The 70,365-nt window shown below is 41.5% G+C and overlaps 1 long non-coding RNA gene across 1 annotated transcript; it reads left to right on the forward strand.

The window, feature by feature from the left end:
• Positions 1 to 24,972: 24,972 nt before the first annotated feature.
• On the forward strand, positions 24,973 to 46,472 carry LOC121699278. Its single transcript, XR_006026969.1, has 3 exons — positions 24,973 to 24,984; positions 25,808 to 25,817; positions 46,394 to 46,472. It is a non-coding gene; the product is annotated as an uncharacterized LOC121699278 (long non-coding RNA).
• Positions 46,473 to 70,365: the final 23,893 nt, after the last annotated feature.

Genomic DNA, 70,365 nt, shown 5'->3' on the forward strand with positions numbered 1-70,365 from the left:
ATGACATTGACTCATTCACACAGAGCACCTTACCATACCTTACTATGCACAGAGAATCACAGGCTCAGTCATTGAAAGCGCCTCTAATTTATTAATCACCACTATGTGGATACTGTTTTTAGAATTGATTTAGATTAAGTGTTAGTTAGTATAATTTGTATTTTTGTAATTTGTATTTTAGTATATTTTTATATATTGTATTAAGTGTTAGTATAATTTGTATTTTAGTATATTTAGCATATTCCTTATCTTCTACTGTCCTTACTGCTTAGTTGTGTTTTTATATTATATACTTTAATTACTCTTTCTGCTGTTAAAGTGTTTGTGTTGTATGTATGCTGCTGAGACCTTGAATTTCCCCTGGGGATCAATAAAGTATCTATCTATCTATCTACATTACGCATGGTGGATTAGAATAGAATAAAATAAATCTTTAATGTAGGCTAGTTAGCCTACACCACAGTGGACATTTGTCTTTGGCTCACCAGACAGATGGACAAACAACATCTCAGACACATTGAAGATAGCCTATAATTAAAACAAGTACAGTACAAAAAAAAGGAAAACATATAGACAATTAATAAATAAGTTTAAATATAGACTACATAACAGCTCAGCCGGGCGTGGTGTCACCAAGTTTGGTTAAGAATGCTGATGGCATTTGGGATAAAATGTTTTTTTAATAGGCTACACACGCTCTCCGACTGGGAGTTTTTGTAGTGTTGGAGACGCAGAGCATATCGGCAAGCTGTCGGTCGGTGCGTAAAGTTTGCCTTACGCCAAAGCAGTTCCTGTGCAACTTCATTCGTTTTCCTCGACACAAACCCAAGAGGATCATTAAAGTGTAGTTTCACCAACTGGCAGGTCAGCATCACTTATTAAGTTTTCCAAATGTGCACCGACGATAGGCTGTCTTAGCTGGTGAGCTTGAATTAACGGGCTTTGGCTTTTTCAGAATGGATAGGTCATAGGCCACGTCTATTTCCGGATGCTCTCCTAATGCTGTTGGTGTTTAAAACACATTTTTATTTTAATAATTGCCAGATGATATGTGATGATGCTTCACATCTTAACACAAATGTGGAGGCGAAATGGCAAGGCCCAGTAGGCATACACGATGCCAGGAATGATGTAGCCTACCGGAAATCTAATTTGAGCGACACATTTCAACAGGGTGCATTAGGGCAGGCTACACCCTACTAGAATATTATCAGATCCACTACAGACTAATTAATTTGTAGGCTGTAACTTAATGTTACTGTACATGTGCAATTACAGAACTTGATGTGTATGCTACTGGGGGATAGAGGATAGGCTACCCATGCTTTCCGACATTCATCACCCTTCCGATGTTGGAGAGCAAAGGTTTAACTTGGCCCACAGCTTCAGAACCCGTGTTAAAATAGAAAATTACATTTGGAATTCTCAAGGAGTCTATGGCCCACTCAATCTGTGACAAGGTAGGCTAGTTTAAGAAAGCATCATTCAAAGCAGTCAATACAATACGTTAATGTCCACTGAATTATTTATTTGTGCTTTTGACATTAAATAGGCTACACTAAACGTACGCATTTACACGGTCAGTTAGGCTATTCTCTGCCAAGCAATGTCTCGTTCCTTGGCAGACGCTCAAGTATTGTTCTTTTTTTGTTATTACAGTTCTCTCCTCCCCGTAAGCCTCGAGGAGAACTTGCTACTCCGCCTCTGATATATACGGTGCTCTTTGTTTCGCTGGTTTCACTCATGGTTTCGACTCTCAATAGATGATGCCTTTAAGTTCGCCGTGAACGTGCACAACTCTAGGTTATCTAATACAGGGTTGATTGAACTAACTGGTAACCGGTGTTTTGGAACAGACAGCCGACCGGGTTTAGTCGCCACAGGTTCAGACAACCCAGAGGTTAAGTTTTATCTCAGTGTTTGTTAAACCTCCTTTCTGGAATACCCCCCTGGTAATACACTTATCAAGACTCAGGTGAGGGGCAGAGACAAGAGACAGGGAACAGAGGCACATGGCAAGGATAAACAAAGAAACACACGGGGTGCACATCATTTCTCTATTTGTCCATCCTCCTTCCCTTCCTCCCTTCCTTTCCTCCTCCTGTCCTAACACCTTCTTCTAATTCATTTAGTGAAGGAAACGTCCATTTAACACGCGGATTGCAGAGAATGTGAACTTACAGTATACCAAAGCCTAAAAATATCATATATGAACTTGGACTATTCCCACTTATTGAGCCTGATAATGAGGTAATGTTTGATAGTTCGGCCCTTCCACCTCTCTCCTCGTTCTCACCTCCTGTGGTTGCAGTTAGAGAAATGAGACGTCCTCAATGACGCCGAGCTTTGAGTGATTTCCGGGACACAAGCTAGAGGACCGAGGAGAGAAGCCGCATGCAAATAGAGCTTTGGGATGCGCTCACGGCACAGGACACAGGGAGTAAACAAGAGAATACATGTCAAACCAAAAGACACAAAACACAAACCCCTAACCGTGACCGAAAGTACAGAAAGCAGAATGAGTACAGAAAGTACAGAAAACAGAATGAGTACAGAAAGTACAGAAAGCAGAATGAGTACAGAAAGTACAGCAAAATAAAGCCTTACGAAGATGTTTCATGGTTTTATAATAAACCATTTATGAATGTATCACTGTAAGGGGGTTTGGTAGGGCATTAAAACAACCAACCAACCCTTTCCCCCCCAGGAAAGACATCATGTGTGTAAACTATATTTATTTTAAAAATTGTCTGCAGAAAGAAAGAACATTATGAATAAATTGTCTGTATGCATTTGTTTTGCTACATTCCCATAATGCACTCTTTTTTTTTTACCCAGCTGCAGTAGCATTTCAATTCCCGTGCACCTGCCCAGAGGAAGCAGATCATCAGTAATCTAAAATATAAGTATCCACTGAATCACCATCACTGAATTCCATCAAAATGGGCACATTGCCACAACTAGCCAAAATAACAAAAAAATGAATCAGTCCGCGCAGGGGCCATAAATATGCATCAGAGTCCACAGCAGAGGGGCCACAAAGGGAGCATGCCACATCCGACGCCTCATTATTATGAAGTAGCCTCCAGTGATGGATTGCACTTGAAGCAGATGAGAATCACCCGGCAAACATCCTGTTGCTCCACAAGCTCATTTCCTAATGTGAATAACATCAGAGGCTATTTGGAGGGGGAAAAATATCATGCTTGTTGTTTCATTCATATGAATTCACCTCAGTGAGACTACCTCCTCTTGTCAGCTACGCCAGGCAGTCATCTAGCACTAGTCACTAACATCACCTCCTTCCCACACAATTTCTGTGAAGGATGGAGACTTAGAATATTCACTCCATCATCTAAACATCAACATTTGTTTGCTCAGTTCACACGTGTGGGAGCCATTTGAATGAGGGTTATTTTCTCTTGCACGTAATAGAACTCAGGCACAGGCACATGCCATCAGTGATGATACCCCCACAGGGACAGACAGTGGAAGAGAGGGGGCGGAGGGGTTAGGCACTAGCATGGGCCGCCACTCCCCAGCTGTTCCCTATCTTTGCTGTTTGTTTTGTTTGCCGCCTGGAACGTAATTTCCTGTTATTTCATTTGGAGTTGCAGGGAGCTGATTTGATAAGCACATTAAAAGGAGGAACACGCTCAAGGCGCCGCCGCACTGATAGGAGTGTGTGAGGGAGCTGAGGTGCTGTTGATTAGCTCACCGGTCCCTGGGTTCTGGGGAGACTCAAACATGCGTGCGGCCCATCCCTGTCTAGATCAGCTCTACAGCCTTATTGGGATGCTGCTCTCTCTCTCTCTCTACACTCAGCAAATCAAGGAGAGAGAGAGGGGGAGAGAAAGAACAAATTAACCTCGAGTAATTGTCTTGTTTGTACATTTTCACAATGTGCCTGATAGCAAATTCATTACAAGAAACAGATGAATTTGTCCTGGTCAGTAATCATTTAGTGCATGGACATGCAATTCAGAGATGCAGCTTCTGTGATTTCCAGGACAAGGCTAAAGATTGAAAGAGATTAGTTTTATCATTATATTATTTTTCATCATCTCAGTGCTTGCTTAATTTGGTCTGGTGGAAAACATATTGAAGACTTTAGCCAGATCCTAATAAACCCCTCTTGAAAATGGGAGAATATTTGACTGATGAACTGGATGTTGCATATTTCCTTAGACAATTAATTAAGACCTTCAGGGGTATTTGTGAATTTATAATTAAATTATAATTAAAATCCAAGTGAATTCTTCGCACCATACAGCATCAGGGGCAGGCCTTAGGGGGCCAGGCCCGCCCAAACAGGCCAGTGTGCCCCCCCAACTGAGTTCTCTCCCTCACATAAAAAGTCTAAATATTATTATGCCTGTGATTGAAATTAAATCCATATTGAACACTGATGTTGAACACTTAGCCTACTCAAAATGAAACATGGGAACTTCCGGGTCACACTACAGATGGCTGCTTGATACTTGTGCTCCCCGACGGTTTTGATCTAAAAACCCTGAAAACACTTTTGATTATACTAAAGTGAGATTTAGCGAACATGAGCAAAAACAGGGTTAACCCAAAAGGCAAGAAATTACAATCTGTGAATGAAGAAGAAATGAATCGAACCGAAGAATTGTCTCAACAACACATTGCTAGCCGAGGCAACTCCCCGCTCCTAGGTGAAGAGGAGGGCGCGGATATTAGCTTGCGAAGTATATTAAATGAGCTCAAGGATTTCAGACGGGATAACAAACAACATCTTACAGACATCAAAAAAGAGTTATCTAGAACAAACAATAGACTTGAGGAAGCAGAAGAGCGGATTGACGGAGTTGAAACGACGCTAATGGCAGCTACGACACTATTGAAAAGGCTATCCCAACGCCAGGCTAACATGGAAGCTAAACTAATTGATCAGGAAGGTCGGGCACGTAGAGAAAACATACGAATCTATGGTATCGCTGAAGAGGAGGAAGGAGATAACATGATTGACTTCGTGCAAAAACTACTGAGAGACTCAGTGGATCTACCACCAAGCATGGATCTCAGAACTGAGAGAGCACACAGAACATTAGCTCCTAAGCCCACCGACCCTGAAGCAAAACCCCTGTCTATCATAGTGAAGTTTGCGAGTTTCAAAGTCAAAGAGGAGGTGATCATGACTACCCATCAGCGGTCCTCAAGAAACGATTGGAATATGCTGAAGCAAAGAAAATATTGAAGGGAAAACAAATTAAGTTTCAAACACCATATCCAGCAAGGCTGCGCGTTTTCTACAATGACGGCGTACGCCTATACCAGACCGCCACAGAAGCGACAGAAGATATGGCTCAACGAGGATTTCCAATTACCGTCATACCTGTTCAGCCAGGCCCAGACAGCCGAGAGATCCAACTCCTATCCTCGTGGAAAATGGTTGGGGAACGACGCGCCGGACTCGGAGCTCCAAACTTGACTGACAATTGACACAACACGTCCCCTGGCTAATCAGAGGTCAATCGGGATCGACAGAAAACATTTTCTTAGGAGAAACCCAAACTAGATGCGAATACAGATAAGTGGGTGTTTTTTTCTTCTTCTTTTTCTTGTGAACTAATTGAAGCCTAGGCTACGTTGTTGTTTTGAAAGTAGCCTTTTTTTTGTAACATAGTCGGGACACAAGGATGAATCAGTCGTGATTTAAATGACTGCACAGCCATCTCAAAGGGCCCTCTTTGCACAACGCAAGAGAGACCTAACCCTTTCTAGGTGCTCTAATACCACCAAGAGCCCCTTAAAGGCTCATCTTGAAGGAGCCTCACTTTTGGAAGTAAAAGACTAAATATTTCATCTTAACTGTTTTGTTTAATGCACTTGTGTTGCTTTGCTCACCTCTCCATGTTCAGGAGAGTCATAGGGATGTATTTTTCTTTTCTTTTCTTTTTTTTTTTTTATTGAATGCTTATTACCACACGGGGAGAATTCCTATATGTTTGAAACTACTGAGAGGCCATGGCTAGGATAGATAATAAATTAAAAGTTATTTCATATAATGTCAATGGGGTTTTAAACCCAATTAAGAGAAGTAATATTTTAAGTAAAATGAAAAAGGAAAATGCACAATTAGTGTTATTGCAAGAGACACACCTTAGTTCTGCTGAACACGAAAAGTTGAAAAGAATGGGTTTCTCTAGAGTGTATCACTCATCGTACAAATCTGGTCATAGGCGAGGAGTGGCTACCCTAATTTCCCATAAAGTGCCTTTTGAACAACTCACAGAAATTAAAGATAAGGAAGGAAGATACATATTAATTACTGGGAAAATAGAAGGGGTCGAAATCACACTTTTGAATGTATACGCCCCACCAGGTAGTGACTTCAGTTTTTACAGACACATTTTTGACTTAATGACAGGTGCAACTGGTATTGTCATTTGCGGAGGAGACTGGAACATACGCCTCAATCCAAGGCTAGACTCTTCAAAGGGTACTTTTTTAACCCCCATACATAAGAAACTTAAGGCCCTCATGGGGGAGTTGGGTGTGATAGATCTTTGGAGAGATTTTAACCCAACTGGTAGGGACTACACTCATTACTCACACCCACATGCAGTATATTCCAGAATTGATTATTTTTTTATTTTTAAAAGAGACCGCCACAGAATACATGACTGTGAGATAGGAAATACTGATCTGTCTGATCATGCGCCTCTTCAACTATCAATACAAATAAGTAGCAATCCTAGAAATACATTATGGAGACTGAATACAGGGATTTTGAATAATCAACAATTCATAACCAAAATGAAAGCAGAAATTGTAAGAACTTTGGTAGAAAATGATAATGGAGAGATAGGTCAAGATATTTTATGGGACACATTAAAAGCTGTTGTTAGAGGAGAAATAATTTCTTACTGCACCCGCAAAAAGAAAGAAAGACAACTAAGATTATCAGAATTAAACAGTGAACTAAAAGAGCTTGAGGCTAAACATAAAGGGGACTCAAGCTCTGGCCCTCCTCCAAGGCTCAAGGAAATTAGAAATGAGATAAATGTTATGTACACACAAGACATTCAAAAAAATATGGTTTATACAAAACAAAAATACTATGAAAGTGGCCCAAGGTTTGCAAAGCTTTTGGCGAGGAAATTGCAAAAACAACATGCGGATAGCACAATATATAAAATCAGGGATCCAAACTCGAAAATGAATGTATATAAACAAAATGAGATACAAATTACTTTCCAAAGCTATTACAAAGATCTGTACACACAGCCACAGCTAGAAGAAGAAGGTCAAATTAAAAGATTACTGGAGTCCCTCAAGATACTGTACCTACACTATCAAAAAGTCATAGCAATAAACTAATAGCTAAAATAACTGAAGAGGAGCTCAATAATGCAATTTCCGGGCTAAAAGCAAACAAATCACCTGGCCTAGATGGGTTTCCCTCTGAATGGTACAAGACCTTCCGATCAGAGCTGATACCTAGCCTACTTAAAACCTTTAACTTAGCTCTAAAAGAGGGGAACACCCCACCAACATGGAGAGAAGCAACTATCTCAGTGATACCGAAGGAGGGAAAAGATAGACTGGAATGCGGATCATATAGGCCGATATCAGTACTTAATACAGACTACAAACTATACACTTCAATTCTTGCAAAGAGAGTTGAAAATATTCTACCACAGGTCATACACACAGATCAAACAGGATTTATCCTGCAGAGACAGACTCACGACAATATTAGACGGTCACTACATGTACTGAACCACATCCGAGAAAATAAGATGGAAGCTCTACTAGTTAGTCTAGACGCTGAAAAAGCCTTTGATTCAGTGAGCTGGACATACTTATATATGGTTCTTGAGAGATTTGGATTCCATACAGAGTTTGTTAAAGCAATCAGCAATCTATACAGGAACCCTTGTGCACGAATTAAAATCAATGGATACTTAACAGACAGTATTAATCTAGAGCGAGGTACAAGACAAGGTTGTGGATTATCACCACTTCTATTCGCACTCTACATAGAACCCCTTGCTCAGTGGATTAGACAGACTGACAGCATAAGAGGCATACTTATAAACGGAGACCAACATAAGGCTGCGTTGTTTGCAGATGATGTTTTGATATATTTGGGAGAACCTACTAATTCACTTCCTGAACTATTCAAGCTCCTGGACACTTTTGGAAAATATGCTGGATACAAACTTAATATTCAGAAAACACAGCTCCTCTCACTGAACTACACACCACCCAGACAATTGAAGGATCAATTCAATCTGAAATGGGACCAAAATACACTAAAATATCTAGGGATATTGATCCCCAGGGAAATCTCATCACTCACAAGGATCAACTATGACCCCCTTTTGTCAAGAATAAAAACAGATTCTACCACATCACTGATTCACCTATAGCACCATCAATTCGCACCCCGATTTGGAATAACCCAGATTTCACCGTCAATAAAAAAACACTTAACTTTCACACATGGATGGGAAAGGGCATCACTCACCTTCAACACATTCTTCAAGACAATAATCTGGCCTCATTTTCCTGTTTGGTCCAGAAGCACGGCATCGAGAGTAAACACTTCTTACAATACCTGCAAATTAAATCATCTATCCTAGGAAAAATTAACATCCAGACAGCTAACCTTGACATTCCCCCACCAATCTCAGAGCTGCTTAATATTCCCTCTCCCAAAAAAATACTCTCCCAAATTTACAAAATTATATCTCGTTCAGAAAAAACAATTGGCCTGCCATATCACAAATGGGAATCAGACTTATCAATTACTCCCGTTTGCGACTTCTGGACCAAAATGTGCAAAAACATCTACCTCATGACAAGGAATAGTAATCTACAACTAATACAATACAAGGTTCTTCACAGATTCCACTTCACTGCACATAAATTGGCAAAAATGGGGTTTGGCTCGGATCTTTGCACTCACTGCACACAAAATAACCCAGATACATACATTCATGCGGTTTGGCATTGCACTCCAATCAACCACTTCTGGGTGAGTGTCACAAAATCTCTCTCTTCCATCTTTGGCTGTCACATCCCAGCATCCCCTTCCTTATGCATACTTGGTGATACATCCACAGTCAATTTAAGCAACTCCTGCAATAAAACACTGCTGGTAGCGCTGACTATCGCCAAGAAAACAATCCTCATGAACTGGAAATCTAAGAAAAAAGCTCACATCACTCATTGGAAAAACTTGTTAACAGACTATATATCATTAGAAAACCTATCAACTACAAACTTAATCAATACTCAGGATACAACCTCTCCTTGGTACCCCTTTATCACCTACTTACAGTCCTGACCCTCTTTGCCTGAGTTCCATCTCCACACGATCATAACACACTTCATCAACAGATACACATATCATCGAACACTAGGCAGGGGAGGGTAGCTGGAACTATTATTGTTATTATTATTATTATTATTATTATTATTATTATTAGTAGTAATATAAATAGCATCCCCTTCTTTCCCTCCCCCTTTTATTTACATTCTCTGATAACTTTACTAATTTCACTCTTTCTCTCTGCCTCTCCCATCGTTATTCTGCCGGGGCCCCATTGGATGGCTTGGGAGACTCGGTCCTGGCGGGTCGCTGTGTGGTTTTGGCATTGGTTGGGTCCTGTGGGTTATCTATTGGCCCTGGGCCCCCGGTGTGCACCCTCCTCATACGCTCATGCACACGCCTTGTCCTGGAAGCACACAGCACGTTTTACTCTCTTTTAATAGCACTACATGTTAGGGGACATACATAAACAAAAACTACAAAACAGGCTAGGGTAAGAGTGGAGTGCAGGTAGATGCCTCATCAGGTGTCTATCTGCATGCCTCACTTATTTTAATGCACACATTGTTGAGGCATACATCTTACACAGGGTAAGTGTGGTGTGCATGGGGAAATCCTGACAGATATTCACCATGCATGCCCACTTCTTTTAATGCTACACTCTAGATAGACCCCTCAACCTAGCCATTCACATACTGTACATATTTAGGTCAAGAGTGGCGTGTTGGGTGAAGGTCTGGGGGCGAGGTGTGGTTGGTCGTGGTAGTGGGGGATGTGTGCATATGCTGGGGGCCTGGGGCGATGGGTGGCACGCAGGTCCTCCCCTCTGTCAGCTCGTCGCAGTATAACTGCAGGGGCTGGGTGGAACTGTGGCCATTAATGGGTGCCCAGGTTGGCAATCAGTCAGGCAATCAACCAGGCAATCAGTTATTTCTATTATTATACTTATCATTAATAGAATAATTACAACTCCTCTCCTCTGAAACCCTCCCTCTCTATGTTCCAGCTTCTCTCCTCCTGGCCCAACAGCAAACCAGCCTTATACATATGCGCACACACACACACACACATACATCCTCACATACTCACTACCCCTCACCCCCCATCCCCACCCCCATCCCAACACCACCTCATTCACACTCTTAGAGCTACCATCCGCGCACCCCCCCCCCCATCCCCCCTTCTTTTCATTCCGGTCATCAATTTCATCCCTGATAATCATATCTGTAATCATCCTGGACGCAAATCATCCTTAGCCTTTCTGTTATTAATGTTATGTTGTGTTATGTTTGTGGAAGCCAAGTCAATGTGATGTCTTGTTAAGTTACAGTATGTGTTTATGTAATGTACATCTGTTTGTCGTATGTAGTATTCATGTGCATGTCGTAGTGTTGCATTTTCTGTAATGTCAATGATGTTTGCAAATAAAAAAAATTAAAAAAAGAATAAAAACAGATATACAGAGATGGAATACCAATCCATTCCTGAGTCTCTTTCAAAGGGTTGAATCTGTGAAAATGAACATTCTCCCAAGACTGTTGTTTTTGTTCCAGTCTCTTCCTGTAGAAATAGCCACCAAACAATTCTCAGAATGGGATAAAATGATTTCCAGATTCATTTGGCAAGGGAAAAAACCTAGAGTTAAATACAAAACGTTGCAACTATCAAAGGAGGAAGGAGGTATGGCAGTACCCCACCTGAGAGATTATTTTTTCTCTGCCCAGATTAGACCTCTGCTAAATGTATGTAATCAAACCTATCACGCCAGATGGAAAGACATTGAACTATTTTTGATTAGGAACCCTCCAATACAGACAGTACTGGGTAATACAGACTTAAGAAAATTCATCAGTGGTATCCAAAACCCATGGTTAAAATTCCAACTTAAAACATGGAACACAATGAAAGAGGAATATAATTTACAAGACAAATTGAAAGTACTTAAATGGTGTGCCTATGATCCAGATTTTAAACCCAACCAAATGGATGGTAGATTTAAAACCTTTATAGCCAAAGGTATTACTACATTCTACTCCATAATAGATACAAGGCAACTGAAAGGCTTCCAAACTCTTCAGGAAAATCATGGCCTAGAAAAGCAGGACTTCTATAGATACCTGCAACTACGCCATTACTTTGATCAAGCTATCAAAAACCATATAGATAATGATGATCCTGTGGTTAAAGAAGTCTTACTTGGAGCATACTCTATATTAAACAAGAGTATTATATCTAGAATATACAAAGCCTTTATGACTAAAAAAGTACACTCCACAGAATATGTAAAAAATAAATGGGAGAATGAAGGTAACTTGACCATTTCAAGGGAAGAGTGGTCTAGTTGCTGTGAATAGGGACTGGCACGTGTGTCAACTATGCTACTGTTGATTGTGCACAAACTGCGCGATGAAGAGGGATTCTGCACACTCGGACACGGCTGCAGTGAGTGCCAATGATACATTTACCACTCCTGTCCTCTGCATCCTTGGTCCTGGATAAGCAGAACAGGCACAGTGGAGAATGGAGGGAGAGAACAAAGCAGGTAACACTCAGTGTATACTTGGGACAAGTAGCAGAAACCTAAGCAAGAGGCCATCTCCAGCAAGAGGCCCGCAAGAGTTTTACATACCCATACACAGCCAACCATTTGCAAGGCTGGTTGGGGGTGCCACAAGTCCACACAAAAACTATAACAATAACAACATGAAGAATGATTTTGTTGGGGATTAGTTTCAGAGTGATCTATGAACTGAAACCGATCATCAGTTGGAGCAAAAACTCCTACTGTAGGCTACTATACAGACGCTATACTGTCCCATGACCACGCTCGTGCCACACTCGCCTAGTGCCACTGTCCCGTACCAGTTGCTCTACTACAATAGGCTAACCAAATGTGTTTTGTCTGAAATTCATTATTGACGTAGGAACATTATCTTTAAGCTAGCCTCTCTCCACATCAAGGTTTGCAGGCTAACTTTTGGCTTTAAAATTTTGGTCAACATTTAAACAATAAATATCAGTTAAACAAGCAGCACAAAAACCTCAAAGAACAATACCAGTAGTGCAGTTTGTATAGCCTCCTCAGACCATCACTGGCCCACCACCAAACCAGTCATGCTGAATGATGTTGCAGGCAACATTACATTTGCAAGACATCTTTAGACCTCACATGTGCTCAGGGTGAACCTGGTATCATTTGTGAAAAGCACAGGGCGTCAATGGCGATACTGCCAATTTTGTATTCTATGGCAAATGCCAATTGAGCTGCACGGTGCTGGGCAGTGAGCATAGGTCCCTCCAGAGGCCATCGGGCCCTCAGGCCACCTTCATGAAGTCTGACAGGTCAGAGACATTCACACCAGCGGCCAGGAGGAGGTCATTTTGTAGGGCTCTGGCAGGGCTCCTACTGTTTGTTGTTGCACAAAGGAGCAGATACTGGTCCTGCTGCTGGGTTAAGGACCCTCTACCATCCTGCCCAGCTCTTCTAGAGCAACTGTCTCCTGGAATCTCCAACATGCTCTTGAGACTGCGCTGGGAGACACAGCAATCCTTCTAGCAATGGAACGTTTGGTGTGCCATTCTGGAGGAGTTGGACTACCTGTGCAACATTTGAGGGCTCCAGGTACTGGCTTATGCTACCAGTAGTGACACTGACTGTAGCCAAATGTGAAACTAGTGAAAAATCAGTCAAGGAGGATAAAGATGGAAAAAGTTATCATTTGCCACCACCTCTAAAACCATTCCTGTTTTTACAGACCTATTTCCCTTCTTCCTTTCTTGTTTTGGAGAAAGTGGTCCTCAAGCAAGTCTTGGACTTACTATATCAGAACAACCTCAACTTGTATTGAGCTTTTGATGTATCCACCACAAAGCACACCCAAGGACTGGACAATCACTATAAGCCTTAAATTGGTATATGCTAATTGGCCCCACCCATCTCAATTGAATTAGGCTAACAGTAGGATGTGTTGGACTGGGTTATACTAATTTATCTAACTATGACTGGGTGTATGTACTAATTTATCTAACTCTAGGATAGAAGACAAAATAGCTAAATTCCCAAAAGGCAGCATATGTTTCTTTAAGAGACTTGACAGACGCTAGCATCTATGGGTTTTAGCCTCCTCGCTAGCATGCCATAACCTGACCCTAGCCAGATGAATTTCGTTCCGCTTAGCTCCGCCTAGCTTCACTCACATCCATCTAGGACCTCTTCCATTGAGAGTGATTTCTGCAACCGACTTTATGGTTCAGGCAATCAGGACGCAGGGCGGGAGTTTCACAGATGTGACATAGCGTAGAAGCGACTGTGAGACTGTTATTAGCGTCACGGGTTGGCTTCGATGTGAGTGGTTGAAGTAGCACGTCAATAGATGACGGACAAGTGGCTTATTCAATCATATGCAAGCATTTTTTTTATTAGGCCCAGCCTTCTGAAGCAACACTTCAATGGATCGGTTCCAGATGGATGAGTGGAGCTAGGCGGAGCGAAATTCATCTGGCTAGGGTCAGGTTAAGCATGCCAGCCTCTAGGGGGCAAATTAGAAGGATTGAGCCCAGGCAAGTGCAGGGTTTAGTCACACAGTCGAAACTTCACACATAGCCTAAACGCACCCCAGTTTTTGACTCAGTGTCAGAATGTATGGCTACTTCTTTAAAATCCAACATGTCTGCCATTTTAATTATGCATGATTGTCTCATTATACATTTCATAATGCTGAAAGATGGCTATAGACGTCATATTATGTGTTAAAAGCAGCATAGCATTATAAATGTAGAAAAAAAGGGCATATTTTGGTGGCCATATTTGAAGTCAAGATAGTGGCCACTAGGGGGCGCTATGTGTTGGGGTCCATTTCAATTTTTGATCACTAGGGGTAGTACTATAACTGTACCAAGTTTCGTGCTTTCTGCAAAAACTGAACGATTCAGGTTCAGGGTTCAGTTTTGATTTCTTAAAAGATTGAGCTTGGTCTGGTGAAAGCCAGACTAGCCATGGACCTCAGTTACACAATGCAAGGGAACATGAATCAGCCTATATTTGCACGAACAATAACGGACAACAGCTCTTCAACTTTGGCCGGTTAAAATGTGTATGAACAGTCTAGTGACGCATTTCATCAAGGCCCATTTGGACATGTCAGTTATTTGCACCACTGGTTAGATATAAAACAACATTTCGTTTCAGACTACTGTTACTTAATTTGTGCATTAACAATAACGTTTCAGACTACTGTTACTTAATTTGTGCATTGACAATAAAGTATCACATGAACTAAAGATGACTAAAATCTTATGTAGAAGAAGAAACATTCACAAAAAATCCATCCATCCAAAAATGACCTTTATTTTTGATAGCTGTTGAAAACGGCATGGAACTGACAGAGATGTTTTTTGTTTATAAATAAATAAATAAATAACATTATGCTGATACCTTTTGCTTTTCCCAAATACAATGTAGCCTACAGGTGTAAGTGACCTTTCATCAGACCAGTTGCAATGGATGAACTGTGATGAACTCCCCTACTTGTGATTGTTTAGAGATTTTAAAGGTTTTATAACAATGCTACATTTTCTTTGGCTATTCTACAATCTATTCACCTTTTCAGCACCAGTAGGCTACTTTCTGTGCAGCCGCACACACACACTCAGGCATGCCAAACAAGCATACACAAAAGTTTCAAGAGTGGGGGATGGAGTAAAATATGGAGACAAATTGAAGTGTGATTTCTTTTCGCGGAACGGATGTACAGGACTGAGTGGCGGTCATATTTGTACCGCTATGCGGTACATCTAGTTATTTATTATTATTTACTATAGGGTTCTAGAATAAATAAAACAGTGTGTTTGAAATAATGGAATTTGTGCTCTCTCATGAAGCTGGGTCTATGGTACATGGGGAGGGTGGGTCTCTGTTGATCGGGGGGGAGGGGGCGTGGCGCCACGAGTAGTTCAAGCAGACGTAGGACTTTCATGTATTTCGATCAGGGGGCGAGGCATTGTGCCGATACCACGCCCCCTCCCCCCTGAGAAACAAAGTCTCACGCCTTGAACTTCAAAACTTGAGAGCCCCGATTGGCACGATGTCTTCACAACACACCATATGATTGGCTCAATGTATTCACATCACACCACATGATTGGCTCAATGTATTCACATGTCGATGTTTTGCCGAGGAAGGGGTGCGATACGTGTAGACAATAGCCATATTGGCGTTACAAACTAGCCCCATGCATTTCTATGGAGGATTTTTTGAGTGCTGTGTCTCCTCATTAGAAAGTCTCTGGTGCAACACTGCACGGGTCTTAACCTGCTTTATCCAGAGGGAGACATTTTTGGATGCAGTGACAAAAAGCCTATCATGGACCCGGCTGGGAAATGCGACAGTTGTGGAGTCGGCATTCGTAGCCTGTCACTGCAAAACAGTACATCTCCAATCTTAAAAACAGTAGACTAACAGTCAATAAAAGTGGACTGTCAGAGCAGCACAAAATACTATATAAGTTAAACTAAAATAAGTTCTGTACTTTAAATAACATTTTGAGCGATCACATAGCCTACGTGCAATGTTGCGATATTATCAGTATGTGCAATTTGCTTTTGAGCAGGATCTTATAAGAACATTTAGAAATGAATGGAAAGACACATTGAAGCCTAGTGTAGACTACGCTTGCTAGCGGTGAGACTGTTTACTTGTATTGTAGCCTATGCAACGCTATACTATTAAAATTCTATTATTCTAAACGTGTGTGTTAGTCTCTTCAACGCTATAGGCAAAGACCGCTATGTTGTTGCACTATTTTCCCCCATGATCATATTGTTTCAGTTATCCAAAAGGCTCGAAGGATGCTCTTTATATGGCAATTTTGGAAAAATAACTAATACAAGTGAGGTGAGGTTCCCCCCTCTGTCAGTGCTCATAGCCCCCCCCCTACCCGTTGCTCTCTGGCGCTGACCCTGGCACCATAACAACTATGCTAAAGAAATTGTCTCATGAGAACAAGACTTATGTTATTGCCTGAATGGAAGACATCCCTCGATCGACTCCCTATACCTCTGAGATAAAGGAACATCTATATAAGGCTTTAACAAGAAGGAAACCCAATTACTGCAGACACAATCCAATACCTCCCCTTATTGATTTCACCTCAACAAAGCCTTATTCCAAGACCATGAGAGTAGCAGTGTGGGCTCTGGTCCAGCAGACCATGAGATGATAATGGGAAAATATACATACACAGTATGTGAGACTACAGTATGTTAGATGGAGAGAGAATGATGAATGAAGAGAGAAAGAGAGAGATTAGAAAGAGGTAGGGGAGGGAGACAACTACAACACACACATATACACACACACACACACACAAATACACATACACACACACACACAAACTCATATACACAACACACACTCATACAAAACACACTCACACACACACCACCTGTGTGATTGTGCCCTTTTGTAATGGGGTGCAATCACAGCACTGCCGATTGCCCCCTGTGGAGACCAACGAATGTGTTCCCAGCACTGGTTCATTGCCCTCCTACTGAAGAAGGCAGGAGTGATAACTTGGCCACGGTGGACATTTTACCGGTAGCCTATACCGCCTCTGCTCTGCTTCATCAAAAGCCCTCTAAGGATCCCTATTTGAAATCATCTTTTGATCTGGGATCCTGCTCAAGCCTGGGTTTTTAAGACACACCTGCACGAGTGCACATTGTTTATTTTCTTAATAGAATCACTGTGATTCGTTAAATCAGGGGCAGCCGTGGCCTACTGGTTAGGGCTTCGGGCTTGTAACCGAAGGGTTGCCGGTTCAATCCCTGACCAGTAGGAATAGTGTGGGCAGGGGAAGTGGTTGAGCACTGCTCTCCCATGCCCACATCCACGGCTGAAGTGCTCTTGAGCAAGGCACCTAACCCCTCACTGCTCCCCGAGTGCCGCTGTAGCAGGAAGCTCACAGGCACCTCACTGTGTGTTGTTTGTGTTCTCACTAATTCACGGATTGGGATAAAAAGAGCAAATTTCCCTCATGGGATCAAAAGAGTATATATATACTTATACTATACTTATATGTCTAACCAAAAGACAATGCACCTGTCAATATTGATGCTTGTTTTTGTGACCTTGGCTAGTTCATGAAGCAGGGATATTGGATATAGGTTAGATTAATGTCACTTACATTATCACCCACATACTGTAAACTGTACTGGAACTGTACACTAGTTGTAGTTTATAAATTCCGAAGAACATGGCCCAGGGGCGGGAAAACCTTTTTGTTTGTTTCCGCATAATCTGCTTCCCCTTTCCATTCATAAACACATAGGCTTAAACCTGTTTGATGTGTCCTGATTTTAACTCCACAACAGTAATGCAAACTAGATAATTTCATTATAATGCTTAATTGGTACTAATTTGATGTCAATATTTATGACAGTGTAAATACAAGTATTGTGTTTGTATAAACAGTGCCTGCTTAACTCATGCTAAACTGCAGCAGCTTGACCTCACAGACTTGTTTGCTCCTATATGTACACAGGGAAAGTATTCTACATTTTCTACGTATTTGGATAACCTGGATACCATTAATTTCATCTCTCCAGCCTTTGTAAATATTTTATGAATATCTTATGAAGTCTACATCAAATGTCACTTTACTATACAAGTTGTGAAGTATTCGTAATCACTGAGTTTAACACTGGGAGGTAAACTAGCCTACATTCAGCTGACCCGTATTTGTGTAACCTGGAACGGTTGGATATTCCCAGTAGCAAAAGATGAGAAATCATCTGCAAAGGTTACATCATAAAACAAATATATTTTTATAAAACAAAAATTATTTGCTTGGCCGTGTTCTCTCTTTTTGGCACTGGAATAGCCCATTGACCCGGTTTGTGTGTTTCCTTGTTTCTGTAAGTAAAGACTTTACTGTGTTTACCTTACCAGAGGACCATTTTTCTATTTGCCTGTAGTCATGATATTCCGTGCCCAAATATTTACATTCGCAAACTGTACTTTATTTCTCCTCATGTGACCATTAGCTGTTTCTCTCATCTTTCCTCACCTCTGTAACTTCTATCTCAGTGTGTAGGAGACACATGACATCCTCCTTTGCATCCTGTCACCTGCATGCATCCGCTTCTGTGTGTTTTTGTGCGCTCTGCTCCGTGCATGCTGCTGCCCCATTATGTCCTTGCCCACTGGCTATGAGCATTTGTCGTCTTAGGGACGTATGCACTGCTCTAAAACATGCCTTAGGCTGTGTGTGTGCTATACAGTTGGAGAGGATAGTAAACAGCTTGAGTGGGTGTGGCTTTGTTTGTATGCTAATAGGCAAGCTGACACAGTAGGCTATACTGAGAGCACATTTAGTGTGGTTTAGGCTTACGTAAGGGATAATGTATTGTCCGCCGGTAATTATCAGAAAATAGGTCCCGACAGGGAGAACAGAACCCCGACGTGTGGTGTTTATCGCGAACGGTGTGAGCTGGGCTACATAGCCTGAGAAGCTGAGCATCGTGAACTACACTGTTTATGTCTCCCGTTTCATAGTCCGTATCAAAGCTTACCTCGTTGTGTGCATCATTGGTGTGCGCGTGGGTTTTATGGTGAGGCCCATCGGGCGCTAGAGGGAACCTTATTGTATTGGGTGGGTATTAGGCGATACTACTAATACGCAGTAGCCTATTTGTACCAACAGTAGGTCTACGTGTTGTAATTGTTTGGGAGCTTGTCGCTGTGATGTGCTTCGATTGACTTCTAGACCTCACAGTTAAGTCAACAATCCAGGAGATAGTGGAAACCAGTCATTAGGCTACAACAGAGCCCGCGAGTATAGCCTTTGTAGCCTATAGAATCTCCCCATTATGGGTCTCCATAGCTGGCGGTTGACACCACAGTGCCCCTGCTACAAAGAGTAGAAGTCCGCTATAAAACATGACCACCTAAAGTCTTTAATTAGCTGCTTACGGTTATCATCACATTACCAATATGAACTGTTACAGACAGCTGTAGGCCCAGTCCATGTCAATGTAATTAACATGAAGTTGCCACCACAGCACAGCGAGCAGTGAGAAAATGTCGGGAATTACTAAATGTGAGCACGAAATACATATTTCGAGAGCTCAATTTAGGCCTACAACGGGGTCACGTTGTATTAATTCGAGGGCTCAATTAAAGGAAAACGTGCTCACGTTTTATTAATTCGAGGGCTTAATTAAAGGAAAACGTGCTCACAAATTATCACGACCATAGACATAATATACATAGACGCCGCATCGACCGCTACTCCTTACTAGCGCTGACGAGATTTGGAGCCGCCATCTTGGACCGGTCATCCACTCCACTCAGTGTAATCTGTTTGGCCGGTGAGATGAGCTGTCAGCGCACTTAATTAATCATATCTCACTGAATACCGAACAGATTCTCACGCGTTTTTTTTTGCTGCAAAGGTCATACATGTAGCTATGATACAGGACACATGATTTAGCGTATTTTAATATTCATAGTGGGTTTAACAGTAATAGAATATTCTGATATATGATAAAGTGACCTGACGTCCGATATCAAAACTGGGAACATAATCCATGTTTGACAGCATAGACAAAACTAGTTTGATACAAGTTTAATGAGTTAAATATATTTCACAGTTGACAGAAAAGTTCCATCAACAGCATTATTCACAGTCCACAGAAAGGTTCCATAAACATTTAAGTGAGATCAGTGCCATTCAGACATCTGAGGGGTATTCCAATTAGGCCTATGTGGTTTAGTGACAAACTTGGGTAAATTGACTCAGAATAAGTTGTAAACCTCCCAGTAGAAAAGCTGTATGATACAGGAAACATGGTTGTGTGTATATTCATAGTGGGCTTAACAGTAATAGAATATTCTGATATATGATATATTATAAAGTGATGACATCCAATATAAAAACTGGGAACATAACTAATCCACGTTTGACAGCATAGACAAAAACTGGTTTGATACAAGTTTTAATGAGTTAAATTTACAGAAAAAAATCCATTAACATTTTCAGTTCAGTGCCATCAAAAATAAAGTGATGAACAGACATTGGTGTGGCATAAAGGAAATGGAGTAACTGGGTTCAATATCAACAGCATTTGTTAGACAAGTTCCATAAATATTGTAAAGTGCAAGTTTGTAGGTTTGTTTCTGATCCTTAAAAATCAGACATTGGTTTGGCATAGTAAGTGTAACAGTTCATCAATTCAAGACAAAAAGGTGACTTGTCACTTGTACAGTGTCAATGGGTTCATCAACAGCATCTGTTATTTACAGTTCACAGAAAGGTTCCAGCCCCAATGAAGAGATTAAATAAAAAGGAATTAAGAAACATTTTAGAAACTGCTAAGATCAACCCGTTCATTGCAATCAGTAAAGAATCAGGGAGTGTCTTCACAGGCTCAGTGAGACAGAGTTACCGTCATGCAGTTGGTTCTATGATTTCGACAACTGGTGCATGTCATTTTGTATGTTCCCACATTGCTAAAATTGCTTGGGTACACTTTGGCTGAGAACAAAAGTGCTTCAGACAGCAGGTGGGCAAATAAGATGGCATAGTAAACTGGGTAAACTCCATAAAAGAGGACTGAGTCAACCAGACGATGGGAAAATGGGACACAGAGTGGCGAATGCAGGTGATGAAGGTGGAGCTCATAAATCAAACATTCAGTCACAGTGTAGCAGATGCCCTGCAGTACTGCAATGAAGAGCTGCACCTTCCTCAGTTCCAGGGGTGTGAGGAGACAGTTCAGTTCATTCACAGTCTTCTTGAACAAGGCAGTTGTTCTAGAGAGATACAAAATAATAAATAAATGAATGAAAGGGAATTCGAGAGGCATCTTATTCTTGTTAGGGTAAATGACATGTGAATAATACAGTGTTGGGCAAGCTACTTCGAAATTTTAGTGAGCTAAACTATCAGTTACTCTGCCATGAATAAAACACTACACCCACTACCACCCAGTCAAATGTATTAGTAGCCTAACACAAACACAGCAGTAGGCTAGTTCACTACATAGGAAGCTACTTTAAATTGTGCTAATTTCACATGACAAGAAAAGTGTAGCTTGTCTGGCTAAGCTACTTGATAAATAAAGAAGTTGAGCTATTGAAAAGTTACTTTATTCAGGAAATAGTGAGGCTACCACCAACACTTAGGCTACAAGTAGCAGCTAGCGATTGCCCAATAGGCTAGTCTGTGCCACTTGTGTAAAATTCGCCGGCCAAATCTAGTATGATTTATTTCTACAATAGCCTTCTTGTGTCAGTTGTAATCTAAGTCAGTGTTATGGAATATGACTTATCAAGTCTCAGTTCATACATTCAGTGAACACCGAGTAAACATAGCCTAGCTAGATGGCTACGATTTTCATACAGTAATATCAAAGATTGCTCCTTCTCAGCTCTCTGGTAATATTCTATTCACAAAATACAACCAATAGTACGGTTATGTTAAATCTTACTTGTGAAAAGTAAATCCATCGAGTATGGTCCGCCGATTTGAGAAGGAACATGCTGCACAGTGCTGTCATCTTGTGTCTTCTGCTGCAACGCAACGAGGAGTATGACCGGTCCAAGATGGCGGCCGCATTTCTTGTTTCCAGCAGCCAATGCGGCGTCTATGTATATTATGTCTATGATCACGACCAGAAAAAATATCACTTAAAGTGAGCTCTCCCGGGCTCCGTAATTTTGTCTTCCGCTGACAAAATAAATAGTTCGCCACACAGATAGAACTTGACAGTTTCAGGTGGCAACGACTAGCTTATTTTCCCTTTCAATGAAATTCCATTGCAATAAGCGAACGGAATTCTTGCGGAGGAATATGAAAGACGTAAATCTTTCCGTTTCCTTTATTTAGGTATCAGTTCCAATCATGGCATAATATGGCAGTTTCAAATCTCTGCCATATTGCCCTTAAATGTGTACTAGGCCATAAATGCAGGAATGATACAAGGAAACAAGGATACAAGGAAGTTTATTGTCACATGCATATAGTTACTGGAAGTAAGAAATGCAGTGAAATTATGTCTGGTGTCAGCCTATTTGTGCAAAGTGGGTGGGGTAAAAAGTGCAGTAGAAGAGGGGTTTAGTAGATTAAGTGGCAAGGGCTGCATAAGAAAGGTGGGGGAGGATTGGAATTGGGGGAGGGGGGGGGCACCAACAAGGAGCACCCAAGAGCAACAGGGGCAAGGAAAAACTCCCTTACCAAAGAAGAAACCTTGGGCAGATCCACGGCTCAAGGGGCTAACCCAACTGCCCGGGGTCTTGGTGTGTGTGTTGGGGGGATGACAGGGGAGATGGGATAGTGTGCTGTGTATGTGGGGAGAGGGCAGTGTGCAATATGTGTGTTGGAGAAGCTTCCTCATGAGACAATGTGCTGTGTATTGGGGGGGGGGGGGGTGAAGGGACTTACTATTGCAAGCAGAGTACTGTATGTATGATGTATGTGAGTGATGAAGATGTGTGTGTGGGCGGGAGGGGAGTGTAGCAGTGACTGTGTGTGTAGTGTGCGTGTGGGTAGGTGGGGGCAGTGTGCTGTAAGTATGTAGAGGATGTGTGTTGGAGGAGATCCTGAAGACAATGTGCTGTGTATGTAGGGAGGGGGGGGGGCAGTGTGCAGCAAGTAGAGGAGGCTTACTGTAGCAAGCAGTGTGCTGTATGTATGTGAGGTGATGACAGTGATGATGTAAGTGTGTGTGTTTTTTTTGTGTGTGTTGGGGATGGGGGTGGGGGCAGAAAGGCTAGGCAATCAAGGACATGCTGAAGGTGCTGAAGAGTGAATGTGTGCAAAGTCAGTATAGTGTGAGTTCAGAGTTCGGATGGCCTGGGGATAAAAACTTCTCCTGAGTCTCTCAGTTCTGGCTTTGTGACTACATAGGCGTCTTCTTGATTTCAACGGTAGGAATAATCCATTGTTAGGATGAGAAAAGTCCTTCAGAATCTTTTGGGCTCTTAGGAGTACTCTTCTGGAATAGATATCTTGTAGAGCAGGGAGTTGAGTTCTTATAGTACGTTCAGCTGAGCGCACTACTCTCTGCAGAGTACTACAATCTCTAACTGTGGAGTTCCCACCAGGTGATGATGCTACCAGTTAGAACACTCTCAACCGCTGAAGTGTAGAAGGCCTTCATGATGGATGTAGAAACTTTGAATTTCCTTAGCTGACGAAGGAAGTAGAGTCGTTGTTTGGACTTCTTCAGAACATATTGAGTGTTAACAGTCCATGTTAGGTCTTCAGTAATGTGGACACCAAGGTATTTAAAACTTGTGACTCTCTCTACAGGTGGCCCGCTGATCATTAGTGGGGTGTGACTGTAGTTCTGCTGCTGCCTTCTGTAATCCACTACCATTTCCTTGGTTTTATTGATATTCAGTGTCAAGCTGTTAGATTGACACCACTGTGCCACCTCATCAACCTGATCCAAGTAGAGCTGTTCATTGTTGTTACTAATCAGGCCCAAGATCACTGTGTCATCTGCAAACTTGATGATGGAGGTATGACTACTGTTGGCTTTGCAGGCATGTGTGTAGATGTTGTACAGCAGTGGACTCAAAACACAGCCTTGGGGAGCACCAGTGCTGATGGTTAATGAGTCAGATGTCAGACCCCCCACTCTAACCACTTGTGAACGGTTGGTGAGGAAATCAAATATCCAGTGACACAGGGTGGTGTTTAGTCCTAAGGCCTTCATCTTTGTGACCAAGGTGAGAGGTACTATCGTGTTGAATGCTGAACTAAAGTCAATGAACAGCATCCTCACATAATTCCCATTCCCCTCCTCCAGGTGAGTTAAGGTGGTGTGCACGAGGTTTGAGATGGCATCCTCTGTAGACCTGTTGGCTCTGTAAGCAAACTGGAGGGGGTCGAAGGAGGCAGGGAGGGATGAGCAGATAATGTTTTTCACAAGCTTCTCAAAACACTTCATCACTGTAGACGTCAGGGCTACTGGGCGGTAGTCATTCAGACATGATGGACTTTTGTTTTTCGGTACTGGAACAATAACAGACTGCTTGAGGCAAGTAGGAACTGTCTCTTGAGCCAATGATGTGTTAAAGATATAAGTGAACACAGGAGCTAACTGAGCAGCGCAGGATTTCAAAACCTTGTTAGTGTGTGTGTGTGTGTGTGTGTGTGTTTGTGTGTGACATCATCAAAGTGAATTATAATTGAGCTATTAGATTATAGAAGGGCAACCCACACTGTTCCGGTCAAAAATGACCGATTTACACATTCCCTGTACCATAAATATGGCATTTTTCATCAGATTGCCTCAAGATCTTATGATATCCTTCACAAAAGGCTTTTGAACACATAGAATTGATTAGGACTACTTCCTTTGAATTTTGAGTGATTTATTCAACTTAGAAACACTTTTTTTGTTCACGGTCAAAAATGACCGCCATAGGAAATGATTGGGAAAGAGTATCATTTTCATCCTGGAGATAAAAGACATCTCTCTCCACACACTCCTACAACTTACCACCAATGTTCCCACACACATGCATGCACGCACACACACACACACACACACACACACACACACAAACAGACACACATAAAGCACACACACACACATGTACACCCACTCACACACACACACACACACACACACACACACACACTCAGTACATGTTGTCAGTTCATGTTGTTATGTTGCCACTCGTGCGTGTGAACCACCAATGTTCGCACACATATGCATTCACGCACATACAGAAACACAACCACCCACACACACACAAACAGACACATGTTGCATGTGAACCACCAGTGAGTGTTTGCACACATTCACGCAACATGCAGAAATACACACACAAACACACATGATGTAGATGTTAATTATCTAATAAGGTTCTGTTTACAATAAATGTTCTATTAAATAATACTTTTTGTCATGGTATTGGTATTTAAGAGCAGTTAAAACTGTCCGGTCAAATTTGACCGTGAACAATAAATTAAGGGGGGTAGCAACGAACAGTGTTTAAAGGTTAAGTCAAAGTTATAGCTGTTCTGCCTTGATCTCCTAAACCTGTATTCACTCTGTGTTCACAGTGTGTGTGCGTGTGTGTGTGTATGTGTGTGTGTGTGTGTGTGTGTGTGGAGGGAGTGGTGGAGTCTTATTCTAAGATAAAATACCATTTTCCTCCTGAAAATGTAAACAGTAGGATACAGTTGCATGTGAGATATTTGTTTACTTCAGCGGTTTCAGTAGTGAATTGTATTGTGAATAATGTCAGTTACACATAACAATATGATATTGACACAAGGTCACACTAAAAATAACTGTTGACCATGATGGTGACATTTTCAATTGACTGGTCAGTCAGTGAAAAAGACTGATGGGGGACCTGGTACATGGCCACACTAATCTCAAACCCAGCATGACATCAGACAGACTCTCTCTTCTTCTGAGAAAATCAAAGCTGACACCTCTCAGACTGGTAACCATGTATGTCAACACTGCTTACTGAAGTTGCAACAAGGTGAAACGTGAAACAGCATCAGGTGTCTAACAAGATGGCAAGTGAGGGAAAAAAAGATTTTAATTCAAAGCCAATCACCTAGCCAGCCGTTAAATCGAATAGGCAAGCAACACATAGCCTCAGAGTCTGCCCTTTAATTTAAGGCAAAGCATTACCATAATCATCAGCTCAAGAAATGACACTTATTTTGGGGGGTTCATCCGGATGCAAGGGTTAAAGGACATCCCCCGTCAGGACAAGTTGCTCATACTGATCCCAAGATCAATTATTATTAATTATTATTAATTGAGATTTCTAAATGCAGATCATACACAGTACAGACATGGCAAAATAATCTTTCGTGAGCGAACTGAGATAGATTTTCTACGCTTAAACACCCAGCCAAGGAGAAGACTTTGAATTGCCTTCTGGTTACCTCAAAAGTTTCCAATTTCCTACAACACATAAATATGTACACGCAAAATAACTACCAGCAACATACTGGAGAAGTGGATGAAGAGTGTTCAGAATGAACAACAACACAGCTGATATTAAAGAGAGGGGAGAGAAGTGCCGACACCTGGGCGACTGGACGGCCAACTCAATATCTGTCCTCCGCTCCAGGGCAGACTCACTCAGCAATGCAAACGTTTCGTCTGGACTCAGATAAATGACAGTATTATTGGAGAGGCCTCAATGCATAATGCACAAGATGACACTCATCATTATGCCCACATGTCAGAGGGCTAAACAGTGGAGCCATCACACATCACAGCACAATAGCTCAGAGCTAGTGGTGATGACTACCATTCAATACTCCCTGAGCTCAGTGGAGTGTTTTGTGTGTGTGTGTGTGTGTGTGTTGTTTGAAGCATGCAAAGAAGATGCATTAGGAATGTGTGATATTTATGCATGTTTTTTTTTATTTCTGTGCTGTAATCTGTAGGTGATGAATAAACATTAACATCAACATTCGGTGTGCAATGAATTTCCTAAATCAGCATATTCAAATCTTGTAATTTTCTTTGTCCCCAAACTGGGCGATTGACCACTTTGAGGTTTGCCGTAAAAGACCATGTTGCCTGGCTAAAGCTATGTTAATCACTACCATATATATTCGGTGACTCGTTTGTCATGGTTGTCATGGTGTCCTTAGAAAAGGGAAATGAGGTCAATTATCAACCTGAAGAGCATGTTAGTCATCAGCAGAGAGTTAATTGAATGGAATAGTGAACAGGAATGAATCCGACTGAGGCCACATAATCAGTGTGCGAGTTATACCACGGTTTCCGGGGGAGCCGGGGGGCGGGGCGGGTAGGCGATTTTTCTTTCTTTTTTTTTTTTGGAGGGGGGCAAAGTTTAAATGCTGATCCTGTCATTAATAGCAACAACATAGACATATGCCTATTATAAAGAGAAAATCCGTTGCACACGGGTGGTGCAATAGGTCTATGTTTGCTTACATGAAACAAAATACATAATATGTTTACAATATTTACATGAAACACCCCGATGGATCATTAATGGGCTATGCAAACTTCAATGAACTTGATAGTAAATAATCCACGGACCCCGACCACCAATGATGTGTCTTTTGACTGTTTAATTGAATCAACTTAGAATTACTCACATTGTTTCACAATCACATGGGCTATAGCAGTGGTTCTCAACCTTTTTTCAGTGATGTACCCCCTGTGAAATATTTTTTCAGGCAAGTACCAGTGTAACCAGTGCAAAGTAACCAGTGCAAAGTAACCAAGTAACCAGTGCAAAGCATTTTTAGTTGAGAAAAAAGACTTAAAACAGAGCACTGTGACATCATTGTCTAATTTATTAAACTTTGGAACCACGACTCCATCCATAAACTTCAACCACGACTCCATCGTTTGAGTTTTGACAGGTGATGGCGGGTGGCATGTGACAGGTTGGGTCGAACCATCCTGGTATGGGGGGGGACTCTGGGTTTTTAGGATAATGAAATTGAATAGCCTACTGAAATATAAACTTAATTTTATGAACTTATATTTTCCTGAAATATTTATTAAATAATTGTTTTTAAAGTATTTTTGCATGGATTTTTTAAATCTATGTATATTTTAACCCTAAGCTGTTTTTAGGGCATTTCACTACCTTTATTCATAAGGATTTATTCGGGTCATTGTAAGTGCTACACACACATATTATATATTGTTTTTTTCAGCAGATCTGCCATCATTTCATGTATTAGTACTAGCATTGATTGATATTCAAATTCAATTGAATTGAATTGATTTTCAAAGAATTAAAATATAAAAAGCGTATTATAAAAATTCTTATATTTTGACATGTATCTCACCACAGCAAGCTCATAGCTCTACATGCATTTCAGTTTGTGTAGGGCAGACTGTCCTGAATCTGGCAATATCATTGCCATGGTGGAGGAATTCTCTAGGGGTTGAGCAATTTACAGACATATGTAGTGTGTGCCTTACAGAAATAAATGCCATTATTTTATTTAGTGATTTAATGACCTTTATGCGCTCCAAATCTGTGACACGAACTGATTTGACCTGACTTGACCCGAGTTTACGTGTTATAGCCTGTGTGTGCCTGCACTCATGATTCTCTACAACTTTTTACTGCATTGCCATGAACAAAGTAAAGGCAAAAAAGTTGTTTCTTTGCCGAACAAATTGGGGTGCAATATGAGCCTTGAATTGGATGCCATGCAGGAATTTGGTAGGATCTCAAAACCGGATTATGAACATGCTTTGCCATAGAGAAACACACAATAGCGTTGGATTATAAACATACTTTGCTACAAAAACAGACAAAAACGTGAATAAGTCGAGCTATATCAAGTTATTATTTTGCTTGTCACTTCCTCTGTTTTATAACCCAGAAGGAGGTACTTGGTATCAAATGATCGCTCCGTGTCTCCTCTTTCATCTGCATGGCATATCTATCCGATCACAGGTCCGCGAGTAATTCAAACGAGAGTAATGGGTGTGCAGCATTGGTTTTTGTACATGACGTTATTATTTTGTAGTCACTTCGTCTGATTTCATAAGCCAGAAGGATCGACATACTTGGTACCAATGGATAGCCCTGTGTCTCCTCTTTCATCTGATATGCTTGCCATATCTATGCGTTCACAGGTTCGCGAGTAATTCAAACGATAGTAATGGGTGCGCAAATGAGCGCAGAGAAGTAAAGACTGTAAATATGATGCAATTTGATTTAATTTAATGATTTTTTTTTTATTTTCAGACTTTAACGTACAGACAAGTGCGTGGTCTCATTGGAAAGCTCCACTTCTGCTCTGTCACGCAATAAAGGTTTCATCTCGCTGCGACGAACAGTTGCGGAGCAATGTTGGAACCCAGGGGTACACGTACCCCCATTTGAGAACCACTGCTCTAAACACATGTCATTATTCACCACTTTTTTTTAAGTTGAGGGGCCACAAACATGATGAACTCATGAGCAATTAACCTTAAATTCATGTAATCATGATGATCATTCTGTTGTGAGGTTGTGATTGAGAGACTATGAATGTGAATTCCTGATGATTCATGAGATATTAAGGAATGACATAATACATAAACAATGCATGAATTCATGATAATTAATGTACCCTTACCGTAAAGTGTTACCTAACAATTCAATCCATATCATTTACTATATTCAGTAATTTACAATGGACAAACAAATATCATTTCATCATTGTCCTAACACAGAACAAAAACGATTTTATTCATGATTACCAATATCTCAATACAGCTTCCATGCAAACATGAGGGGTAAACAATTCCAGCACGCTGTATAATGGGTTATGCATCAGCAAGAAGCAGACACTCACACTGCATGCTGAGGAAGCTGCACGCTGCAGCATGTAAGGCAACAGCCTCTGGCTCAACTCATTACTATTATTTAGACTGATAGCACATTGCAGGTCAAAATGATGGTTTGCGGAATAGACGTGTTTTGCAAAATAAGGCACTGTAAACCACAATGATATTGGCTGATGTCAACAACAGTAAATGCAATTCATAAGCAAAACAAAAACAAACAATCATATACTGCATACAAATGTGTGTAAATGTTTTATTGTATTCAGGAATTACACTGTTGGTGTGAATGGAATTGTATTATACAGTATTTTGGAGTTTTCATAGAACTTTGTAAAGACGGCATGTTGCTGTGTAAGCTTTCCTCCTCTATCCTAGTTGCTCCATCGAGTGGCATCTAACCAGAGTAACGTGCACAGTGGTTGGTTGATTTTAAAACACTATTATCTTGATTGCTGTGCATACCTTTTCTTTTAAAACAATGCAGAAGTACAGTACCATGCATCTAATACGATACAATGCATGAATAATTCCTTGCCACAGCAACTGCACAGCAACAACAAGTAATCAATACATTGCAAAGACAATATATCACCTTTTTCCATGCATTACAGACAAGCTCTATTCTAAACTGCATAATATCTATTTAAATTCGCCTTTTGAAGCACGGTTGGGTGACATCACTTCTGTTTATGTTTGAAGTTATTACCCAACAAAACAGAGAGCTAGCTCGCCCCTCCCTCCCCACCCTTCTGTGCAACAAGCAAGAACTGTAATGAACACGCATCTCGTAGGTGATTGGCTGGAACACAGTTTTCATGTTTCATGGTCCAGGCTGGACCAGGCTGTTTTTGTTGCCGTTTTTGGAGCCTGGGCTGTCCACAGGGACCATGTTTTTTTTTTACAGTGTAGAAGCGCTCAGCGTTCTGGGGATAGGCAGCTAGCTGATTGTGAGGAGATGTTTGCTGTATGTGACAGAAAATGTTCTAGCTTAGAAACCGCATAACAAGACTTTTAATTCAAATCTTTAAGAGTGTCATCTGTAAAGGAGGAAAGCAAATAATAAAACAGAAGATAATAATACCACCATTGCCCTAAAATAAGTACAATACAATTGTATCTACTATTAAAAATATCTTAATACAGCATCTACAGTACATTCCTGTGTATTATCCATTGTGCATAAACTGCAGGACAGTGTTTTATCCAAGTTAACAAAACAAAACCATATTAATACCATATCAACTGCCCCCGTTTATTAACCTCATAGCTGAAGAAATGTTGCAAAATCAATGTATAAACCTTGGCTAATATTTGGGAAATTATGGTATGCATGTGCAAATATGTGGTGAAAAACAATCCCAGCATAGCTACCCTGAGCAATGGGTTATGTATCAGCAAATAGCAGACACTCTCATTACAGAATGCCATAAGCTAGTGCATGTTAGGCAACCGCCTCTGGCTTCTGGCCTCAGTATCTATTAAACAGATAGCACACTGCAGGAGGAAATGATGGTGTGGAGTAGACTCACATTTTAGTAAGCAAGGCACTGTAAACCACAGTAACATTGGGAAAGGTCAGTAAGAGAATAAGTAAAGGAAAATCCAGCCGAAACAATTATTTTGTAAAAAACATAATGTATATGTCTCAAGTCATCCTACTTTCTCATCCATCCTAGTTGCTCTGTCGAGTGGCCTCTTACCAGAGCGATGTGGACAGCGGTTGGTTGATTTTAAACACTATTACCTTGATTGCTGTGCGTACAATTTGCCCGACAAATGTCATAATACACATGTGTGGCCCCATCTATAGACTTGTGTGAAAAAGTTAAACAAACCTGACAAACTCCCCAGGCCACCCAAACTCCTCTAATCTCCCATCACCATCCCTCCTCATCATCCCACCACCCAATCAAACTCCCCAGGATAACCCTGAATACCCATAACCATCTCCACCCAAGCACATGATGTACCCTGCCAGAATGCAGTGACTGCTGCCAGTAGCACCCCCCTGTTCAGAAGGATCTGTTAAGCAGCAACAACCTCTTATTCTCAGCCGGCATATAACACAGAATATGCAGTGGAAAATACTGATGGCAGCAGCAGGGGACAATTATATGATGACTGTTTTGCATGATGTTCTCAGAGTCCCTGCAATAGAAATGGTATTGACAGTAGTTTTGAGAACATGCCTGGACCCAGTAAGCCTTTGACATTCCATATTCCTGTATTCACAAGAAATAGAAGACAAGTGCATCAAGCTTACAGGGTAAACCAGTCAAATCTCCTACCCGTAACAAACAACCTCAGATTTCCCCCGTGGATCATACGTATTTCCCCAACACTTACAGCAAAACTAGCACTTCTAAATATTAGATCTCTTTCAAACAAATCATTCTTAATTAATGATCTGATTTGCACACACAACCATGATATTTTACTTTTAACTGCGACATGGTTAGAACCATCAAACAGTGCTATAACCCTCATCGAATCCGCCCAAATTTCAGTTTTTTGAGTGCTACCACCCCCCCCACCCCCGGAGCACCCCAGGGGGCACAGCCATCCCACCACATCAGGTGGGATGGAAAACACCATATAACACATATCAGACGACGTCAGGTACAATACAACTTACCTTATTGGCCTTTACAGAGAAACAGTGTAAATTTGATTTCATATCGTAGCTATGGTCCCCTTGAATCCCTTTGTCAGTGTATTGAACAAATCAACAACTGGATGTCTCAAATTTTCTTCAGCTGAACAAAGAAAAAACTGAAGTAATTATATTTAGTAAATAGGAGGAAAGACTTAGGGTTGCCACTCTCCTTGACACAAAAGGGTTGAAAGCAAAGGATACCTTTACAAACGAAAACATAGCCTGAAAAAAGCAACAATAATGTTAAAATTACTGAATACAAATCCGAATATCCAAAGGATATTCATCCAGAATGTTGCCTGGGACTTGTTGCTAAGGGCTCTTTGGATTTTGTGACAGTGCACCTTCAAAATAGCTCTGCTTGTATGTGCTTGGTCAGTGGCATAATGCTTTTTAGTGGGTTTCAGATAGTGATTTTTGGATCATGCGCCACACCTATTTATTTGAATTGACACGCTTCTGAGCACCATGTTCAATTGAACTTAAGCACATGGCAAAAAATTCATAGGAACAAGATAGGATAGTAAGATAGGAACAAGACTTGCGTAACGCTTGGTGCCACATTGCGCCGGGTGTGAGATAGGGCCCTTTGAAGCTATGGCTGTTCATAAAGGGCCTCTCCTCCTTCCCAGTGCACAGAGACCAGGCTTGTTGTTCTGGCGTGGGTACAGGTCAGATGTGGCGTAAAGCTTTCCCTAAACAACACGTTATCACCACTTCAGCTCAGGCCTACCCATCTAAAACACTCACTTCTTAAAAGATGACTCACAGCAGTCAGCAGGGTGGTGAGCAAAACAAGTCAGTGGTTTCTGCTGCAATCCTCCCATTCAGACCTCCCTCCTCCTCTTCATTCAATCAGTGTGCTGCTGAGACTGATAAAGCAGTCCTGCTCGGGCCTGAGTGACAGGGCTAATTTCCCAATCCACTCTGTCAGCAAGCAGTAGCAGGATAATGTGTTCGGGATCAGATGCAAGGAAATAATATTTGCGCGCCCACTGGAGTGTAACTAAGCGCCTCGACTGGTGATGCCGAGCCTCCACTGTCACACGGAATCCGGTGGGAGTTTTTCTTTTTTTTTTTTTTCAAGCAGTGTCATCAGCGGCCTCCCCGCACTCAAATCTGTGTGGATTTTCAGCACAAATAAACAATATATGGCATTGGCACCACTTACTCATACACAGGTTTCCCGTTTACCAACAAAACTAGATGCGCGCGCAGCCGTGGGGCAGAAGGCTCTTGGGGGCCGTCCACAACGATATAAACTTAACCTAAATAGTTGGCTGCTGTAAGCTACAATCGGATTTTTTTGTATACCCCTGTTGTCTCAATGATAATAACATCTCATTTCAGACTATATTTCAGAGTTTGCCGTTCATTTGCATTTTTAATATAACATCGTATTTTGTCATTTTTGGTGAAGACATGCATTCCGTTAGGGATATTGAACATATTGAACATTCTCTAACCCAGTCTGTCTCAATACCAGCTGTCTTTGTGGATTAATGTCATGTTGGCTGAAGGCTGTAATTTTGGCCAGAGGCCTTCGTGCTGGCAAAATTATGGGATAGGGGTGCGGGTTACATACCCTGAGGGGTACCTTACCCCCCTTCATCTGCAGAATCGCCCTCCCGATTCTCCATTCGCGGGCATCTCCACCCAGATCTTCCACCAGCACGCATGTCTCTGTAGTCCCCATTGCTTGCGGTACTTGTGCCCAAACCAGCGTCTCCATCCCTGGTTGCAGTTGAACCGTCATAGCTCTTGAGAGGCGAGCGGTGCCATGGAAGTCTTCCATCTCTCTATTGGCCTGTATACGTCGACATGCACTGAAAGCTTTATCCCAGGCTACCCCATCATGGGGAGGTATGGTGGACTTAAACACCGTAACGCCTGGGTGGCTACCCTGAAACAGAGTCTTCCAACAATGATTAATAACATTCATGCCCAAAATGGCACGGTTTGATATGGGTACAACGGTCCTCAACTATAACTACCCCCTTCGCTGGTGGACGATGCTATCACTTATCTTCTACACAGGACACATTCTCACCTAGACAAGGGGAAAAGTGCTGTGAGAATCATGTTCTTTGATTTCTCAAGTGCTTTTAACACCATCCAACCCCTCAGACTGGGAGACAAGCTCTTGCAGATGGGTGTGGACGCTCACCTGGTAACCTGGATTACAGATTACCTGACCGAGCGACCACAGTTCGTCAGACTGAAGAACTGCCTCTCTGACACTGTGATCAGCAGCACCGGAGCGCCACAGGGAACTGTGCCCTCTCCAGTCCTGTTCACCCTGTACACATCTGACTTCTGCTACAACACCGAGTCATGCCACATGCAGAAGTTTTCTGATACTGCAATTGTGGGGTGTATCAGGGACGAGCAAGAGAAAGAGTACAGGAGCCTGGTGGAGGACTTTGTGCAGTGGTGCAAACTCAATCACCTTCAACTAAACACTTCAAAGACCAAGGAGATGTTGGTGGATTTCCGAAGGTCTAAGCCCGCTCTGCTACCAGTCTCCATTGATGGGGTCAATGTGGAGGTGGTAAGCACCTACAAGTATCTGGGTCTCCACCTGGACAATAAACTGGACTGGTCAGCCAACACTGATGCACTCTACAAGAAAGGACAGAGCAGGCTGTACTTCCTGAGGAGGCTGTGGTCCTTCAATGTGTGCAGCAAGCTCCTCAGGATGTTCTATCAGTCTGTTGTGGCCAGCGCCCTCTTCTGTGCAGTGGTGTGCTGGGGAGGAAGCACAAAGAAGAAGGATGCTGGGCGACTTGACAGGCTGGTAAGGAGGGCTGGCTCTGTAGTGGGAGCTGAACTGGAGTGAATCACTTCAATATCTGACAAAAGGACCCTAAACAAACTGGTCAACATCTTAAACAATGAATGTCATCCGCTCTACAGCACTATCAAAAACCAAAAGAGCTTGATCAGCTGGAGACTTTGCTCACTGCCATGCACAACTGAAAGGCTGAGGACGTCATTTGTTCCTAGGGCCATTGAACTGTTCAATGCCTCACTAAAGGGAAGAGGAGAGATAGACTTCTTTGCTTAGTCTGTCTGGCACTCCACCCTCTCCTGTCTATGTTTTTTGAGTACTGACTGCCCACTACTGCTTACTACTGTTTTACTATTGCACACAGCCTAATGTTTTCACTACTGTTTTACTGCTACACTGTTTTTCATGCTATATTAGCACACATGATCAATGGCTGCGGTCAGGCCTCTGATACAATACTGAATGAATGAATGGCTATAACCCTATTACCTCAACCTGTTCTTGCACTGAAATAGTTTTTTTTATTTTACCTTGTCTACATTACACTTTACTCTCCTATTTGTCTATATTATTTATGCTGGTCTCTAGACCTTACGTTTGCACTGTTGGACTAATGTTGGACTACTTTTTGCACCTTCACCATGACACTCACTCCCTTTAGCACCTCACCAGTCCCGGCCCTGTCACTACCCGGCCCTGTCATTACAAGCGTCTTATGCTTGATCACCCTCAAGCATATTGGACTTTCTTAATTTAACTTATATAGTGTATTTAGTTTTGTTAGTTTTCTTATCTGTCTTATCTTCTACTGTCTTTATTGTACAGTGGAGTTTAGTTATATGTTTATACTTATGTTTACCATTTCTGCTGTAAGTGCATGTTGTGTGTTACGTCTGTATGCTACTGAGACCCTTGAATTTCCCCTTGAGGATTAACTAACTAACTGGGCCTTCCCTGTTCATCCCACTGGGGAGTGTGATCCGTCCTCCTCTGCCCACGGAGTCGTCCATCCTTGCAGGTTGTCTAGAGAGTACTTGGGATTGCTGGGCATGGAGTCCACGAAACTGTTGTTTAATCTCTCCTAACAGTCCATCCTTCAAGGGGGCCATCTGCTCCCGAACCTCTGCCATGACCTCCAATCTCAGGGTTTCTTTAAGGTCTTGCCAATCTGGATGGGAAGTTGATACTGAAGGTCCTGGGACTGGAGACGCACGTCTGACGTACACTTCATCTTGCTGTGACACACTGAGTATCTCTCTGCTGTGGGCCTCCTCAGGAGTCTGCTGGTGTTCTTTTTCCATAGCTTTAGCTTCCTTACACACCTCTTCAAACGTCATGGCTGGGGTTCGTCGGATGAGACACTATAGTTCTATTTGTACTGGACCAGGCTGCAACCCCATCATCAGCTGTGAAAGCAGAGTCTCGTCAGTTTCAAAGTCAGTTCTCTCTTTTTGGACCCGTCGGTGTAGACATTCACGGAGGTGGAGAATAAAGGCACCAATTCCTTCCCCAGCCTGTTGCTTACAACTAAAAAATAGTGCCCTTAACTGTGCAGCTGTAGTTTTCTCCCCATATAGGCCCTCTAATAGTACAAAAATGTAATCCGCAGTCTTTCGTCTGGTGGTTGGTACAAGTGACACTTCCCGCCTGGCATCACCATAGTGCACTCAAAACAAAATCTACCTCCTGGGCAGCATTTAAGTTTTGTGCCCTTAAAAATGACCCAATTTGTGTCCGCCACTCCCCAAATGATAACGGTCCTTGCCCACCCTCAAACTTTGGCACCCAGGGCCCACCCAGAAACCATGGGACAATCATAGCATTACTGGCTACTGCATTCTCTCCTGGGTCGTCTGTCATGTTGTCTGCAAAAATGGGAGGAATCCGTGCCGTCTACGCCAAATTATGTCGTGGGGCCTATAACACCCGCCTTGGTTAGTCCTCCCAATTTGCACCACAACAGACAGATATATTGGTAAACAGGTTTATTAGCACAAAACTCTTGGCCAAGGTGGCAGGCAAGGCAGCACAGCACTCTACTTATGACTTTTCGTGGGAGCTAATGGTGAGAATGCTACACAATAACCCAGTGACACATCACTCAAATCAATGTGGAAAACGTCAGTTCATGTAAGGACATATCAAGAGCACAGCAACACAGCAAGTCAAGCTCACACAGACATACAGTATCAAGAGCACAGCAACACGCGCTGCAAATTCAGAAAACATTTACATTTCAGAAACGAGCTGCCAATTCACAGCAGCAATTCAGAAACGCGCTGCAATATTCACTACACAACAGAAGTGTTTCCGGGGGACACTTAAAAGTGATGAACACCTCTGAATAGGTGGCATTTCGGGGAACCAGCTAAACTGATGAAGACAGCGCTGCAACGTTGGAGGACAGTACAAATTGGTCGTAGTGTTGTCCGATTGCGTCAAAGTCCGAAATCATTCAGAGTAAACATGGTCTAGTGTTATCCAATTGCGTGCAGTGAGATTTTTAAATGCATGCTTGTTGCCGCCCCTCGAGTTGGGCTATTACATTGTTTGTGGCCAGACCCTTAATCTTTCTAGATTACCAGGGTCTGGATTTTCCAGGCTACAAAACCTAGTGGATAACCTGCAAAAGCACGTCACTTGCTCAAAATAGATAGTCCATTCCTCAAAAGCAAGTCTTCATGTCAATGAAACTGCCAGTGTCATCAAAATGAGAAGTCTTGACTCCATCGTTTATAAACAAGATAGTCAAATGGCTTTGTCATGTTTTCATTATGACAGTTTATTCTCTCAGTGTTTTCCAATGCAAAAAAAAAGGTCAGAACTCGGTGACACTACCTGAACATGCACTATACACTACTTGTACAGCCATTTAAAAACTACAGTAAAGTTACACATTGCTGTAGTTAGGGGAGTAAGTGAGTACAAGACACTGAATATGTATGTTTCACATTTTTACAGTACGATTGCAATTCTACAGCATTGTGACAGAATTTGATAACTAGTTCAACAATTTTGTATGTAATGACTCAAGCAATGAAATGAAGACTATTAGTTTAATTGGGAATGACTATTCAGCATCCATAAGTATAGTTAATTTTGACTGACATGACATAAGCAAATAATAATGTTATAAAACAGCAGAGAATTGTATGAAAGCAGCTGATACATGTCCAAAAGCATTTGCAATTTGTTCAGAGGAAGGAGAAATTGCTACTATGATGTGCACAAATGACTAAATGTTGTGGAGGTTGAACTATTAGTTATGAGAATTTTCATTCTGATCTGAGAAAAGCACCAAAGCGACTGAGAAAAACTGTAAGTGCCATTAAAATGTTAAAATAAACCCAAATACTTACATTTCAGAGCCAGAACATTTTAAACAGGAGCTGTCGTTGTAACCCCCTGTTCGCCACCTGTTCAGAGGTGTTTATCACTTTTAAGTGTCCCCGGAAACACTTCAGTTGTGTTGTGAATTTTGCAGCGCGTTTCTGAAATGTAAATGTTGTCTAAATTTGCAGCGCGTTTTCTAAATGATAGGCACGTGTTGTCAAATGAAGGTGATTTCTTAAATTGGCTGTGTTTTATCTGTTTGCAAGTGTTTTGTTGATTTGCATTCCATTCTTTTCTGTTGTCGGGTTTGCTCTCTCCCCTTGCAGCAGAATGTCTCGACAGCGTCTTCATGATGGAAGGGCAGTGGACGGGATCAGACTCTGTGTTATGACTCAGGAATGAGTAATGCCATGCACCATGGCAAAAACTAAGAGGGTCATTCAGGGATGACCAGTGAGCAAGTCAGCTCGGCAGCCTTGCTGTGTTGGTGAGCAAGTGAGTTCTAAAATGTGTGTGTGTGTGTGTTTGTGTGTGTGTGGTGTTGGCGTGTGTGTGTGTGTGTGTGTGTGTGTGTGTGTGTTTGGTGTTAGTGTGTGTGAGAGAGTGTGTCTGTTTTTGTCTCACTGTACATTATGTCTATGTTGTATGAAAATGCCTTTAGGGGAGGGCTTGTAAATGACAGACTACGCATACACACGCACACACACACACACACCCCAACGCAAACACACTCAGCTATAGACACACACACATAAGCACCATCTGTGTGAAGTCTCAGTTGGGGAGGTCTGTTGCCGAGACTGAACTATTGCTGTTATGTGTGGATGTGCATTCATAGTTGACTGCGTGTGTCCATGCCTCCACTCTCCCTCGCCACCTCTGCACACTGACCACCACTGAGCAGGTCACAGCACTCTGGAGCATGAGGACCAAAGGAGACTGAACCAGGACAATCCCACAGTCAGCAGGCAAGTAGCAAGTAGTGAGTATCTGTCATTACACATAATCTGAGAGTGAGATAGAGATAGTGACAGTAAGAAAGGGTGTGTGTGTGTGTGTGTGTTTATTTGGTGTTAGTGTGTGTGAGAGAGTGTGTCTGTTTTTGTCTCACTGTATAGTATGTCTATGTTGTATGAAAATGCCTTTAGGGGAGGGCTTGTAAATGACAGACTACGCACACACACGCACACACACAGACACACAGACACACACACCCCAACGCAAACACACTCAGCTATAGACACACACACATAAGCACCATCTGTGTGAAGTCTCAGTTGGGGAGGTCTGTTGCCGAGACTGGACTGTTGCTGTTATGTGTGGATGTGCATTCATAGTTGACTGCGTGTGTCCATGCCTCCACTCTCCCTCGCCACCTCTGCACACTGACCACCACTGAGCAGGTCACAGCACTCTGGAGCATGAGGACCAAAGGAGACTGAACCAGAACAATCCCACAGTCAGCAGGCAAGTAGCAAGTAGTGAGTATCTGTCATTACACATAATTTGAGAGTGAGATAGAGATAGTGACAGTAAGAAAGGGTGTGTGTGTGTGTGTGTGGGGGGGGGGGGGGGGGTGCGGTCATCTTCGGCCAGTGGCAGGGTTTTTCACTCTGACACTAATCCGGCGATCTTGCAGGGCTTTGGGGCATCCTTTCGTAATCTGACTCAATGGTCATTAAATCAACTGCAACTGAGTGCGCCAAAGATGGGCAGATAGGAGGAGAGATGGACATTTATTTTTTAACTTCATATATGGATCAACAAGATGATGTATAAGATTGTAAGTTAAAAGGACTGGGTATTTCTGTGAGAATGTTACAGAATATCCATCGTTCTCTCTTTCCATTACACACAGACAGGAACAGACATATAGGCTGTACACTTAGATGCAGGATAGGGCAGCTGCGATAATGTCTAAAACATTTATTTGGTATTTGTTGCACTTGAAAAAAAAAAAACAAGCTTCATCGACATAAATAGCTTCGGTGGCTGGTTCGTCTGATTCATTCAGTCGCAGTGCACATTAGAGAACACATTTTACATTCCAGTCACGGGACTCTCGATGGGCTTTGCTGAGGCCGGTTGTCCATCCAGCTGTTACAGCCACCTGAGCCTGCAATTACAACTCTGAAGGGATAAGGAACCAGTGAGGCTCCACATTGCTCCTCTTCAACAGGGCCCACAAAGCAGGATATTACCGCAACATCACAACCAATTTCTTTCATACCCCCCCCCCCCCCACACACACACACACACTCTTTCTGCCCTTGTACGAGCATATTTTACTTACTAGTACCTGATCAATTTGGAGTGTCAATGCTATTTGCTACTTGGTCCTGATGGACATCTTTGCTGATGTTGGAAATACAAATCTCTGACCAATTGCTTTCCACTCACTTTGAATGGAAGCCCCTTGCAAAATGGCGGCTGTCTAACTAAATTATTGAGAGAGAATAGACTCACGTTGGCTCCTCTGTGTCTCCTCCACCTTTCCAGCAGTTGAATAATAGATGTTTCCTGTATTTCTTTCATCAGCACATTCTACCTACCTATCATCTCTTTGTGTAAGTGTTTATTTAAGTGAAGTGTCTTGAGTCAGGTTTTTGTTTCTTGGCTTGCTCCCTGAGACCACTCTCTCTCTCTCTCTCTCTCTCTCTCTTTTTATGTGATGAGAAAACCCCTTCTTTATATCTAGGACTAGTATTTTCACAGGTTGCATTCCCCCCCCCCAAGAAGGTTGTCATGCGCAAGTAAGCCTGGAGTAATTGCATTAATTTATTAACTGTATATCAGTGCTCACCAGGGGATCCCTAGACAAAGCGGGACTGAACCGGATGGTAATTAAACACTAAATTAAACAGAGTGAGAGACTGAGGGAGTGGGGGCTGGAGGTATAAAGGGAAATGGGACACAACCCCCAACACACCCACACACACATACACACACACACACACACACACTGTTAAAACAGGGGGGATTAAGATTAATATTAAATTACATTTTGCAGTTACATATTTTGTTCTTTGAGGTACGTTCACCCATCCAACCCACCTCTCTGAAGAGTGGCAAATGGTCAAATTTGTAGGTAAAGCATGGCAGGTTGGGTGCTTGGGTTGAATCTAAGAAATAACTACTCGTATGATAACTAGATGTACCGCATAGCGGTACAAAATATGACCGCTGCTCAGTCCTGTACATCCATTCCACGAAAATAAATCATATTCATCAATTTGTCTCCATCTTCTACTCCATCCCCCACTCTTGAAACTTTTGTGTATGCTTGTTTGACATGTGTGTTTGCGGGCCGCACAGAAAGTAGCTTACTGGCGCTGCAAAGGTGAATAGATTTGTAGCACTTGTACAAAAATTGTAGCATTGTTATAAAACCTTTAAAATCTCTAAACAATCACAAGTAGGACAGTTCATCACAGTCCATCCATTGCAACTGGACTGATGAAAGGTACACCTGTAGGCTACATTGTATTTGGGAAAAGCGGAAGGTAGCAGCACAATGTATTTATTTAGTTATTTAGTATTAAACAAAACAATCCCTGTCAGTTCCATGCAGTTTTCAACAGCTATCAAGAAGAGAGGTCATGTCATGGATTTTTGTGAATGTTTCTTCTTCTATATATGCAAGAGTTTAGTCATCTAGTTCATATGATATTCAACTTTATTGTCAATGCACAAATGAAGTACCAGTAGTCTAAAACAAAATGCAGTTTTACCCAGTGGTGCAAATAACTGACATGTCCAAAAGTGCCTTCATGAAATGCGTCGCTAGACTGTTCATACACATTTTAACGGGCCAAGTTGAAGAGCTGCTGTCCGTTATTGTTTGTGCAAATATAGGCTGATTCATGTTCCCTTGCATTTTGCAACTGTGAGGTCCATGGTTAGTCTGGCTTTCACCAAACCAAACTCAATGTTTTAAGAAAACGAAAAAGAAATCGCCGGCAGATCAGGCTGGGTTCACCCAGCCTAGTCCGTGGTAGGCGCCCGATAGAAATATTGTTTAATTTTGCGATTGAGATATCCACGCACTGGCGCCCCCTCTGCGACGTGTTCGCCTCCCAGTTTCAGAGTTATTCTAAATGCAAAAATGCATAGAGGGAGTTATGACAAAACCGTGACTGTTAACAAACTATAAGCTATATAAGGTAGGCCCTATGCTAGCCATATTACACAACATAAATTGTCACTAGGCTATGCTGGCGACCCAAATAAAATCTCCTTTGGGAACCAATGGCTTACAGTATCAAGCGAACTTAAGCTGCCACCTCTTGGTGAAAAGTTAATAGTTTTGCATATCAGTATAATACATTTCAGCTGCGTGAATCACGGAAAGCGTGAATGAAGTGGACACTTCTAAATGGGACCCACTTTACAGTAAAGCCAAAGATGGTTGATTACAAAGATACTTCCTGAGAGGCCATTTCCTGTGCCCAGAAATGTATGCAAATAGGGTAGCAGTAGTACATGCCCCGCACACCATTTATGCAGTGATCGGGCTCCCTTTTTAACATTGAGGTCTATGGCAGAATCCAAGAATTTCCCAGAATTTGTCAAAGCCTTATTTTTCTGAGCAATGGATGCACATTTCGGACACGGTATCATGATCTCCAAACCCTCCTCCCCATTTCAGGAGAATGTCGTGCCAGTATGACCCTCCAGTCGGGAGAAAATCAACATTAATGAAGGTGTAGGTGGAGGCTTACGGTATAGCCATAGGCAAAACTGTATCAGACCGGTGTAACGTTGGTAGGCTACTAAATAATCCATCGCAAAGAATGATTTTTGTAGCACGTGCAACAAATGTGTAGGTACAGCCCTGCCCTGGATACATCTCTCAACGTGCGCTCTAAAACATTTGGTTTAAATGGAGATGTAGATCATCACGGGTGCGTTAATAAATCTACATTGCGGCGAGTTGACACAAATGATTCACTTTGACGAATTTATGTAATTTCAGTCCTAGTTACTTTACTCTGAGCCATGCTCTTCCTCACTTGAATCCCCTTTGAAAATAGAGGATTGAAGTAGCCTAGTGGGTGTTTGGGAATGAACGTTAACTCAGATGCTTTTTGAGACTTTGAGCAGAAATGTCCCAGCCCGGTGTTTAGGATGCATCATAGACAGGTTATATTTTCCATTAGAAAACCATCACGTTAGCGAACGTGTTGTGGCTAACTCACTTAGCTCCTGTTAGTAGCCTAGGGGTCAGGAGAGAATGAGATGACAGTCGAAAGATGCAATTAGTGCTGTTATCAATTTGCTTGGTAGCCTATAACCGCATTTATGGTTTTCTACAAATACATCAATAATCAAATTGGCCTCCATCACACAACCAATGCTAACGGTAACATTATTTTACCTACGTCCTAGGCTATTGATAACTTGTATAAGACTAATGTAGCCTACCTGCAGTAAAAACCAAGCACGTCCGATAAACATTCTCAGATTTATTTCGTGCCTGTGTGTGTGTGCGTGTGTATATGTATGCACCACCATCTACAGGCCAATGAGTGTACAGTCACTAAATGTACACATAACTTAATTTTTTTAGACCCCCCCATGGATGAAATTCTACGAAACTTGGCATACCCCCAGAGAATGTCAGGTTAATCATACACATAAAATTTGGTGCAGTTCTGAACATCTTAACTGAAGAGAGGGGCGATTAAAGCAGAACGATATTGCATTTTCATTTTTTACCGGGGGGGGGGGGGGAACTGCATTTTTTGGGTTTCGGGGGGCCCAGCGCGGGGGGGAGTGGCCCCCGGGGACCAAACAAACCATTTTTTTCCGTAAAAGTCTAGTGGGGCAACATACCCACCGCGGCGGTCATAATGATACCAGTGATGCCATTTGAAATACTGACTTGGATACATGTTTAAAAGTTGGTGGCTCCCTCCCTTTTAAGGCTCATCCAACTGAGAGATGCCTGCGTTGTGCCTCCCATACTGCAGACGTTATATATCAACTCTGTTCTGATGTGGTGGGGGCATGAACTAGATAGATAGATAGATAGATGAACTGGGTATATAACTGAAGTAATAGCTCAGGCACCCAATGTGCTAACACAAGAACAGGATGTTTATTGAAAGTGAAGTAATGAGAGCTATGAAGTTGTCCTGCACAACTGAACTGTTTGGGATGGCCATGGGTCACTGTGTCCTGGACTACACTCCCACCCTCTGGTAAGTCCAAGAATTACAGACGATGAGAGCACTATCCACCCGCAGCACAGTAATTATGGGGAATTATGGATGCCCTTCAATACATACATCTAATATTATATTCTGCATATTCAATGACTGAAATATGTCCTCCATTTCTGCAGTCAGCAGACAGCAGTCTCACATGCTAAGTCCAGGTTTGTAAATGGATTAGTACAACAGAGGTCTTATAGACAGCTAAAGTTTATGAATGTTTTCTGGTGAAATTTTAACATCACTAATGCATACCTGTCAACATTTAGCTTTACCTTACGCATGCCAGTTATGTAGCTGCCTGCCTGCAGCCTACTTCCAAAACTCCAAAGCTGCTTGCTGTCAGATTTGGTTCCAAGGGAACAAGTTCAGTGTATCAACAACACTCAATAACAGTTTATGTGATGTGTTAATCAATTAAATTCCCAACAATTTCACAACAGCTAGTTCTGGAGTAGGCCATTCAACTAGCGAGACTCAGGCTGCGCAGTTGGCACCCGCTTCCTTATTTGGGTTTTGGGTTGCCAGGTTTTAGCCTATGATAAAACGGTTGAAATTGAAACTAAGTGATCGTGTATGTGTAGGGTGTATTTCATACACAATCTGGCAACCTGAATGGATCAATGATTTTAAAATGAAGTTTGATGGCCATGCAAATTACGGGAGTTTTCCGGGAGAAATAACAAAACGGGAGGGTGCTGGGAGATGACCTTGAAATACGGGAGAAACCCGGGAAAAAGCGCGAGTGCAGGCATGCACTAATGTGTGCGTATTTTACTACACGTCTTCAAGAAGTTTTAGCCTATTCAAAAATCTTCAGGTCATCATGTCAAACGAATCACATTGGGGTCACCATTTGCAAGGCGAGGGAAGGTCCAAACAAAGCATGCTTCCCACAAAGGGAGAGTTTGCATTGGCCGCTCACCTTTTCACGTGTATGAACAATAGACAGACTAGTGGAGAGTTAATTGGTAACTGTTATTATTATAAACTCGATTAATCTGACTCCATTTAATTAATAATTTGTATCACCATTCAATTACCAAATAACTATTAGATCATCTATAGGGTAAAGCTTGGCATGGCATAGCCTATGATAATTAGAGATATGCAATTGGTAAGCAGATGAACAATTTATTAGGCATTAGGCCTTAAATGGTAAATGTAATCAATATCACTTCAGTTGAATGTAAAAGTAAACTCATATGGTCTACTGTAACAAAGGAAAGTAACAAAGTAGCAAACAGTAACAAAAGAAACTTAACCAACTCACAGTGATAAACTTAATATAATAATAAAAGATACACCAGGTAAAACAAATAATTACAAACCCAGATTTTAAAAGATAGAAAGAGAGAGGGAATAAGGGAGGAAGAGAGAGAGAGAGAAAGACAAAAGAAGACAGAGAGGAAGAGGGAGAGAGAGAGAAAGACAAAAGAAGACAGAGAGGAAGAGGGAGAGAGAGAGAAAGACAAAAGAAGACAGAGAGAGAGAGGAAGAGGGAGAGAGAGAGAGAGAGAGAGAGAGAGGGAGGGGCCAGAGAAGACCCCGCAGAGGAGAGCCCAGATGAAAAGAAGAGGGCAAGCTCCAAGAGCCATCCTAATTTAACCACAACACATTTGAATATTCAGGACTCTCCCAACTCGCTTGTAGATCATTGGTGTGAAAACATAGTGTGAGGTTTACTTGCAGACTACAGTATATTTCTTAGTCCACAACTATGCACAGATACATTACATTATAATGACTGTTGCCCACAACATTGAAAGTATTAATTCAAGACCAAACATGAATGCATTATTCTAACAACACACATTTACAGAGATAGACAGTGATTTCAGAGGTAACCAATACTGTATGATAATTAGCTTGGCCTAGCACCCTGGGGTTAGGAATTTCCTTTGTGGGGGTTTGCCATGTGGTAGGCTTTTGTAGTTTTGTTCTGAAATATTGGCCTTGCAACTGCAAAAGGCATTCTTCAGAAATGCAAAAGGTTTAACTAAAAGGCTAGTCCTTACAACCCCATATTAGTCTGTATATTATATAGAATTGGGTGCCATTATTAAAGCTACACAATGTACCTCTTATACCTTAAAATAACTCATTTGGATGCTACACTGACTTACAATACAGAGAATAAAGCCTCTGTTTTAAAATCATGGGTACCCAGTATGTTGTAATTTGGAAGGGGGATTCCAACATTGTGTTACTTTAAACCAGACCAACAATAATGTGTCATTTCTGGAAGCAATTTATTATGCTAAGCTATTACAACAGTAACAAGAATACACAATGTTAACCAAAGAGAAACAAAGTCCTAGCATCTGCATTCTGAACCATATCTGGATGATCATATAAGAGACCCGAGCTGACCATTTCAAGTACATTAGGCCAATATGTTTTAAATTATGTGAGGGGACAGGTGGGCATGTTGACAGACCTGATTACAATACCCTTTAACCCTCAGCCGCTGTGTAATAACAAGCTGTGTCCTAGTTTCCTTATGATCCAGGCCCCCTCTAGTGGACATTTTTTTATGCACACCCATCAGCTCTGCATTTCTTTATGCAGTAACAGTAAACTGCAACTTGCAGTGCAAGTCAACTGACTTCTCAGAAGTTGCATGCATTCAGTACTTTATGATTTGTTTTTATTAGTAATCGTTACGCCGTGGCCCACTGGTTAGCACTCTGGACTTGTAACCGGAGGGTTGCTGATTTCGAGCCCCGACCAGTGGGCCGCGGCTGAAGTGCCCTTGAGCAAGGCACCTAACCCCTCACTGCTCCCCGAGCGCCGCCGTTGTAGCAGGCAGCTCACTGCGCCGGGATTAGTGTGTGCTTCACCTCACTGTGTGTTCACTGTGTGCTGTTTGTGTTTCACTAATTTACCGATTGGGTTAAATGCAGAGACCAAATTTCCCTCACGGGATCAAAAAAGTATATACTTATATACTATACTCACACACTGCCTACGGTATATCTCATGTTTATGTGTTTCTATAAAAACAGGGTATCATTTCAGATATCAATCACCTCATCTGAGACAATTCCACAATATAATACTCAGAGTGATGAAGGGTGAGTGGATGGTTCATGGTCCACTGGTGAGGTGGAAATCTGAAAACTGCCAGTTTTTTTCTATTATATAATTTCGTGTTAAGGACATATTTCAAGGTAATAATCAATTTCATGGTACATTTCCTGGTGAGTAACTGGTGTGTCTTTCTCAACTCAGAGTTTGTTTCAAATATATTTTATATATTCAATTATGATACTGTATTACCTTGCTCTCTCTCTGTCTCTCTTGTTGTCTTTTCTCTTGCCTCTTGTTCCACCCAAATGCCACGGTTCCACTGATTTTATCCAGGGAAGACAATAAAATTGAAGAATGTATGATTTATATGCATTTCCTCCTGGCAATTCAGGGCCAAGCCATTGAATGAAGAATGCCATGGTGTCTGCTATCTCTAAGCCATATTACAGACTAAAGGTAGCTTAAATGTTATGAGTGGTTGCTTATGGGGAGACCTTCTGTTTTAGTTGATGCAGTTAAGCATATTTTCTGATCATTGCTGCATCAATGTTATAAATTAATTTTTGTTATTGATTAAAGTAGATTAATTCATGATGCTTAATGGATGGATCTGTTTAGTAAGGCTAACATACAAATGTCAGTGTGGGCCACCCTCATCTGCAGTGCACTATAACAGTCAGGGCTGTCGTGGAGGCTAAATGCAAGTAAACAGAGTTTATCCACCTCTCAAAAGAGTTTATTCACCAACTGAAACTTTTAACATTAAAAAATCACACTGTATTATCCACATTCACAATATGTACATTTATCAACACACTAGGAACCATTTAATACCACTAGTATTGTTATAAACACCATAAAACAATAACTTCCACCATCATCAAACATGTTCTGAATACCACATAGCGCAGACCACTTTACCATGATCACAGAATTCATAGTTTAGCCACCTCACCCCTGATGACAGTGTTATGAGGTTGCGCAGTGAGGCCATGAGAGCGTAGGCTACTGTATAATATTATATAATTTTTCTAGATATAAGATTTATACTTTTCTTTAAAAAGACCTATTATTTGTGAACAAGGCAAGGATGACTCACTGATGCTAGTCTTCAGCTCGCCATTGGGTGGCATAAAGGTCACATCAGTTTCAACAGAATTGCAAAACAAATCTGTTGCTAATCCATATGTAGGATTGTTCTGTTTTATTTGGAAATGCTGTTTCATGCCCAAGTAGCTCATTACAATAATTTACCAAAACAGAAAACATATAGAAGTCAGATTTCAATACTAAACTATGGTCACAATCACAAGTAAAGTATACTGTTGCACTTTCAGAAAATTTGTTCCAGAAAATCCAAAAATGAGGCTGCTTCTCTCAGCAGAGATTCCGCTAACAATCCTGCTAACATGTATCAAACCACAACACACCTCTGTTCACTCTTGTGGCCTTCCATGTAATATTTTGTTGTACCACTGAGTGGTGCAATAGTCTTTGAGATAGCAGTAAGTCAGTTTTAGTAAATGGAAATGGTCAAAGAGAGAGTTTTTTGGCTGACCAAATCGCAGACAAACCATGTGACGTGAGTTTCCAGCTTTGTAGGCCTAAAGTGCAGGTGATTGGAGTATGCTTACACAAGTAGTTCTGGACACACAAGCAATGGCAGGAGACCTTTGGATTCAAACAACAGCTGTCATAAGCCCATGCTATTGTTCTGTTTGATCCTTATCAATGGTAATGATTCAGTCACATTATAATATGACAGTCCGAGACATAATAATTTCCTTTATTCACAGCCTTCACAACACAGACATGGTCTTCCTGAAAACAAACTAGTATTTGTTTAAGGGCTGTCTAGTGTGTGTGTGTGTGTGTGTGTGTGTGTGTGTGTGTCTCTCTCTCTCTCTCTCTCTCTGTGTGTGTGTGTGTCTGTGTGTGTGTGTGTGTGTATGGCTTGACACAGTTGTATGAATAATGCTGCTGTTTGGTTAAATGAACGATACTAAATGTACCCGGAGCTGACGCCTGTCAACCGTCCATGCAAAACAGCTTTGTTTGTGGCCCACGTCTCTCTCTTTCTCTCTCTCTCTTTCTCTCTCTCTCTTTTCTTAAGATGCAGCAGCTCAGCGGAGCCTCTTGTGTGGTGTTTCTCTGACAGCTTGCCCGAGGAGCTCCTTCAGAGCGAGTGTAGACTTTCCATCTGCTTTCCCTGCACAAATCCCCAAAAAAATAATAATAAAATAAATAAGAAAAGAGCAAGAGGAGCTAGGTTGCAAATTTGGCAAAGTCATTCAGTACACATCCCCACCCAAGGCTCTGAAATGTACAGAGAGAGAGAGATAGAGAAAAAGACAAAGAATGTGTGTGAAGGATACAGAGCAGAAGGGTCACTGCAGTTTATGGTGGTGACATTCTCACGTGTGGTATGGTAGACATAACAGGAATGGCCTCATTAAGGCCTGATGATTGTCAGACCCTAAATGGGATGGAAAAATAGCCATCACTCTATCATTGGCAGGGCACTGTCACTCACTGCCTGGCTGGGTCCTTGGGACCTGGATCTTTCCAATCAGAGAAGCATATGCCAAACACCCGCCCACTTCAGCCACAGCTGGTGCACTATGGCAAGGTCAGCACAGATCACAAGCTGTGATTGGCCCCTAAGCGCTGACAGACAGATCTGTTGGTCTCCATGGAGACAGGTGTCTCTGAGCACAATATCCATCGACCGATACACCATATTCTAAAGATTGGATCCTTGAGGCGCATTTCCTGAGATGCACTTTGTAATGCGAGCCGACCAGGCAGGACAAGCTAATGGAAATTTGACTCACGAGCTAAAAATACAGATATACAACAGACCAGAGCATAACAAATACAATTTTTCTACCTAATATATCATTAGTCTTTTCATTTGACACATGCAACACATCATCATCTAGAGAAACTGACATGATCAATGCATTTCAATTCTATATTTTTTAGAAAATACTTTTACACAATTTGTGTGTATATATATATATATATATATATATATATATATATATATATATACACAATAATATTTCTTTAAATATATATATATATATATATACACACAAAGTATTTTAAAAGTATATATATATATAATATTAAAGAAATTAATAATTAATCAAGGCATGTGTCATCATGCATGGTATGATTTGCTGCAGCAAGATTATCACTTGCATCATGTGGCCTGTAACTTAAGATGATACATTTTTCCAAAGTTTCACAGGAGTGGTGCAGAATATAGAGAGAATTTCATCTTAAAGGCACACTATGCAGGTTTTTATGCAAGTATGCAGCTTAATATCTTAATTTCTTGAATTTCCCCTGGGGATCAATAAAGTATCTATCTATCTATCTATCTATCTAATATGCAAGTTTTTTAGCTTAATTTACCTTCATTTATTAGCTTCAGAGTCATTGGAATGGTTATATGACTTTTTTCGGGTTGAATGGTGGAAAAACGAAAAAAAAAAAAAACACCCTTGCAGGCGGGCCGACGGCCTCAGTGTCAGGAAGTATAACGAGTGTAACGAATTGCTTTACTGCATTCAAATACACATACACGCCAGGCATCGGCTAGAAAAAGGTAGCGATGGAGTTTCTCAGACATTCGTCATGACCGAGCACGTGAAAAATAAGCAAAAACCAAAAAAAAAACAGTAAGGAAATTGCCAATACTGCATAGTTTACCTTTAACATCCCCAGATCTCTCCTCACATAAGAAAATGACTGCAAATGACTCAGATCTCCCACGAAGGTAAAAACAAGTTATTTAAAGGTGCCATGTGTAAGAATTGAGGTAAAAATATCCCAAAAATGAGCTACACGCATCAAAAGAATGAAAAGAAATAAGGGTGATGATGTCATTAAAAAATGGCAAGGTATAGTGCTGCAGAGATATCAACCAGAATTAGCATGCTAAATTACTAGCCACAGCCCGACAGGTGTCATAATACCAGCTTCGGGCATGGGAGGCGGTATGCGGGCAACATAACCGCCAGCCAAACTGCAATACACGTTTCTCGGTTGTTACTCTAGGGTAGACCAACTCACTTTCTGGAGGTATACTGCCTCCATCTTTTATGGAATGTGGAGTATGAATTGATTTTTTGGCGGATATTACACATGGCACCATTAAGTTGCATATTCTCCCTGTAGACTCATCTATGTGTCATTACATGATTCTATACATTGTATTGTGGGGTTTGACACTGAAGTGCATTTCAATCATTTGATACACAAGGGACTCCGTCATTCTCAGCTGTAGTTATAGTGGTAGTCCCACTGCAGGTTGATCCTTCTATCAGCTGAAAACAAAGAGTCCTTGAAAGGATGAGGAAACTCAAGTTATTACATGAAAATGAGACTGGAAGTGTCACGCAGGACCATTGAACTCATAACGTGTGAGAAAGAAAATAAAGGCTGTAGAGGATTCAACCACTGAAAGTATATTCCAGGTCTCATGTTTGTGACAAACATTCCCTTTGTAAGATTTCACAAATGCCTCCTCAAAAAATAGGTGTCCAAGGAATATACCCAAACTTACAGTTTTTAATGGCTTTTTGAAAAAACTTGTTTTCAAATGTTTGTATTTTGTTCTGTCTTCTAGAAATAGGTGCCAGGATCAGGATGCTCTTCCTCGTAATAAAGTAATAATGAACCAACCCCAGAACCAACCCCAGACTCTTGGGACAGCAACTTTCATCTTGTGAGACAACTGAAGTCTATTTGTTCCCTACAAGAAATAAAACTCAAAAGAATGAGAGGCTTCCTCTTAAATTATATTTTTACAATTTGGCAATAAATATTCTTGGAGCTACAGGGGTGTACATTGTATCCTCACTTTTCACTCTTCTTTTGAATGTGGCCTTCATGGGCTCCCATCTTCCTCCCTCTCTAGGAGGTTGCAATGGTACGCCCTTGGAGTCCTAAACAATGCTATGCCATTACAGTAACGACTCGGAATGGAGCAGTGCAATAATGAACTAGTGAGATCCACAACACCCTCCAGCCAGACGCATGTGGTGAAATTAGTCACGAGTCTGTGTCTGTTACTGCAAGTTTCCAGTTGACACCAGTCTTACATAAGTCTCTGGGAGGCAAGTAGGGCTTCAGATTGCTGTGGGACTTACAGCAGGAGCATGAGGAGAGGTCTCTGGTCGAGTTTCTCTGGGTATAGAGAAAGGGAGGGATGAGCTACCTCTCTGGTATGTTTCATTTGGCCCTTGGTTAAAATATTCTGTACGTTGTTTTGGACAAAAGTGTCTGCTAATGAATTTAAATATAAACATAAAAATAAACGGTAACACTTTATTTTAATGTGTCGCTGTTACAGTGTACCTACCTAATTAGGTACAGTGGTACAACCTGTGTAACAACATGTACTATCAGGTACTATCATTGTACTTGCATAATGTATTTGTGGGTACCTACATATAGTTGTTACATTGTAATACTGAGTGCTTTTACAAAACTTTGCCAATTTGTCTAAATTTTCATCAGAGGCAAAGAGCTGACCTGAGACCTGCTGGATGGGGTAAATCTGGTCATGATAGATTTGATATACAAACCATTCTTAGCTCCAACCTGTGCTGCTACAACCTTGTTACTCTTTGATACAGTGGAATAAACCTATTAAGTGTACCAGTTAATTACTTACATGTACATATGACATGTATGTTGTGTTGTGTCTTGGAACAGGTCTACTAATTCACTACATAGTACATATATCAACTGTGTTGGTACACACTTATTGCTCCTTGATACAGTGGCACAAAGCCATTAAAATGAAGTGTACCAGTTAAGTACTTACAATTACATATTACATGTATGTTGTGTCATTGGTGTCTTGGAACATGTCTGCCATTACCCTACATACTGTAGTACATGTATCAACTGTGTTGGTACACATTTATTACTATTTTGACTGGAGCTAAGAATGATTTGTGTATCAAATCTATCATGATCAGATTTACCCCATCCAGCAGGTCTCAGGTCAGCTCTTTGCCTCTGATGAAAATTTAGACAAATTGGCAAAGTTTTGTAAAAGCACTCAGTATTACAATGTAACAACTATATGTAGGTACCCACAAATACATAATGCAAGTACAATGATAGTACCTGATAGTACATGTTGTTACACAGGTTGTACCACTGTACCTAATTAGGTAGGTACACTGTAACAGCGACACATTAAAATAAAGTGTTACCAAATAAACAAATGTGACTTCCTGCATAATTGCTGACTGCGCCTTTGAGCAGGAAACAAAAAGCTTGTTTGGTCTTTGGATAAACATGAACTTGAAGCTGCTTTCCAGTTACACGTAACATTGATTGTTTTTACATATCTGAATTACTCCATTTTGGTTGGTAGGTTTGGTAGGTTCTTGAACTCTTTAAGGATATAGACTGATAAAGTTTAGTTTAAGGAACTCTTCTCCAAGAGAAAAAAAAATCCTCCTTGAATCTCTTCAAAGGTTACCAAGGTTACCAATAAGATGCTGAGGAGGCGGATTTAATAGCAATTTAGCAAGTCGTCTTCCACGATTGTGAATGTTGAATGGATGTGCATGCTGAGGAGGGATGCGCCTGTTAAGAGGGAGAGAGAGAGAGCACGGGCAAGGACTCAAGTCTGTGTTGAGGTAGGCCTACTTCTATCGCCTACTCTGGTAGAGTTGCACATATAGCTACAATACAAGATATATTTGGCCATTTATTTATGGACAACGTAAGGCGGGAGGTGTGTGTTGCTTTTAATTATTGAATGTTCTATCGAACATATTTTTTTATTGATATCGATTACATGTCTATTGCGATACATATCGCTATAGTTTTATCGCCCAGCCCTACTTGTAAGGTTTTAAAATAACAATATGTTTTGCCTTTCCCCATACATGCACACATACATTCAGGCATGCTGTAAACATACACATACATACCTGCATACATGCACACACAAAAAGATAATCATTTTGCTTCTCCTAGTGGAGCCCTCAGACAGACACAGGCCTACTCAGGAGTTGCTTGTCTCTTCGTGCTGGTTTGTCACCTTGCTAATGACCGTAATGTGCCTCATCTCAGTCGTGGGGAGCTCAGTCAAGCTGCTCTAAGCCAATCACAACAGACTAATGTAAATGTACAGTGCAAATAATTAGACATATCTTCACTTGACAGTAATGAGGGTTACCTCATGTACTGTATGCTGTGTGTGTGTGTGTGTGTGTGTGTGTGTGTGTGTGTGTGTGGGGCCATGACAGGAATAAATTGGTTGGAAATTGGTGCATGTCTTCGGCTGCAATTATCCCCCATCCCCCACCCACAGAGAGAAAGCAGACATTAACTAATAAAGGCAACATCTCCCTTGCAAATGAGCATCTCCTCTTTCAGCACCTCGCCGGGTGGATAAAGATCTCCGAGAGCCCCCCCCCCCCGGACCCTGGAGAGTCCAGGCCTGGAAAACACAAAGGAGGTCACACAGCTGTCTCTTACTGGATCAAAGGAAGGTCTCCATGTCTCTTTGTCTCTCTCTTTCTACCTTTTTTTCTGTAGAATCCCATCAGTGTGCTATTTTGCTGTGGGAGTTTGTTTGCTAGAGTGCTGTAATGCTCTTCTGTTTGTTCTCTGACATGAAAGTAAGGTATGAAGGTCACCTGACGTGAGATACCCTGTAGATATCGACATCAGATCTCACGTAATAAAGTGACTCTGATTCTCTCCATCACACTCGCTATCATCAATCACAAATGCACAGCAACTAAATTATAGACGGGCTGGTAACTGACAACTGAGACACACAGCCAATACAGACATTAAAAGACTCATTGATTCACGTGTAGATTTTTACCATCTGTTGGGACCAGATATTGGTATTCCTTCCTTAGATGTTGGGAATCATTTGTTCTCCAAGTCGTATGGTGTGACCCATCGCCACAAATCATCACACGTCTATGGTCTAGGGAAAGGTATCCAAAGTGGTAACCATACACAGTCTCTCTTTCTCTCTTCTCTCTCTCTCTTGATTTTCAATTTCAATGGAGCTTTATTGGCATTACTCAATGAAGCAGTGTTACCAAAGCAAACATATAACAAAACAACACAGATACAATATCTGTTTAAAAAATAAAGATTACAAATAAAAAGAAATAAAAACTAAAAAGAGAGAATAAGAAATGAAACTTTTAATGATACAGTATTACTATACATATACAGTATATACAATGGTCTCTATCTCCTGAGGGCTAGGGGTGAGTTTTTTTCTCTGCATAGACTTCAAATACTACAGCACTCTTATAGATCTAGGGCATTACGGATGCAGATATTGAGTCCAACAGCCACAGAATTAAGTGATATTGACTTTGACACTGAAAACTGGTCCGTTTTCAGAAAGAATTTGATTGCCTTCTATCTGGTTTCGAGGACAGAAATAAAGATAAAAATGAAGTATCACAACAGGTCAGTCCAAATCAATGGGTCAGTATATAACTTCCCTCCATAGCAATGTCCTCCTCTTAACCATCATCATCATCATCATCATGAATTACAGTAATATCATTCTCAGGATGATTGGATAATTCTTCTCTATCTGGTTCAATTAAGGTAGACCCATATGGAAAAATATTAGACTCGAAAGTTTTGTACGTGTGTATCATTGTCAAAATGACAAATATGCCCTACACTTACAAATCTATTCTACAGGTACGGATCAGTTTTACAGCTACAAATCATTCTACAGTTAAAAATATTTTACCATTACAAACATATTCTACAATTACAACATCAATCTACGTACAAAAAGTTGTCCTACAGTTACAAATCTTTTCTGCAAGTGCACAGACTTTTGCACCACCTTAGGGATGAGAAGTGTCTCATATGTATTGTGTGTGTGTGCATCAAGATTTGTAATTGTAAAACTAATTTGTGATTTAACAAAAAAATAACACGAACGATATTAAGTATTACTCATATGTCCTTCACTTACAAATAAATTCCACAGGTACTAAACCTTCCACAGTTGCTTGTCTTTGAATTACAAAGCTATTCTGCCATTACGAATCTCTGCCGCTGCACAAGTATTTTCTACAAGTATACGGATACTTTTGAGACTGTTCTGGCACTTCCTGTTGAATAGCCAATGGCAATGCTCAGGTTTGGCTAGCCAGTCAGGAATCTAAGTTCACTAACCATGTGGGTTGAAGAGTATCGACTGTCAGAAGAACGAGGATGATATGCTCACAATGGTGCACACAGGAGACACGCTATAGCTTACATGGAATTTGCTTTAAGTCTTGTGATCTGTCTGAAAATTATGTTAATTAAAATGAGTCTACTTCCTTCTGTGAACTGTCCCATATTCTAAGCAGATTCATGAGCCACACAGTGAATGTAGGCTAACAAAAAAGATAATCACCTGTCACCTATAATAGGCTTAGGCTACTTGTCACTGCTTTCTTCCAGGGCAAAAGTATGTCCATGTCGTGTATGTGTCGAAAACTAGCATAGTTAGCCAATTATAAGGTAAGTATATATTAGTCTATGCCGCGAGTGGCCAGCTGTTGTGTGCTGTGCTTGTGGAACGTTGGTAAACCTCACTCCCCGACGCCTCAAGAGTGCTGCTGGCATGCAAGCCAGTAGCCTGGGCTATTGGCTCAATTGTTAGCGGGCTCGCCTCCCGATCCGAGGTGCTGCTGTTCGCGGGTTCGAGTCCGGGCGTGTGCAGGGCTGAATCGCGCAGGTTCAACACAACGCAGGTTACACGCGCAGCTGAAAAAGCAGCGTCGCTGTCAAATCTGTCTCTGGGAAAAGTAACGTTGTGTCGATATGAAAAAGGAACTACGTTACATTACCAAATTTTCAGGAGTAGCGTGTTACACTTTTTACTCGAAAAAGAAGTTACGTTACTGTAACTTGTTACTTTGTAACGCGTCACACACAACACTGCCTGTGGAATATATGTGTAAGTGAAGGACATATGAGTAATACTTAAAATTGTTTGTGTTATTTTTTATTAAATCACAAATCATTTTTACAGTTACAAATCCTGATACACACACACGAGACACTTCTTATCCCTAAGGTGGTGCAAAAGTCTGTGCACCTGCAGAAAAGATTTGTAACTGTAGGACAACTTTTTGTACGTAGAATATTGATTTATAATTGTAGAATATATTTGTAATGGTAAAATATTTTTATCTGTAATATGATTTGTAGCTGTAAAACCGATCCGTACCCGTAGAATAGATTTGTAAGTGTAGGGCATATTTGTGATATTGACAATTACTTGTACAGATCATTTTTACAGTTACAAATAATTTCTACAGTTTCAAAACGTAATACACACGTACAAAACCTTTGAGTCTAATATTCTTCCATAGACCCATAGATATATACATGGGTAGACCTCTTTAAAGGAAAATTCTGTCTTTTAGCACTTTAAGGCCCTTTTCTGGTTTGTTTTGGATGAAGTAGAGTTGTGGACACCGAAATTTTGACGATTAAATTTTTTTTCGGTCCACCACCGATTCGTTGACTATTAAAAGCAAATATATCGGCGCAATGTGTGATTCGTATTTGAACCTGAAGCATAGACGGTGGTGCAGTAATATCAACATGCAATGAGTCTTCCAACAGAAATTAATGGGATTTTACAAAATGCCAAATAAAAGACGACAGAAACTGTATTTCGCTAAGCTACTTGTTTTGGAACATCAACGAACACCACTAACCACTCGGTGAGTTGCACAGTTTTGAAAACGAACGTTAAGGGTTGCTTTAGGACATGTTTGAGTAGCCTACTACAGTATGCCCATTGCCAGCCACCCTGAGAAGTCAAAGGCGATTCAAAATGAGTCAGAAAAGTCGAGACAGGACCAATCGTCAAAATTTCGGTGTCCACGACTCTAGTTCATCCAAAACAAACCAGAAAAGGGCCTTAAAGTGCTAAAAAACGGAATTTTCCTTTTAGTAGCCGATATTTACGTTAATCTCACTGTTTTACCCATCTTCCATCATCTGTCTCCTACCTCATTTTTTATCATCACCGTAATCACCATCATCCTCATTATCATCACCATCATCATCACATCATCATCATCATCATCCTCATTATCATCACTATTATCATCATCATCATTATCATCATCATATCATCACATTGTCATCACCATCATCATCATCCTCATTATCATCACCATCATCATCATCATCATCATCATATCTTCACATCATCATCATCACATCATCATCATCATCATCATTATCATCATCACAACATCATCATCATCATCATCATCATCACATCGTCATCATCATCATTCTTCTTTCTCTTCCTCTTGGTGTTGTTCCTCCTCTTCTTCTTCTTCTTCTACCAGTAGACACTACTTCAAGCTTGTTCTTTTCACTTGGTCCTGGTCTAAACTCTCAACTTCTGAAAGGTCACTTCCCACTGCTCCCCCTCCATGAATGTTTGCGCTGCACACTGGTAGAAGGGCACAAGGACTCCATGAAGGGCAGCTCTATCCAATAAGAAATGATTTTGCACAGTCCGTTTGTCATGAAATCCCTGCCAGCGGAGTTGATTAAGTGCAGGACTGTAGGGTTCGGGTCAGTGGAGGCCTCCGTGCTCTCTCAGTGGGACTTGGGGAGGTCTATTCCTTACTGAATATTACCTGCACAATCCCGCTACTACACACACGTAGTACCATACACACACACAGACACTACCGTACTTCTGAGTTGCACAGACACAACTTTTAGCTAGTTAGTATTGAGTAACAGCTACACTGGTGACATATGAATAAAAGATGAATGGCTAATTGAACAGTGAGGGAAGTTAGATTAAATTTGTTTGGCTATAACAGTTTCAAGACTGTTGATGAAGAGTTGAATGTTAACAATGATTATTACACGGCTCTTCATAATGCTGAAGAATGCTCCATTCACTTGAATGAGCCTTCCCAACGCTCGGTGGTCTGCTATTTCTCGATAACAGACCGTTGCTAAGTATAGCAGACCGCTGTCAAGGAAAATGGGTTTTGTGCTTCTAATTCATGTAGGGTCCCTTCAGGGCGGAACAAGACCCCTCCGGATTCTTGACCCGGTTCGCCCTGTTGTTGTATTTCCCGATAATGACCGGCCTTCTATACAATATGTAAGGGATAATGTATAGAACGCCGGTCATTATTGGGAAAATAAGTCCCGACAGGGCGTACCTTGTCTTGTTTCGCCCTGAAGGGACTTATTTTCCCATAATGACTGGCGTTCTATACATTATCCCGCTTATTATACGGCTACTTGCCAAAATGAAAAAATAAACTCCACGATATGTCTCTTTACACTTTTGTTACCATTTCGTCGTGGCTTTTGCTGAGAAACAAATAGTACGCAACACACGCTGAACTTGAATCAAACATTCTTTAGCAGCATTATTCACAGCTGATCAACCGTGTGCTTTCACTTTTGAATGAAGTTCCAATGCAAGAAGTGACCGGAATACTTGCGGAGTGATATGATCAGCAGCACAAAACCCGTTGCCATTGACAGCGGTAATTATATGTTTGCAGCGGTAATTACATGAATTTATTTTACCGTAGAACATTGGGAAATCCCATTCAAGTCAATGGAGCGTTCTACTAGCATTGTGAAGAGCCGTATAATAACACATTATATTACATAAGCATTACAAAATGTTGGAAACTAACACAACATAGACTTGGTCAGCAGTGCAGAATTTTGGTGTGCACATGAAATAATACATCTGAATGTTCTGAATGTCTGAATGTTTAGATCAACAACAAAATGCCTTATCAATATTTATAGAGCCGGCACAGGAAAGTTATTTTTCAGTGTAGCTCAATTTTAAGCTTAATAAAAAAAATGCATTTCAATGCAGTATCAGATGAATGACCAGGTCAGTGTTTATTGGGTCACATGCCCTGAAAAGAGCCGCAGGGCTGCCGATGGGCCAGACGGAGTGTCCTACCGGACACCACCACAACATGTTTGGCCTCAAACCCAGTGACAGAGAAGTGACTGATGTTGTGCCAAGCTCCAACTGATTGTTCTGCGTCCTGCAGATCAGGGCTTTCCCCACACACTTTCAGAGGCAGGGTTTCATTTTTTCATTTTTTTTCTCTAACAAAGCCAATTAGTTTTGCATAATAACCACCGACACAGGTTTCCTTTTTCATCGCCAGTCTTTATTTAAGACCATCATGCCTGGTTTATCACGACTCGCAATGTTTTACACGGCCGTGCCAAGCAGGGTCTTACTGCTGGAGCAGTGCCACAGCTTTACAGCTGTGTGTGTTCGACTGAGAAGAGCAGAGCAGGGATGATCTCATCTGCCTGCTTTGCAGAGCTTTCACTGCCCTCTACTTGGAAAAAGCCCGGCTCGTTTCAGTGAATAGTGGCCGGGTCAAACTTTTATTAGGAAATGACATGAAATCACACACAATGGCACCTCATTAGGGAGCCCAGCACTCCTCACCGCTCTGAATGGCATAACACAGGTACAGACAGTGGGCTTTCTGAGTTCATCTGTGGGCGATTATTAAGAGAGAGAGAGTGAGACAAAAAAAGGAGGAAAATCAACACCTGGTTTGACCTGATACTTCTAGGTATAAAACATGTACACACATTGCACAAAGCCTCTAAGAGAATATGACATCAGTACAAAGTAGACTGCTTGTTTCACGCTAAAAAGATTATTACTATTAGACGGGAATATATAAGTGAAATGGAATTGAATTGCTTGCTGATGCACTATTTGCATACACTTACATAATCATAGCCTCTCGCGACCCTGTTGGGTTATTGCAGTGTTCTGGTGGATGTCTATTGAATGGACTGATGTGTTCTTTAAAAGGCAATGTTAGTGCAGTGAACGTCAGTGAAATGAGAAATGTTCACTGAGCATGCCTAGTGGGCACTGTGGCGAGGGGAAGACCCTGAGGTTAGGTGAGGGCTTTGAGTATGCAGGTACATGTCGCTGTGTGTGTGTGTGTGTGTGTGTGTGTGTGTGTGTGTGTGTGTGTGCATGCCTCCATTATATTTTATTGATCAAAAGAATCCAAGTACACAGACACTGTTTCTGTCCCACGATTCTGCATTGGCGCAGATGAGGCGAATAAAACATAACGTCCTTTGCATGACCTTGGCTTTAGACGTGTACCTAACAATCCCCCCCGTCAGCTCTACTGTGCATGTGGCCTGATTAACTATAGGATTGGACACACACACACACACACACACACACACACACAGCACTTCACAGTAACAAGACCCTGAGTGGACAAAGCTCAACCCTCCTTCATTGGTTCATCCCAGGTCCATGTGTGTGTGTGTGTGTGTGTGTGTGTGTGTGTGTGTGTGTGTGTGATCTCTTGGCCACCTCTTCACCAATCTTCAGCCCGGTGGCGTGTTAGTGCTCTGCTTCCTGCCGGGGGAAGGCCCCTCTGATTTATCTGCGCTGGTTTAAACCCTGGAGCTGGAGATGTGTAATTCTTCCTCCTCTCTCCATCCGACACCTCCACCTCCACCTCACCACACACCTCCACCTTCCCACCACCCCTTCCCCTTCTTTCCTCTGCTGGCAAGCAGAAAGATGGTCTTGATGAAAAGGTATTTTAATGAAATGCATCCCTCTGCCAACGCATGGATACATTTTTAATAGGGTGAGCTAGCAAGACAGGAAGTCCATTTTGAACGAGGCACACAGTCATGCAGTTCAGGGAGACAAGAGCCTAAGGCTTGTATGCCACGTGAGAGGGGAAAGAGAGGGAGAGACGGAAAAACATATATCAAGTGGGCTCAATTCCGAGAAATCGTGCGGAAGGTGAGGAGAGATATTTGGCGCAGTGGCACACAGACTGCCAGGGGAACAACAGCGTGAATTTAAGGGGCAGTTTGTGTGATCGTTTATGGCTGGTGCCGTTATTATGAAAACAGTGAGCAGGCATGAATGGTGAATTGCTGGAACAATTAGACTATATCAGAAATGTGATTAGTTTTATGTTTATTCTAAAGCAATCTCATCACAGTGTGTGTGTGTGTGTGTGTGTGTGTGAGAGAGAGAGAGTGGCATTTTGGTACTGTTCCTCTCCGCACTGTTGGCTGAGTGCCCAACACACACTTCACATAAAGATTGTCATTTATCACTCTGAGATTAAAAAGGCCTGACAAGTGACACAGAGAAAGACAGAGAAGGAGAAAGTGAAAAAGAATGAAGGACATAGAGTGAGACAGAGAGAGAGAGTCAGATTCACAGCTGATACTTGGAAAGCAGTGGACCACATCACATAGCTGCATGCGCCTGATCGTCATTCCACATTGTCTCTCTCACTTTACACAATACATGTCAGTCCCATTTATGTCATCAACATACCGCTAGCTTTCAACAGGACACCTTCACCAATCAGAGAGATACTTGACAATAATAAGAGAATAAAGAAATATCAATTTGATCAGTCACTGCAGAGAAAGAGAGAGAAAAAACTCTGTGTGTGTGTGTGTGTGTGTGTGTGTGTGTGTGTGTGTGTGTGTGTGTGTGGATGGGTGGGTTTATTTACATTGCCACTACTAAACCAAAGCAAAGTCTGTCATTTAAGGCACCCTTAACAAGATTTGCTCTCAGGGTCCCCCTCTGTCTGAAAAGCGCAATAATAAAGAAAATGCGTTTTTTGCAACAAAGTATACGGAGCCCAGGAGGTGTCATTGCAAGATATTTTGAGATTGTGCGCTCATTTTACTAAATTGTGTGCACAATGTAGTATATTGTGTGCTCGCTTTACTACATAGTGCTCTCGTGATACTAAATTGTGGTCTCATTTTAGTATGTTGTGTGCTAAATTTAGTAAATCCTGGACACATTTGACTAAATCGTGCGCTCATTTTACAAAAATTAAAATGAGAGCACAATTTAGTCAAATGAGCACACTACTTAAAATTGTGCACACTATTTAGTAAATCGTGCTCACAAATTAGTAAAATGTGCTCATGATTTACTAAATTGAGGGCACGTTTTCTGGATATACAACTTTATAAAATATATATAAAAAATATCTTGCAATGACCCCTCCAGGGTTCCGTAAAAGTACTGTATAACTAAGATATACAGGGAATGCACTAAGCAGTCTGTAGAACAAAGAACAAAATCTCTGAATTCCTGTAACATAGCAGCTCTTTTGCGTTTTGATTTCAGAGGGGGTGGGGGGGTTGGGGGGGTGCAGTTTTCCTACCCGACACTAGAAAGTTGCTAGGTCCAAACCAAGCTCACAAGGTCAAAAGGTCATTCACAGCTAACATGCTCATGAAATGGGTTTTCACATTACAGCCACATTGCACACTATTTTTATAGCGCAAGTTACAAATTAAATCAAGAAAGCTTAAATAATAATAATAGAATAGAATAATAAGAATGATTCATCTTTGAATGGCTCTCCCTAGATGATAAAATAGATGATTAATGTTCCTTTCTCAAAACAAAAGTTAATTTGTAAACTGTAAAGTTAAAGAAAAGGTCTTCTACCTACTACAATACTACAAACATAGCACCAGTCTATGTCTTTACATGTGTATGTGTGTGTGTGTGTGTGTGTGTGTGTGTGTGTGTGTGTGTGCCCGCAGCACGTTTGTGTATGTGTCAATGGGTGGGTCTATTAGGAATGCTGTGTGCTAAGATTGATGTAACAGAGAGAGTCATAAGGAGATTAAAGATCCCCTCCCTTTCTCTCTCTTCCTCTGTTTCCATTTGCCATTACCCTTTTCCCATCTCATCCATTCTCTCTCTCTCTCTCTCTCTCTCTCAATCTCTCTTTCTTTCTCTCTCTCTCTCTCTGTCACAGAGGTACCCCCTGCTTAATATCATTACCTTGATTTCAGTTTGATTTAATTCAGTTTAAGGCAGGGAGCTTCGCTGGAGACAGATTATTGGACATTACCAAAACAAAACATAAAGCATGGAATGCAGGTACTGTAGCGATTACAAAATTACGGCAGTGTCTCTTGTTTCTGTTCTTGTGTTTCCATATGTATGTGTGTGTGTGTGTGTGTGAGTGTGTTTGTGTGTCCCTGTGTGTGTGTGTGTCCGTATTTGTTTGTGTGTGTGTGTGTGTGTGTGTGTATGTGTGTGCCTGTGTGTGTGTGTCTGTCTGTGTGTGTGTCCGTGTGTGTCTGTGTGTGTGTGTGTGTGTGTGTTTGTGTGTGTGTGTGTGGGGGGGGGGGGGGTTGTGTGTGTGTGTGTGTGTGTGTGTGTGTGTGTTTGTATGTGTGTCTCTGTATTTTCTGTCTTTGCCACACATCATGCCCAATTCCCTATTGATCTCATTCTTTTAATCCCAGTCACACCACCTGTACCTCTTTGCTTTTCTCTCTCTCTCTCTCTCTCTCTCTCTCTCTCTCTCTCTCTCTCTATCTCTCTCTGTCTCTCTCTCTCACACACACACAGACACACACGGTGTGGGGAGTGGAGTGGACTGTCCTGGATTTATCCTTCTGTGTGACGCTGACGTCCCTATGGAGTCTGCCAGATTGCAACAACTCATGGCCATGACCCACAGGCGACCCTATAAATCAACCCCAAAGCATGATGGGAGTTCATGACATTCCATCAAACCTTGTGCTTAGGGATCCCTTTGATTTAGTGGCTTCAAAATTTCACTCCCCCTTTCTCTGGCTTTGTTTCCCCCTTTTGTTACTGTATAAATCTCTATCTTCCACAAAACGTTAACTAGCTAACTAGCTAACAGTCTGCACACTTACCATGCACAAACACCACCAGCAGCACAGCAGACACTGATACAAGCTAAGGTAGCTATCAAAATGTCATACTTTAATGATATATTTGATTGTAAAAGATGTTTTTGCAGGGTGTCCCACAAAATAAAAGGACGGGGCCATTAAAGACCATGTCTTGCTTTATGGACCCTTTCAACAATAAAAACAAAAACAATGCTTGAACGTTCTATTTGGGCCCCAATCTACTTCCTCTGCATTAAGATAACATATGGAATGTTAAAACGGAAGCCTTGTGGGGCCAACTATGATGCTGATAATGGAACTCTCTTGAAAGGGTCCATAAGGCATACCATGAGTGAAATAAGCAGGCTGAGGATTTTTGCTTTGAATCTACAGTTGATCAATCACAGCCTCAATAAGATAATTCTAAGTGCAGTCTTTTATATTACCGTCATAAGGGCACTGAACCAATCTGGAGTACTTTGGAGTGAGATTCTTCATAACACACATAGGAAAAACTAGATATTGTGTCAGCGGCAGCTTCCAGTAGTTTGTGAACAGTGTGTAGAAAGGCCAGATAGGTTCCAATTCCTCAAATGAGGACATTTAAATTAAATCATCATAAGGCCTAAGGGGATTTTTTCATTAAATAAAAATGTATGAATGTATACTTTAGAGCAACAGACATTAGAGATTAGAGATTTAGGGGTGTAATAAAGTTCTGTAAAAAAGTCCATCTTCAGGAAATTACAGATGTGTTTTATCAGACCGTCACATATTACCAACCGTCCCGTATGTCCAACCTCTTATACGTGTATGTGTTACTTAATATTCATTTCTATACAAACCAAGACGGCGGATTCCTAAAGAAATGCAAGCACCCACACTATAAGTGTATCTAAATTAGCTATGTACCAAAAATTAAATTTTACCGTGACTCGAAGAGCTGTAAACAGTCAGTTCCGCTTGGAGCTCTAGTGGAATTTTGAATTGCGACGAGAATTCTCGTGCTAACCGTTGATGTGCTGTGAGAAAGGTTGGGAATAGGCACCCACCAGGCCAGCACTAAACTCCGACCGTGGTAAACAAAAATATATTTTTAGATATTGATATTTCAGACAGTAAAAGCCCCAGTAAGAACCAAACTAGATTTTGTTCAAATCTACACACCTATGGCTACTGAAAAATGCAAGGTTCATTTATCAAATGTTATTTTGTAGTATTAAAACACATAGTTGTTTTAGAATTTTCTAACGAAATGGTCGGTAATTAGCACGTTTACAATAAATGTCTTCACATAAAATGTCCAAATAAATGTAAAGAAATTATGAAAAAAGTTTCATATTTAAAATAATAATAATAAAAAAGGCTACATTTTAAATACCTCTATCCTGCAATCCTACATGCTCTACAGACTCTGCAACCAAGCATACATCATCTGCTCACTTCTGGTGTTGTGGGGAAGTTTGGCTGCCCTCCTGTCTCTGTGTCCGGAACGTTCCGAGTGTTCTAGTGGTGACACTCTCAGCTGACTGGCCAGGTATCCTGGGTGAGCCGCACCTGGGCACAGCAGGCCTCTTCCTGGCCTCTCACCACCTGATGCTCATTTATCTCTGTCCTCTCTGTCTGTGTCCTCTCTCTCTCTGTCTCTTGCTCTTTTTCCCTGTGTTGAATGGAAACAATCCTCTAAAGCTACAAACATGCAGTGGTGCTCTGGGGTTGTGTGAGTGTTGTGTGAGTGTGTGTGACATACTGTGCAGATTACATGTTGACCTTTCCCTAAACTTTACTTCTGTCAGCCAAAAACATATTTGCAGACCACCCAAGGTTGTATAAGGAGAGTGATGGATTAGGGGAGAGAGAGAGAGAGAGAGAGTGTGTGTGAGAGAGAGAGAGAGTTGTTGATATTTCCATCCTGTATAAATGGCAAACACCACTGTGGCTCAATGACCTTCAAAAGACTTGAACCTGTTTGAAATTAATGACATTCATTTTGAGGCGTGCTTATTTCCCCTGCATCTAACCACTTTGAAAATGAACCACATACACCGAGTAGTTATGCTGTGTCCCTCTGTAAAGGCCAACAGTGATTGTCTTCACCCTAGTGTGCCAAGGTAACATAACTAGCCATCAGTGATGCGTGGGCTGATCTGCATTGAGCCGGTGCCCACAGCCACCTGGAGTCAGCTAGAAATATGTTTTAATGATATTCGGGTCATTTGCAGACGGGCTAGTTAAAATTAAATAGATATGTATATAAATCTATGAAAATGTATAAAACATCATGAGAAGGCAGAATAAATAATTCTGGCACAAGACGATGACAATGACGAATGACAATACCTCAGTAAAATGTGGACACTTTACCACCTTAATTTCGTCGTAGCCTACAGGTATTTATGATCCCTGTTAAACTGCTATAGCCTACAGTCAGTGTTAAATGCATTGTGTTTGTGTGGCATTTGACTAAGGGATGTCATGGGTACAGATAGGCTGACATGATTAAGGATGGTTTTCTGTTCCAGTTTGACATTTCTCAATAAGGATATACGGCATGTCAGGCTACGTTAACAAAAAGCGCACCTTTAGGAAATAAGCAAGTCGGGTATCATTTTGTCTTAATCAATATTTGCGGGTCAAGTTGCAGTTGGGTTGATTTAAAACATTGGGCGAGTGCAGGCCGCTTGTGAATACCACCTTGTGAATACCACCACTGCTAGCCATTCCAACTGTGAGGTGCCATCACTTTCAATTGGCTCAGGACATTACTACGCTCTTACAAACACTTCCCGGCACATAACAAATGATGCTGATGAAGCACTCCACTGAAAGTGATCGATCATCCCACTTTAAGCAAACCCTCCTCTCCTCTCCTCTCTGTGGGGTTTGGCAGTGCAAAACTACTGGCCATTCCCTTGGCCTTACTGAGAGCACCGGCCCACCCAGCGGGTGCTAAAGCTGCACTTCTGCACCACTATTAGCCACTTAGGTGATGCAGTCACCTGTAGATCCATCTGTCACAGCACGCAGCTACAGGGCCATATATCTGGGCCTGCTCCTCTCCGCTCCGGGAAACCGGCACCTTTAGTTCCATCCGACTAATTAACACGCACTCGCGTATACATGTCTCTTAGATGGCAGCCAGGGACCCACCCATCTCTCTCCCTCCCTCTCTCTAGCTCTCTCTCTCCCCCTCCTCTCTCTCTCTCTCTGTATTTCTCTGTCCTTCTTTCTCTCTTTCTCCTGACTGGGCACTACTGTTGCAGTATTAATTGGAAATGAGGCAGTGCGTGCAATTGGCGTGGGGGTTAATGATGAGAAAAGCAAGGGGAGTGGTGATGGGTATTAGTGGAAGAAAGTGTGCAGATGGCAAATAGGGGGCTGTGTAAATGAAGAGATCTGAAGACTCTCTCCACTCTCGGACAGTCCGGTCCAAGAATTTTTGAGGCCAGTGACCCTGAGTGTACTTTCGGAGCCCACAGGCCAGTAAAGATGCGAGTGTACTCGAGCTTCATCTCCATCAACGGCCTAGTAATTGGATGAGGGTTGTATCGCTGCTCTGTTTTGGCAGCTCAGGGCAGGCAGCTCTTGACTGAGTTCCCAGTGCTTCAAAGGGACTGAGAACCACCACTGCAAGGGGTGGATTTCTTCATCTTTGGGTTCTTACAGTATTTACTGATGCGCATGTACACACACACACACACACACAATGCACACACGCATGCACATACACAGAACAAAAAAAAAAAAAAAAACACAGACAGACAGACACACACACACACAGAGTCACACACACACACACACACAAATACACACACACACTCAGAGTTTGACAGAGAGAGAGAGAGAGAGAGAGAGAGAGAGAGAGAGAGAGAGAGAGAGAGAGAGAGAAACAGAAACAAATGTCATCCTTCCATTCGTCAAAACTGGTATTTTTCAGTGACAGTGCAGATTAGTCAGAATATATTCACTGGTATTTCCATCTCTCTTTCCATTCCACCTTACTTGAGTACATTTGTCTAACTTGTAACCTATATTTCAGCAGTGCAGCCATCTGTAGAACAGTGTGAGCAACTTCACATTATCACTTGGACACATTCCCGTAATAGACTTCCTGTAACGATTTGAATCTACAAAGAAATAAATTGCTTTAAGCCCCCAAATAAATAAACAATCACAAATTAAATAAATCTTGTACGAAATGTATTTACTGTAAATGTTATTTAAACTAAACTGCATTAGGTCACTGTAGATCAAATACAGAAAATGGGCATTGCTACCAAGCTCAGTGCATTTACAGAGAGTAGCCTAGCTTTACTGTAATGTACCGGTAGTCATAGTATGTGTATTCCTAAGAAACAAAAACCCTTCAGTGTTAATTTGGTAACACTTTACTTGACGGGTGAGTTCATAACACATTCATAGCAGCTGTTATAAACTGCACATAAAGCATTCATGACTGTTTCATGAGACATGACTCAACATTCATACCAAACCTTTCATGAATGTGGAAGACAGAACGACGACAACCTGAGTTTTACTGGGAGTTTAACCTGACTTAACACTGGGAGGTAAACTAGCCTACATTCAGCTGACCCATATTTGTGTAACATGGATACCATTAATTTAATCTCTCCAGCCTTTGTAAATATTTCATGAATATCTTATGAAGTCTACATTGAATGTCACTTTACTATACAAGTTGTGAAGTATTTGATTGTTGGACTTTTATTTTGACAAGTTGTCATCGTTCTGTCTTCCACATTCATGAAAGGTTTGTTATGAATGTTTAGTCATGTCTCATGAAACAGTCATGAATGTTTTATGTGCAGTTTATAACAGCTGCTATGAATGTGTTATGAACTCACCCGTCAAGTAAAGTGTTACCGTTAATTTTTATTTACTGAACAGGCATTTGGATATTCGCTCTTGTGGCAGGGCGCAGAGC

This window comes from Alosa sapidissima, chromosome 2 (genome assembly GCF_018492685.1).
Source record: "Alosa sapidissima isolate fAloSap1 chromosome 2, fAloSap1.pri, whole genome shotgun sequence".
In the NCBI taxonomy this organism is placed as follows: Eukaryota; Metazoa; Chordata; class Actinopteri; order Clupeiformes; family Clupeidae; genus Alosa; species Alosa sapidissima.